The 72,089-nt window shown below is 41.8% G+C and overlaps 1 protein-coding gene and 1 long non-coding RNA gene across 2 annotated transcripts; one reads left to right on the forward strand and one right to left on the reverse strand.

Annotated features, from left to right (window-relative positions):
• The first annotated feature begins 4,801 nt into the window (after positions 1-4,801).
• On the forward strand, positions 4,802-48,301 carry LOC115192193 (influenza virus NS1A-binding protein homolog A). The gene is made up of 14 exons (XM_029750413.1): positions 4,802-5,184; positions 24,805-25,102; positions 25,347-25,484; positions 34,902-35,071; positions 36,524-36,599; positions 36,703-36,876; positions 40,790-40,915; positions 42,399-42,512; positions 43,044-43,188; positions 43,339-43,563; positions 43,694-43,815; positions 43,935-44,193; positions 46,735-46,908; positions 47,148-48,301. Exons 3-14 carry the CDS (start codon positions 25,374-25,376, stop codon positions 47,453-47,455), a joined length of 2,004 nt encoding a protein of 667 aa, XP_029606273.1. The 5' UTR covers positions 4,802-5,184; positions 24,805-25,102; positions 25,347-25,373; the 3' UTR covers positions 47,456-48,301.
• On the reverse strand, positions 31,859-32,538 carry LOC115192194 (uncharacterized). Its single transcript, XR_003877893.1, has 2 exons — positions 32,028-32,538; positions 31,859-31,900 (listed from the first exon to the last, which is right to left on the reverse strand). It is a non-coding gene; the product is annotated as an uncharacterized LOC115192194 (long non-coding RNA).
• Positions 48,302-72,089: the final 23,788 nt, after the last annotated feature.

Raw genomic sequence — 72,089 nt, forward strand, 5'->3', positions numbered from 1 at the left:
CTCAGTGTTCTGTCACTGTGTGACCGCAAAATCTACAGGGGAGAACTCAAAAATAGATTTACATTAGAATTGCCCATCCAAGAAGGCTCAAGTTCATTGGCCACAGATAAATGATGTCAAATCACGTTATATCTACTGTAGCTGTGATTGGACCGATCATGTCAACATCATACTTTCAACATCTTAGCTAGCAAGCTAACAAGCAGTCATCATGAATCAAGTCGACAATCTACTGGAAAATCCTTCTCAATCCTTGTCATATGAGCAGAAATTATAGATTAAATGTATTGGTGGTCATCGGCCATTGGACATAAACATTACACAACAATTTGGAAATTGCAAATTCAGCAATGAGTGGTTAAGAAGGAATCAGTGGCTAACTGCAAGTGGAGAAGGTGTGTGGTCTTAGTCTGCATTTAAGGGTCTCTTTTCCAAGCTTAAAAATGATAAATATTCACATGCAACACCATGGGCCAGAAAAGGTTGAATACACTGGCCATTCTGTCAATCCAGTATGACTTTTGCCGCATTCAAAACTGGCAAATAGTACCTGCAAAACACCAGACTCAGCATCAACAGTGAAGAGGCGACTCCGGGATGCTGGCCTTCTAGGCTAGTTCATTTATATTTTTTGAGATGTGAATACCAAGTATGTCTACTTCACCATCCGCCCATTTTATTGGTAAACTTCAAGGTAGTGTAAACACTGTATTTTTTTAACGATCCAGTACGTAATATGGTACACTTGTCATAATTAGGTTATAATCTAAAGAGGCAAGAAAAGTGATCAAGATCTTCAATGAGACTGTGCAGGGATCCAGATTGCGGACAAGAATCATCGGCATACATTGTCACTTTTGTTTTTATCCACTGGATTTCTAACCCCTTTATGTTCTTGTTGGATCTAATTTTAATAGCTAGCATTTCAATGGCCATAAAAAATAGATATGGAGACAATGGACAGCCTTGTTTAACTCCTCTTAAAAGCACAATACTTTCTGAGAAGTAACCATTATTTACTATTTTACATCTGGGGTTGCTGTACATAACTTTAACCCATTGTATAAGTGATACACCAAAATTAAAAAATCTTGCTTTTCAATAAATATCAGAGACTCGGACCATCTGCATCCGGTGTCTGCATCTGGGTATTGCCCTGTGTTGTTATAACAACAGTTGTAGACCTTACAGTGAAATACTTACTTACAAGCCCTTAACCAACAATGCAATTTTAAGAAAATAAGTGTTGAGTAAAAAAAGATAAGTGTAAAATAAAAAATAATTAAAGAGCAGCAGTAAAATAACAGTACCGAGATTATATACAGGGGGTACCGGTACAAAGTCAATGCACAGGGGCACAGGTTAGTCAAGATAATTGGGGTAATAGAGTTCATTTGACTATGCATAGATAATGCTACTAGCAGCGTAAAAGAGGGGGTGGGGGAACAAAGCAAATACTTTGGGTAGCCATTTGATTAGCTGTTCAGGAGTCTTATGGCTTGGGGGTAGAATCTGTTAAGAAGCCTTTTGGACCTAGACTTGGCGATCCGGTACCGCTTGCCGTGCGGTATGAGAGAAAACAGTCTATGACTTGGGTGGCTGCAGTAATTGACAAGTTTTAGGGCCTTCCTCTGACACCGCCTGGTATAGAGGTTCTGGATGGCAGGAAGCTTGGCCCCAGTGATGTACTGGGCCATTCGCACTACCCTCTGTAGTGCCTTGCGATCGGAGGCCGTGCAGTTGCCATACCAGGCAGTGATGCAACCAGTCAGGATGCTCTCGATGGTTCAGCTGTAGAACTTTCTGAGGATCTAAGGATCCATGCCAAATCTTTTCTGTCTTGTGAGGGGGAATAGGCTTTGTTGTGCCCTCTTCACAACTGTCTTGGTGTGTTTGGACCATGATAGTTTGTTGGTGATGTGGACACCAAGGAACTGGAAGCTCTCAACCTGCTCCACTACAGCCCCGTTGATGAGAATGGGGGCGTGCTCGGTCTTCCTTTTCCTGTAGTCCACAATCATCTTCTTTGTCTTGATCACGTTGAGGGAGAGGTTGTTATTCTGGCACCACACGGCCAGGTCTCTGACCTCCTCCCTATAGGCTGTCTCATCGTTGTCGGTGATCAGGCCTACCACTGTTGTGTCGTCAGCAAACTTAATGATGGTGTTGGAGTCATGCCTTGCCATGTAGTCATGGGTGAACAGGGAGTATAGGAGGGGACTGAGCACGCCCCCCTAAGGGGCCCATGTGTTGAGGATCAGAGTGGCAGATGTGTTGTTACCTACCCGGCCTCAGGAATTCCAGGATCCAGTTGCAGAGGGAGGTGTTTTGTCCCAGGGTCCTTAGTTTAGTGATGAGCTTTGAGGGCACATTTCAATCTTAGTCCTGTATTGATGCTTTGCCTGTTTGATGTTTCATCAGAGGCCATAGAGGGAATTCTTATAAGCGTCCGGGTTAGAGTCACTGTCCTTGAAAGCGGCAGCTCTGCCCTGTAGCTCAGTGTGGACGTTGCCTGTAATCCATATCTTCTGGTTGGGGTATGTACGTACCGTCATTGTGGGGACTATGTCATCGATGCACTGATGAATTGATGATCCCAGTGACTGATGTGGTGTACTCCTCAATGCCATTGGAAGAATCCTGGAACATATTCCAGTCTGTCTTGCTGTTCTGTCTTGCCGATGCAGCGTAAACCCCGCCAGCTGTATGTTTTCCGTGTTGTCGTTCAGCCACGACTCAGTGAACCATAAACTATTAGTTTTAATGTCCCGTTGGTAGGATTTTCATAATCGTAGCTTGTCTATTTTGTTATTCAATGATTGTACATTAGCTAATAGGACTGATGGTAGAGGCAGATTACCCACTTGCCGTCGGATCCTTACAAGGCACCCCAACCTATGTCCTCGATATCTCCATCTCTTTCTCATGCGAAGGACAGGGATTTGGGCCTTGTCGAGTGTCTGAAGTAAATCCTTCGCGTTCGACTCATTAAAGAAAAATCTTTGTCCAGTACGAGGTGAGTAATCGCTGTCCTGATATCTAGAAGCTCTTTTCGGTCATAAGAGAAAGTGGCAGAAACATTATGAACAAAATAAGTTACAAATAACACAAAAAGACACACACACACACACACACACACACACACACACACACACACAATAGCACAATTGGTTAGGAGACCGTAAAACGGCAGGCACCTCCTCCGCCGCCATTCTCATGTTGCCTTTTTAATTTCAGGGCTTTTCTAGCACAGATAGAAACTGCAACCACGTTTCTACGTAGGCAGATATCCTACCTGATGATCTTCCCTAATGTTTTTGTGAACTTTCCAAATCCTTTTGAATGCATATAAAAAAATGTAATCAAATAATTTCACATCTTTTCTTATTAGCCTACGAAGAAACATGATTGCAATTTCTATCTGTGCTAGAAAAGCCATAAAATGAAAAATGAAATAGGATATTGGTATTGGCCCTCAATATTCAAATTGGTGCATCCCTTATTGAATGTCTAAAACTTGATAGAAAGTATGCAGAAATTATAATGGCCTATATATTTTTAAATAACTGCCTTGGCCTTGTGGTTAAAAAGTACACACCGAGATTCAAAGGCTCGGGTTCAATGCCTAGTTGAGAATTGGACAGGATGCCACTCGGCATTAAATAAAATCCAACCCCAAAACTATATTTTGGTATGTGATTCATTATTGCATTTTTTATATAGTTCTAAAATGTTTTGCATGTGAGCAATCAAGTTTTCAAGATATATAACTTTCAAAATCCAGAAATACATTTGGTATGATGCATAATAGATCAGTTTCAAACCTCTCTGCCAATAAAAGCTCGTTTTCAGGTTAGGCTACATTTCCCCCTCATTAGGCCCTTCTGCTCTGGTGGATTTTTCCACACTGTGATTAATGTACCACTTTGGTGCCCTTCCCCTTCCCACTCAGATCACTTACATACAGTCCTAGAGACATTCTTACTTGACAAATATTTTTTTTTGCTTAAAAAACATGATTATTTATTTTTGACCACAACTACTATAGTAAGGTACATCGTTGCTACCCAGAAATTATTTGATATTGATTTTAGATTTTTATTACAGCTGCATTTTGCATTTAAAATGCAGAAAGTCGTTTTCAATTTTCTAAATGGAATCTTTTTGTTTGATGTATTTGATATCATTCCACACATTCCGCTCCAGCCATTACCATATGTCTTTCCTCCCCAAATGAAGGTGCCACCAACCTCCTGTGTCTGGGACGCAACCCATCTCTTACCCAACTGATTGCCCCATCTTGCAGTTGTAATTGTCTTTAGGCAGGCCAGGCTACATTAACCGAAGACTTTTACAACTAACCCAAGATAGACCACAGCCTGTCATTTCCAATCGGAAAACAAAGTAGTCATAGTGAGCAGAACAAGCAACGAGGGGGGCAGAGCCAAGCACAAGCTACTGAGATCTTACAAGCTAGTTCACTCTGTTTGTGGCAGTTTTTTGGGTGGAACAGAATATCAAATATGATATCAAATGTTTAATCAATGAAAAAAAAGAGCATAGGGAGGCGCACAATTGGACCAGCGTCATCAGGGTTTGATTGTAAATACGAATTTGTTTTTAACTGACTTGCCTAGTTAAATAAAGGTGAAATAAAAAAAAGGTTAAACGAATACATCCCACTGCCGGCCGCTGGGCTTCCTCTCATCGTCATATTTGGTAGTGTGGAAACGCCAACCGGATGCTTCACAATTATACATCTGGTGGAATATCTGGCTCCTTGTTCCATCTTGGGTATTGCTACGTGTGGTACATGTATGTGGGGGTGGCCCCAGAGACAGAAGAGAGACACCCTACTAGCAGTTCTGATTCAATGAACTAAGTACAACAGACCCATCTGCTATTGCGTTGGGTTTTATGGGAGACACACCAGAACTAATATTTTATTTTTTCCCACAAATGGTAAACGGCCTGAGTGAACTATCGTCAGTTTTCCACCACCTTTGTTGGCACTTCGCCCTGGCTTTTGTGAACGTGCTCGAGTCGCCCCCGTTGTCGCGCCTTGTTTGCTCTTCAGTCGCATTGTAGAGAAAAGAGTGGGACCTGTCCGAAACTGAACCGTACCCACAAAACTCTGAATTTACATTAAATATGTCTACCACCACCCGCTGTCAAAAGCCCCAGGTAAGGTTTTATTTCCTTCGAATTTAGCGTATTGTCATTGTTGGTAGATGTTGTACTGTAACGTTATGTCGTAGGCCAAGGCTAGCCTACTGGAAAATGTGTAACGTTACATTTAACACGAGGTTGCTTGCTTGCCTGTGTTTTTTTTTTATATGCTGACCTCTGTCGGGTAGTTTTTCTAAATCTAGACTGGTTTTACCGCACTGTAGCCTACATGTTTTACATTGAATCATTGTTTGTTAAATTGCATATTCCCGCTTTGTAGTGAGTGGCCAACCGCAGAATGAATATCTACAATTTGTCGTTGGCTGCAGTGACAGTGGTTAGTGCGAGTATTTTTTTTTTTTAAATCAGAAATATGTCGATGGATACCAATTGTTTCAACTGTTGGCAGCTTTTACCTAGTCTCTATGATTAGTATCTAGAAAGTTATTCGTGTTTCAATGAGAAATAGCTTGATTTGTGAATGTGCTTTTGTCAAGGCATGTCCTTAGCCAGCAGATCCGAACCATTGCATACAGCAACACTAGGGTATTAGAGGATGTCTGTGTCAAGGGATAAGAAATGCAGTCTACTCCGAATTGTGCCATTATCCCAACTGCTACACCGAGAAGATGGAAGGACTGATATTTTTCCACAAAACTGCCCTTTTCGTCCTCATGCTAGGTAGCAGAAGCCACAGCAGCCATTTTTGAATCCATTGTTCCATAATGCTACTGTTAGCTAACATGAGGACAAAAACAGCAGTTTACTTAAATTAGCAGATATTCAATCTTATTGGTGTAACAGTTGGGTTAATGGGACAATTCGTAGTAAAATGTATTTCTTATCCCTAGATTGAGGTACGTTTTTCAGAGCCATATCGTGCCAGTTCCGCAGTCTTAATCTAAACAGGAAGCCTGTCTGACCCTATTGCAGCTCTAAACAAGTGGATCGGATCTGCTAGCTAGGCATGTCCTCATCACTGGCTGGCAAAGAAAAAAAAATGGTCAGCTGTGCCATCTCAAGGCTAAATTTATTGTTAGAACCTATGTAGGAGCATTATTAAATGTCCGAGTTATTTCCCGAAACCATTGTTAAAGTTGCAATTGAAAACGTTTGTTATTTACCCACTGCCTCAGAACACATGTAGAACAGTTAAATGCGCCGTTAGATTTTTCCTTAAACCCTTTATATGCAGATGTCCGCTAAACGTAGAATCAAGATCTGTCTTTGACTGCTGAAACACAAGGAAGCTGACAACAAATACAAAGTTGCCAATGTATTTGCAACTGTTGCAAATAAGCAAAGGATATGCATATGCTTCAAATGAAAACTGAGATGACTGCATTAAAATATGAATAGGCTACATTGGCCTATATAATTAAATAATATTTAAGTACATTTCATATTAATTTGAGTTCAATTTTGCTAATTGTAGTCTACTCGCTGTAAATGTTGCCTAAATATATTTTGATATGTAATAAAATGTCCACAATGTTGTGCCAAATCTTGATTTAGAGCATTTTTATAGGGTAAGCATTAGATTTAGACCCCTCTATATTTGCATCCATATGATATCTCTCTAGGAGCTGATCCGTCATCAGTATTGTGAAATAATTATAACGTTAAGATTTCAATGGGGAAAACTGATCCGAGAGCAGCGCTGCTTTTCTTTCGATCCTATCATTTTCGGCTCAAACTCCCAACGATGCACTTAGCGAACTTTCTCTCTGTGTAGTGTTTTTTTGTGAAACGTATATTACATATTCGGCCGTTGTAGGAAAGATGCATCGTTAAAACGCTAAGTTCCATCGCTATCGGGAAACCAGGCCCTGGCAGGTTTAGCAGGCAGGCTACCAAACAAAAATAGCATTTTGTGGTGTTTTCCTGATGCGGCCTCTTTCGTAGTGCACAGTAATTGCCAAGTCCTTCGTGTTTGTTTTTGTGTGTGCATAGTTGGTAGTGTGAAGTCATGCCAGCTAATGAGGTTTTGGCTCCGCTGAGCTACATGCTTGTGTTATGGGACTGAGATAGACTGACAAGCTAGTCACAGCGCCGTGGTCTGATGTCTCTCGCTTGCACAATCTGATGCAAGCATGCTCCACTGTACGCTATGTGCACGCCCAGAGACCAGTCTCAGCGACAGACAAGTTGAGCCAGCCAATAGAACTGCTTCAGATTGGGTGTTGGACCCATCATCTGAGATGGGCGGTGGTTACACTCGTTGACACTGCCCACCAACTGGGTCGGCAGCATGGCAACACGGGTAGGTCTACAATTTGTCTTTTTCCTTATTGAGATTGATAGGTTGCTACAATTTAACACGGCTTTCTACATTATTACTATTAAATGAAAGGTACAGTTTACTGGTCTGGACTTTTGGCAAATGTAACTCAATCCAGGAATGGAATATGTCGTTGCACTCCTAATCATCCCGAAATGATGAAAGGTGAATTGAGAAGATTAGTAGTATTTCAGTTTTTAATTAAACTACTGTTTTTGTCATCATGCTAGGGGTCAGCATGTAGCATAGCAGTTAGTGTTCTGCCAGTAACCAAAAGGTTTCTGGTTTGAATACCAGAACCAACAAGGTGAAACATCTCTGTCCTTTAGCAAGGCACCAAATTTACTTCAGAGGCACCATACTACAATGTCCGGCCCTGTAAAACTGCACATTTCAATGCACATATCTGGTGTATGTGACACTTTTTTTGTTATGCTAATGCTGAAGCAACCCATTGGTTTCAACAACACTTCCGGTAGCTACTCACCCCAATGCTAGGCGTCGCATCCAATGGGCTGTTATAGCGTTAGTTAGCCTAGCATGCTGGCGAAAACTGAACCATTGCCGTTTTTCTTCAAATCTGTAGAGATGCACAACAAAGGATCATCAAACCCACCAACTCAATCTTAATATTTCCAACCATTGAGATATTTTCTGTGGTAACATTAGTCTTGTCATCTGAGTGAGTGACATTTATGTTGTACAATGTGGCAGTAGCTAGTTGTCCTGTCTCTGGCATAGGTCAGGTTTTTAGGCCTAGGCTTCTTCTTGGCACCCCCTGGTCAGATGTTCCTCACTCCCCCAAAATAACTCTTTGGAGGTCTGGGGTGCACATGTAGGTCTTTATTTTTAATGCCTAGATCCTTTGTCTTCTGGACTAAAATAAGATGAGAAATACATATTTGGTGAAATATTAATTGAATCATGGGAAAAATAACTTCCTAACAAACACATTATCCCTTTACAGTTTAATTTATTAAGGTCCCTGTTAGCTACTGTTTATGGAGTCCACAAAATGTACAAATACATGACGAAGTACAAAACGGTTATAGAAAAGAACAACGTAAGATATTACGTTTCAATTTTAAATACAATTTGAGTTATATTTTGCTATAAAGTATTCACACCCCTTTACTTTTTCCAAATGTAGAACCTTTTTTAATTCTTGGAAAATAATGCAATAATATATTTTGATTTGGATAAGTATTCAACCCCCTGAGTCAATACATGTTAAAATAATCTTTTGGCATCAATTTTAAATCTTAGTCTTTCTGGTTAAGTCTCTAAGAGCTTTTGAAACCCGGATTGTACAATATTTGCCCACTATTCTTTTAAAAATGAGCTCTGTTGGGGCTTCCAGAGTGGCACAGCGATCTAAGGGGAAAAAATGAAAATGCTATTTTTGTCTGGAATACAAAAAGTATTATGTTTGGGGCAAATCCAACAACGCGTCACTGAGTACCCCTTCATATTCTCAAGCATGGTGATGGCTGCATCACATTATGGGTCTGCTTGTCATCAGCAAGGACTAGGGAGTTGTTTTAAGAAAAATAAAAGTAATAGAGCTAAGCACAGGGAAATTCCTAGAAAACCTGGTTGTCTGCTTTCCAACAGACACTGGGAGACAAATCCACCTTTCAGCAGGAAAATAAGTCTATATACACAACCGGAGTTGCTTACCAAGACAACATTGGGGCAGGTAATGGTCTCCTGGTATCCGCTATACCCAGATTCGTCCGTCGGACTGCAAGTTAGTAAAGCATAATTCTTAGCTCCAATGAACGCGTTTCCACTGATCCTGTGTCCAATAGCGGCGAGCTTTACATCACTCCAGCCAACGCTTGACACTGCGATTTTTAGGCTTGTGTGTGGCTGCTCTGCCATGGGAACTCATTTCATGAACAGTTCTTGTGCTGATGTTTCTAGAGGCAGTTTGGAACTCAGTAGTGAGTGTCGCAACCCAGGATATGCTCTTCAGCACTTGGCCGTCTTATTCTGTGAGCTTGTGTGGCTTACTTCGCGGCTGAGCTGGTGTTGCAATAACACTTGTAGTTGACCGGGGGTCTGGTAGGGCATACATTTGACTAACTTGTGGCATCCTATGACTGTGCCACTTTGGCCTTACTGAAGAGCTCAGTGACTTTCAATATTTGTTTATGGAGATTGCATGTCTGTGTGCTCGATTTTTATTATACAGCTGTCAACAACGGGTGTGGCTGAAATAGCCAAATCCAGTCATTTGAAGGGGTGTTATATACAGGAAGTCGTTATATATTTTGATGACTCATTGTAGAGCCGAGGTATTTAGCAAGGTAGCTATGTTGCTAAGCATGATTTCGCAATGCAGAATCTGTCAATATGTTTACAAATCACATCTTCATAGTTCCATTTCGGTTCCTGCAATGTAGTTAGCATATCACTCATTTTAATCTTTCACAATGGCCAACTGAAACGACTAAACAAAATTGTTTAAAGCATTCTGTTAAAATAATACAAATAATCATTCTCTTAGACCTAAACCTCTACTGGAGTTGTGCATTAGTTGAAGAAGCTGAACTCCTAGGAGTGACATTGGATGGCTGAGACATATTGTCAAAGTCGTTGTGAAGATGGGGAGAAGTACGTCTGTTTTATTAAAACATGTTCTGCGTTTTTGACAAAACCCAACTGAAGTAGGCCTAGGCTACCTGGCCTATAAATGTGCCCATTTGGGGATCTGATACTTTTTCTGATTGTCTTAACTAGGCATGCACGATATATCGGTGAACATATCGGAATCGGCCGATATTAGATACAAATGCCGGCATCGGCCCGATGTCTAGTTCAACGCCGATGTGAAAAAACGATTTCAAAGCTGACGTGCATACCTATATAACGTAGGTACATGACGTAATGACAGCACGTAAAATTGTGCGCTACATGTGCAACACAGCATTCCTAACCTAGCTCACAATGTTGACTGCTCGATCCACACAGCAGACAAGTTGAGTAGTCATTTGAAAGAGTAAGAATTTCAGTGAGACAACTCAAAGGCGAAATCCATTAACGCCAAGACAATGGAATTCTTTGCAATCAACCGTTCTCTGTCACGGGTGATGTTGGCTTTCGCCGACTGGTCGAACACCGGTACACATTATCAAGTGTGCTATTTTTCAGATGTTGCCCTACCGGAGTTACACGGTAATAGCGTCACTGCTATTAACTTTGTGACATACTATTGAATGCCATTTGGGTCTTTGCGTGTCTAAAAAGATACGTGTGAAATAACACTATTTGATGTGTTAAATAAGCTTTTAATTTGACATGTCAAATCACAGTTCTATTATAGAATGCTGTGTGTTCTGAATTTGCACGCGCAAGCCAAGTGCCACCACAAATATCAGTAGCACTGTCGAAGCTGAACAAAAGTCTGCAAACATCGGCCACAAACAATGTGTTTAAAATATGTTGTTAATAAAGCATTATTTCTTCGACTAGCTAGCTAGATTTAGCTTGGCACCTAGATGGCACCAATACAACCAGCCTGAAAACAACAACCAGTATAAACTGCAGTCATTTTCACTTCTTAGCAATGATTTAGGAATCCTTGTAAGTATTAGCTAGGTTGCCACCTGTTGTTCACCTATTGAAATTGAACATCAGTTCATGAAAATAAATAGCTAGCCATGTACTTAACCCTGTTGCCCAAAGCTAACTTTATAAGCAATCAGCTAGCTTCATCTGGTTAGTTAGGCTCAACCTTACCAGGTTATGTGTTGTGAAGCTAGCCACAATAAAGATTTTGCACGGTAGTGGAATTTACGGGTTGCCTTCAAAATAAAAGTACCTATTTTGAAAGTGACGCAGAATGTTACAATTGGTGGAAACATGCCATATTTAGATGAGAATGTTAAAGGACGCAAAAATTTTAACTAACGGTATCAGGGTTTTTGGCCAAAAATGTCATATTGGTGCATCACTAGTCTTAATTATCACTGTGGAGCTTCTCAAAGTAATTTTTTCTTTGCCTCAAACAGCAAGTAAACTAAGCCTGTTTTTATATCCATTGAGAATGACAATGGTTTCTTAATTTAGCCTATTTGAAAAATCGTTCCTGCTCTCTCCCTTTCGATAACCACTCAACATGAAAGGGAAAAAATGTCATGCTCTGATCTGGTGGAAACATCATAAATAGGCCTACCTCAATCAATCAAATGTATTTATAAAGCCCTTTTTACATCAGCCAATGTCACAGTGCTATACAGAAACCCAGCCTAAAACCCCAAACAGCAAGCAGTAGAGACCTAAGAAGAAACCTAGAGAGGAACCAGGCTCTGAGGGGTCTCCAGTCTTCTGGCTATGCCGGTTGGATATTATAACAGTACATGGCCAAGCTGTTCAAACGCTCAGAGATGACCAGCAGGGTCAAATAATAATAATCAGGGGTTGTAGAGGGTACAACGGTAAGCACCTCAGGAGTAAATGTCAGTAGGCTTTTCATAGCCATTCATTCAGAGATAGAGAATGTCCGATGAACAGGTCAGTGTTCCATAGCCACAGGCAGAACAGTTGAAACTGGAGCAGCATCACGACCAGGTGGACTGGGGACAGCAAGGAGTCATCAGGCCAGGTAGTCCTGAGGCATGGTCCTAGGGCTCAGGTCCTCCAAGAGGGAGAACTAGAGGGAGCATACTTACCTGATTACTTCTTATCCCTTGGCAAATAGCCTACAGCTGTATCTGTCTGGAGCAGGAAACTCTTGAGGTCCCAGAATATTTTATACAATATTGCAAGTTTGCTAGCACAAGATTTAGGCCAGACCAAGTTAATTGTTGATACAATGTTTCAAACAGGCCATGCATAGCCAATGGGATTTTATAGGATATTTATTTTTCAGGATATTTTATACCTGTGGACTGCAATGTTTTTATTTGTTGGCATTATGTTGGCAACTTTTACGTATCGTCAATGGCACTAGACGTTAGTTTTAGATTTTTCATTTCGGATAGCATTTTGATTAACCACATGACATTGAGTTTGATTGATATATCAATCAAATACTTTATTATGAATTAAATGAATGTGCATTTTAAAAAAAAAACTGCCACGCAGATCAGTAGAAATGGTATAACTTGGCACTCCAAATGGAAAAGGTTGCTGACTGCTGGTGTAGCCTGTTACTGGCAATTTAACCTCTAGGGGCTATGTGGGACGCAAGCGTTCCACCCCTGGTACACCCTATCAACAACAAGTGAAATATCAAGGGCGCCAAATTTGAAAACAATTAAATGTCATAATTCAAATTTCTTAAACATACAACTATCTTACACCCTTTGAAAGATAAACATCTCCTTAATCTAACCACGTTGTCCGATTTCAAAAAGGCTTTATGGCGAAAGCATAAAGTTAGATTGTTATTTATATCCAAAAACAGCGTTTTACTATGGCGTTGAGGAAATCATTTCCCTCCAAAAACCGCCAGTCAATCAGCACAACAAATTAAATAATTACTATTCTAAAACATTGGTAAAATATTATATTGTCATTCAAAGAATTATAGATTTACATCTCTTGAACGCAACCGGCTTGCCAGATTTAAAAATAACCTTACTGGGAAATCACACTTTGCAATAATCTGAGCACTGCGCCCAGAAAAATACTCTTCGCGATACAGACTAACCGCCATGTTGGAGAGATCGAAAATACTATGTAAATAATCCATTACCTTTGATTCTCTTCATCAGATGTCACTTCCAGGAATCCCAGTTCCATAACAAATGTAGTTTTGTTCGAAAAAGCTCATAATTTATGTCCAAAAAGCTCTGTGTTGTTAGCACATGATCTATGCCCGCCGGACTTCTCTTCATGAACGAGGGGGGAAAAAATATTTACGTTCGTTCAAACATGTCAAACGTTGTATAGCATAAATCATTAGTGCCTTTTTTTAACCAGAACATGAATAATATTCAAGGCGGACGATTGCATTCTCTTTTAAAACGTATTGGAACGAGAGTACCCAACATGAACTCGCGCGCCAGAGTCTAATCGGCCACCACCGTTCCAAGGCTCTTGTTCGGTCAGATCTCACAGTATAAGACTCAAAACACTTTGTAAAGACTGGTGACATCTAGTGGAAGCCATAGGAAGTGCTCAGCGATTAATAAGCCCCTGTGTGTTTCAATGGCATAGGCTTAAAGGTAATTCAACACATCAGGTATCCACTTTCTGTCAGAATTTGTCTCAGGGTTTTGACTGCCATATGAGTTCTGTTATACTTAGACACCATTCAAACAGTTTTAGAAAATTCAGAGTGTTTTCTATCCAAACCTGAACAATAATATGCATATTTTAGCTTCTGAGTTGGTGTAGGAGGCAGTTAAAAATGGGCACATATTTTTTTCAAAATTCTCAATACTGCCCCCTAGCCCTAAGAAGTTTTAAGGAGCGCAAAGGCACAATGTGAAGACCAGCGGGAGGAGAAGCGTCTGGACATTTTCTTTCTGGTTAGGCTATATCAATCTGACTCCCTCTTTAGTAATTTGTCTTAATTTTTTTTATCGCAGTGCTTAAACCATCAGACAAGCTCTAGCCTCCATATAGTTGATTTTATTCAAACGCGTGGAAAATATGTGGGGGAAAAATACGCAAACCGACTCTGTCGACCACTTTTGTTGTTGTCGGAAACAGCCCTAAATCGATCCCTGAAATATAGACAGACTAATTGGTCTTTACCTCACTGTGGTTTATAAAGGCTTTAATTAAATGTGCATCTCCTCAAACCTTTTCATTGGCTTTTGTAGAGCAGCCTTGATAGCATCAGTCAAAATGCTTATCAGAGTCAGGAAGAGTGTCTCTGATTGGGAAGGAAAGATATGGAGAGAGAGAGATATGTAGAAGAGGGACAGAAGGGAGGAGGGAGAGTGAATGGAGAGAAGAGTATGGGGGTGGGGAGACCTAAAGGAGCAGAGAGCCAGTGGACCATTCAGAAGGATCTTCTGACAGATGTTAGGTTGCATAACCGCTAATAAAGTGGGCCAACCGACCCACATACAGTGAGTGGAAAAAAGTATTTGATCCCCTGCGGATTTTGTACATTTGCCCACTGACAAAGAAATGATCAGTATAATTTTAATGGTAGGTTTATTTGAACAGTGAGAGACAGAATACCAACAAAAAAATCCAGAAAAACGCATGTCAAAAATGTTATAAATTGATTTGCATTTTAATGAGGAAAATACGTTTTTGACCCCTCTGCAAAACATGACAAAAAACATTGGCAATCACAGAGGTCAGACATTTCTTGTAGTTGGCCACCAGGTTTGCACACATCTCAGGAGGGATTTTGTTCCACTCCTCTTTGCAGATCTTCTCCAAGTCATTAAGGTTTCGAGGCTGACATTTGGCAACTCGAACCTTCAGCTACCTCCGCAGATTCTCTATGGGATTAAGGTCTGGAGACTGGCTAGGCCACTCCAGGACCTTAATGTGCTTCTTCTTGAGCCACTTCTTCTTGAGCCACACAAGGCTGGAATGGGTCTTGTAGCCCATTCCAGCCTTGTGTAGGTCTACAATCTTGTCCCTGACATCCTTGGAGAGCTCTTTAGTCTTGGCCATGGTAGAGAGTTTGGAATCTGATTGATTGCTTCTGTGGACAGGTGTCTTTTATACAGGTAACAAACTGAGATTAGGAGCACTCCCTTTAAGTGTGCTCCTAATCTCAGCTCGTAACCTGTATAAAAGACACCTGGGAGCCAGAAATCTTTCTGATTGAGGGGGTCAAATACTTATTTCCCTCATTAAAATGCAAATCAATTTAACATTTTTGACATGCGGTTTTCTGGATTTTTTTGTTGTTATTCTGTCTCTCACTGTTCAAATAAACCTACCATTAAAATTATAGACTAATAATTTCTTTGTCAGTGGGCAAACGTGCAAAATCGGCAGGAGATCAAATACTTTGTTCCCCTCTCTGTATGTACAGTACACACGGGCTATGGCCGCTGCTCTAACCCCCAACACACACACTGGCCTACTAACAGGTCCTTGATTCAACTCTTGCTTACATACTTATGCACGGACACACACACGCAGTTGGGCACACATTCAATTTTATAACCCGCCTGGCCAACTCTGTCACTTCATAACTGCATGCAAGCTATAGTACATCCGCCATCCTAACACACACGGAGTAGGCAGGGGACACACCCAGATTCAAAAACACTTTCCAGATTTCAATAGTGTAGCGTTAGTCATGTGACATTCTGTTCTGTTCCACAGCAATGCAATACATTTTTCATAGTTCACTTTGTACTTCCCCTTTCTCTCCCCTCCTTGCCTGTACAGTTTGTCCTTACTCCCCCTCTCTCCAGTCACCATGCTGTTGTGTAAGACTTGTGTAAGGCATGTGATCAACAATAGTGAGAGGGAATCATTCATTGTATTAGAAAGGCAGGCAGAGAGGAATCTGATCTGCGTGTTTTTTCGTCTTGTCATGCATCTGTGGGGTCTGGCTACTGAACAGAACTGCACTGGATGCTCCTGGCTGGAGTGTCATTGATCCCCATACACACTTCATAATAATTAGTTGTTTTCTGTTAAGACTTGTTGGAGAAATATGCTTTGCATGTTTGTGTGCTCAGGTGCATCCTGTTTCCATTAATCATCCTTGATTGCAGTCCACCTGTGGTAAATTCAATTGATTGGACATGATTTGTAAAGATATACACCTGTCTATATAAGGTCCCACAATTGACAGCACTAACATCAAGGCGGTGACACCGATCCTGTAGGTTCATGCTCTACAACATTCGCAGAGTACGACCCTGCCTCACACAGGAAGCGGCGCAGGTCCTAATCCAGGCACTTGTCATCTCCCGTCTGGATTACTGCAACTCGCTGTTGGCTGGGCTCCCTGCCTGTGCCATTAAACCCCTACAACTCATCCAGAACGCCGCAGCCCGTCTGGTGTTCAACCTTGCCAAGTTCTCTCACGTCACCCCGCTCTTCCGCTCCCTCCACTGGCTTCCAGTTGAAGCTCGCATCCGCTACAAGACCATGGTGCTTGCCTACGGAGCTGTGAGGGGAACGGCACCTCCGTACCTTCAGGCTCTGATCAGGCCCTACACCCAAACAAGGGCACTGCGTTCATCCACCTCTGGCCTGCTCGCCTCCCTACCTCTGAGGAAGCACAGTTCCCGCTCAGCCCAGTCCAAACTGTTCGCTGCTCTGGCACCCCAATGGTGGAACAAGCTCCCTCACGACGCCAGGACAGCGGAGTCAATCACCACCTTCCGGAGACACCTGAAACCCCACCTCTTTAAGGAATACCTGGGATAGGATAAAGTAATCCTTCTAACTCTCCCCCTCCCCTTAATAGATTTAGATGCACTATTGTAAGTGGTTGTTCCACTGGATATCATAAGGTGAATGCACCAATTTGTAAGTCGCTCTGGATAAGAGCGTCTGCTAAATGACTTAAATGTGATGTAAATGTAATGTCAGAGCAAAAACCAAGCCATGAGGTTGAAGGAATTGTCCGTGGCGCTCCTAGACAGGATTGTGTCGCGGCACAGATCTGGGGAAGGGTACCAACAATTTCTGCAGCATTGAAGGTCCCCAAGAACAGTGGCCTTCATCATTCTTAAATGGAAGAAGTTTGGAAACACCAAGACTCTTTCTTCCCAGAGCTGGCTGCCTAGCCAAACTGAGCAATCAGGGATGGGCATTGGTCAGGCCAAGAGCCCGATGGTCACTCTGACAGAGCTCCAGAGTTCCTCTGTGGAGATGGGAAAACCGCAGCACTCCACCGATCAGGCCTTTATGGTAGTGGCCAGACAGAAGCCACTCCTCAGTAAAATGCACATGACAGGCGGCTTGAAGTTTGTCTAAAGGAGTCTCGGACCATGAGAAACAAGATGCTACGGTCTGATGAAACCAAGATTGAACTCTTTGGCCTGAACGCTTAAGCAACACGTCTGGGGGAAACCTGGAACCATCCCTACGGTGAAGCATAGCGGTAGCGGCGTTACACTGTGGGGATGCTTTTCAGCTGTGGGGATTGGGAGAATAATCAGAATTGAGGGTAAGATAAACGGTGCAAAGTACAAAGAGATCCTTGATGAGAACTTGCTCAAGACCTCAGACTGGGGCAACGGTTCACCTTCCAACAGGACAACGACGCTAAGCTCACAACCAAGACAACGCAGGAATATGTTTGTGTGTGTGGTAGAAGATAGCGGTCTGTCCTGTGGGTAATATCAAATTTTATTTGTCACATACACATGGTTAGCAGATGTTAATGCAAGTGTAGCGAAATGCTTGTGCTTCTAGTTCCGACCATGCAGTAATATCTAACAAGCAATCTAACCTAACAATTTCATAACTATCTTATACACACAAGTGTTAAGGAATGAATATGTACATAAAAATATATGAATGAGCGATGGCCGAACGGCATAGGCAAGATGCAGTAGATAGTATAGAGTACAGTATATACATATGAGATGAGTAATGTAGGGTATGTAAACATTATATAAAGTGGCATTGTTTTAAAGTGGCTAGTGATACATTTTATTACATCAGTTTTTCATTATTAAAGTGGCTAGAGATGAGTCAGTATGTTGGCAGCAGCCACTCAATGTTAGTGATGGCTGTTTAACAGTCTGATGGCCTTGAGATAGAAGCTGTTTTTCAGTCCCTCAGACCCCATTTTGATGCACCTGTACTGACCTCGCCTTCTGGATAATAGCGGGGTGAACAGGCAGTGGCTCGGGTGGTTGTTGTCCTTGACGTTCTTTTTGGCCTTCCTGTGACATGGGGTGGTGTAGGTGTCCTGGAGGGCAGGTAGTTTTCCCCCGGTGATGCGTTGTGCAGACCTCACTACCCTGTGGAGAGCCTTACGGTTGTGGGCGGAGCCGTTGCCGTACCAGGCGGTGATACAGCCCAACAGGATGCTCTCGATTGTGCATCTGTAAAGGTTTGTGTGTTTTTTGGTGACAAGCCAAATTTCTTTAGCCTCCTGAGGTTGAAGAGGCGCTGCTCCGCTGCCTTCACCACGCTGTCTGTGTGGGTGGACCATTTCAGTTTGTCCGTGACGTGTACGCCGAGGAACTTAAAACTTTCCACCTTCTCCACTACTGTCCCGCCGATGTGGATAGGGGGCTGCTCCCTCTGCTGTTTCCTGAAGTCCCCGATCATCTCCTTTGTTTTGTTGACATTGACTGAGGTTATTTCTTGACACCACACTCCAAGGGCCCTTACCTCCTCCCTGTAGGCGGTTTGGTCGTTGTTGGTAATCAAGCCTACCACTGTAGTGTCGTCTGTAAACTTGTTGATTGAGTTGGAAGGTGTCGCAGTCGTGGGTGAACAGAAGAGGGCTGAGAACACACCCTTGTGGGGCCCCAGTGTTGAGGATCAGCGGAGTGGAGATGTTGTTACCTATCCTCACCACCTGGGGGCGGCCCGTCAGGAAGTCCAGGACCCAGTTGCACAGGGCAGGGTCGAGACCCAGGGTCTCGAGCTTAATGACGAGTTTGGAGGGTACTATGGTGTTAAATGCTGAGCTGTAGTCGATGTGAACAGTATTCTTACATGGGTATTCCTCTTGTCCAGATGGGTTAGGGCATAATGTTAGCGTAATTGAGATCCCAGACACACATTTATCTTCAGATGACAGTTGGGTGGTTTTGAAGTCCGCCAGGGATATTAACTAAAGAGCTTTCAAAGAACTAATGGGTGATGTCTTGGCTGCCATTGCGCTATCATGATACGCCAAGGTTAACGGTTTAATTTGGCAAGTGGCACCTAATTAGTTGGTATTTGATTAAACGGTGGAAAACAATGCCTAAAGTGTTGTTTGCTAAACTAAAATGCTACATTGCCCTACGCCAGGGGTAAGCAACTAGATTTCAGCCGCGGACCGAATATTTTTATTTTATTTTTTTTGGTCGGGCGGATGGTTGGGTACATTGACCGCTACTAAGCCCAAAAAGAGTTACTTTCAAGTGCAATAACACTTAATTCCTTGATTTTATATTGAGACAAGATCAGTTCTTTTTTTCTATTTGTTGGAATGCTTGGGATCAGATTTCCTAAATGCTCAAATGTTTTGGGGGCAGAATTCCTGGCGACGTTAGCATTTTTGGACCAATATCTAAGATACTTTAGGGGGATGTTTTTTTGGCCTGTTGCTGACCCCCGCCCCTACATACAAACTACACATCCCCACTCATACAGTTTCAAAACCAGCTGAGCGCAAGATGCCCAAAACTGAAAAGCTTTACAAAAGTCTCTTTCACACATGGCCTTCGTGGCGGTTTTAAGAATGTGAGCGAGTGTACTGTTTCTTCTGTCTGAACCGTCTTGGACTGGAGGAAGACATGGTCGTCATTATTTCCAGCAGCACACAAAGAGCAGTTTGTCTGTCGGACTGTTGGTCGGTCTCTTTCTGTTGCATAGTGCTGTCTGGGTCTGTAGTGAGACACTGTGCACACACAGACACTCTGTACAGACCGCTAGGGTAGCAATGGCAGATATGTCTTGGTACAGTCATCATCTGACTGTTCCACGTAAACACAGTCCAGGCACGTTAAGGTCATGGATCTAATCGAGCCAGGTTCTTATCATTTAGTTCTCTAATCCTTCTGCCACCACACTGCCAAGAAACCAGCAACCCCTATTTTATAGTGTAGCTGAACCGAAAGACCACCTCTCGTTAAACTGCCTATATGGCATTTGAGTCGAGCATTTATTCTAGTGTAAATAGGGTAATTTAAAGTCTGTCTCGTTCTAAATTGAGTTTAGGAAAGAAAAAGAATGTGAATGTCATGGGATGAAGTGTACGCTAGTTTTCCTTTTTATTTCAATCCTGCCCACAGCTGGCAGCACCCAAGTAATAATACATTTGGCGTGTAAATTTGCTTTAACTTTGTCCCCTATTATCCCCATAGGTACGGTTGAAGTCGGAAGTTTACATACACCTTAGCCAAATACATTTAAACTCAAATAGCAAATGGCACTCATATGGCAAATAGCTAGCCCATTGTAGTCAGTACAACCTTCAAAAAAGTATTTTACACACATCATAGGTGTCCATTGCAATAGTCGGAATGCATTGTTTGTCACCAGTAATTGAAAACATGAACAAAACTGTAAATACATTATGCTCCATACATACAGTTGAAGTTTACATACATCGTAGCCAAACACATTTAAACTGTTTTTTTTTTTCACCATTCCTGACATTTAATCCTAGTAAAAATTCCCTGTCTTAGGTCAGTTAGGATCACCACTTTATTTTAAGAATGGGAAATGTCAGAATAATAGTAGAGAGAATTATTTATTTCAGCTTTTATTTCTTTCATCACATTCCCAGTGGGTCAGAAGTTTACATACACTCAATTAGTATTTGGTAGCATTTCTTTTAAATTATTTAACTTGGCTCAAATGTTTTGGTTAGCCTTCCACAAGCTTCCCACAATACGTTGGGTGAATTTTGGCCCAATCCTCCTGACAGAGCTGGTGTAACTGAGTCAGGTTTGTAGGCTTCCTCACTCGCACATGCTTATTTCAGTTCTGCCCACAAATTTTCTATAGGATGGAGGTCAGGGCTTTGTGATGGCCACTCCAATACCTTGACTTGGTTGTCCTTAAGCCATTTTGCCACAAAAATGGAAGTATGCTTGGGGTCATTGTCCATTTTTGGAAGACCCATTTGCGACCAAGCTTTAACTTCCTGACTGATGTCTTGAGATGCTGCTTCAATATAGCCACAATTTTCCTGCCTCATGATGCCATCTATTTGGTGAAGTGCACCAGTTCCTTCTGCAGCAAAGCAACCCCACAACATGATGCAGGCTGCATCCATATGTATCTATATCCAGGCAGAGTAGAATACGGCTTTTAATTCAGGGATTCTGTTTCACATAAAGGCCCACTTCTCTATCCTCCTGAGTGTAATCGTTTAAGAGCTATTGTCTCAAATGGCCATGGCTGGCATGTGGCTACCCACTCCACCGGGGAGATCCAAAGGGTTTTTATAGCTTGTTTTCAGTCTCCTTTGATAGTGGGGAATCAATGGTGCATCCATTAGTGATTTTAATGCCAGAGAAGCTTTGGCCAAACCACGGCTTTGAGGGAATTAGCACTTTTATACAATGGTGACCAACATATTAAAGTAACGATTGTTATTTTGATAAATTTATTCATTCTATTCCATCCTTCCATGCATAGCCACGGGAAGATCTTATGAGAAAGGGGTGCAGAAAAAATTCTCCTTTATAATAAAGCATTTGCAGGCTAATGATAAAATACAATTTCTAATGTGATGAGTAGCCTAAGCATAGGACACATTTGTGTATCAGTAGTCACTGCAGCCTAAGTTAATTTAACTCATGACTGTTTGAAAAACAAAATAGACCATTGATCAGAGCGCTCATTTATTTGTACTGTACCATTGCAATCGGGGGGTGTGAGTAAATGAGAGGAGTGTTGTAACTAAATTAGTAAAAAAGATTAGTGTTGCGCCGTATACAGAAACCTATGTACTTTGTCAAAAAAGAAGTGGTTTGATACTAGAATTTGTTACGTTCATTTGGTATTTCTGTCAAATGTTTCTTGTGTGACTGCGCATATCAAGTCCATCAGTGCAGCTGCTCTTCGGGCTATAAAAGGAAGTGCCTGCTCCTCTTATTAATTGCTAGAGCTGTCTGGGCTGCATTGTTGGCTCCCCACTCATGCTGCACAGAAAGTTGAACTTGAATAATGCAACCAACACGGCATGTAGAAACTGTTCATTACTGTTCACAAATCAATGCCCATACAGGCTAGAAGTTACACTTTAAAATTCAAGACGGTAGCTTCCAGCTTTAATTGTAGGCTTTCCTTGCAAAATGTGCTATTTTCTGAGCTGATTGTCACCGAAAAGATGATTAATTCACTTAGTCTCCCTTGCCACTAAACTCATTCACTTCTTTGTCTTCCTCTCCTCCCGTCTGGTTTCCACTAGATTCCATAGCCACAAGGTCGGATTCCACAGGCACATTCTGCCTTGGGAACTTTTTTAAGAAACAGCACACATTTTATAAAAGATTGCTTCATCTATGCAACAAAACAAAAAAAATATGCACTGAGTTTTTCTTTTGTATATCAAAAAGCGCTTTACAAATGTATTATTTTTTTGTTCAGTCATGTTAACACATTGGCTAGCTAGCTAACAACCTGGTAACCAGTATATCCAAACATTTTGGGGCACAGAAAGAAAGGATAGCTTATTCAGGAGAGCAATGATCATAGCAATGAATGAATGACGGATCGCTTGCATGTCGTTATCACAAATGTACATTTGTAGAGACGGTGTACAATTTTGAATGTAATTTCAATTACTTATTCGTTCAACATCTTAGCTTTTATAATAAACTGAAGTGCTGAAGTTTCATGTGCTTCAAAAGTAGCTAGAATTCATACAGGCTGTATCTCAATCCCCCCAAAAAAACGGATTTTCTGGTGCTCCTAAGTTTCATGTGGTGCGCCTAACTTTAAGTTGAGAGCACCAGTGATGCCAATGAAAAATGTATTTAGATCCCTGGCTGTGTTTACAGGAGAATGTCAGGTCATCAAGTCTGTAAACTGAAGCACAGCTGGGTCATGCAGCAAGACAATGATCCAAAACACACAAGCAAGTCTACATCAGAATGGCTGAAAAGCAACAGATGAAGTTTTGGAATGGCCTAGTCAAAAGTCCAGACCTGTTGTGTTAGGAGCAGTTCATAGTCAAAAACCCACATTTTATTAAATAAGTAACCAATTTGTATTCGTTCACTCAGGTTCCCTTTATCTAATATTAGGTTTTGGTTGACGATCGGGTATTCAGTGTCAAAAATATGCACAAATAGAGAAAATCAGAAATGGGGCAAATACTTTTTCACGGCAATGTAGCTGTCAGCACCAGTGACAGCAGTTAGGTTGGCTATAACATTGTATGTACACTAGTAAAATAGCAAGGGTAGTTCCATGTTGCCTTGTGAGAATCTCGCACATCCCCCACATAATGGCAGATTTCCTGGAATGGTGACTGTTTCTTCCTTCTCTTGTTATGTATTAAGGATGGAAATTGCCTGGGACCTCACAATACGATATCACGATACTTGGGTGCCGATACAATATGTATTGTGATTCGATACTGTGATTTTGTAAAACGTTTTTATTGCGATTTGATGTTCCAAACATATTGCTTACCAAGAGGGAGCATGATAATTTGTTTTGATCAGTCATGGAGAATAAGCTATGAATGAAAAATACTGCAGTTTTGGTGCAGGTACACCAACTAGTGCAAAAATAATATTGCGTTATTGTCAAAACGATATGATATATCAGCAAAAATAATATCCGGGTATGTAGCTATCAAAAATTATATATATTCTTCTGCCTTCACTATTATTTATGTATGGGATTTCATCATGCTGCTTTGCTTTCCCCATGTGGGAAGAGAAGTGATAAATCACAAAGGAATTCCAATGGTTTTATCAACTAGGACTGCCACCCCGTTCTTCCTCCCTGCCACCTCAGTGACATTGCGTGAGAATCCTGTGAAGCTGAGTGAGTGAGGGAGGGTGCTAGATGGGGTAGCGTGAGACTGGCTGGCTCCTCTCCTATGTGTTAGAGCTGTGAAGGGCTCTGGTATATTGCTGGGTCTATGGTACAGTAACACTCCTCACTAAGACAGTGGTGAATAAATGCACACAGAGGTGGGGATAGCATGGCATAAGCATAGCAGTGATCACAAAGGGCTCGGTAGTCCGTCAGCAGTATGTCTCCATTCCACCCAATAGCATAGTTGGTGTAATGCAAATGCATACTACGATGGAGGTAGTTAATGGTTTGGGATGTGGTCTTGTGGGTGTGGCCTCACTGGTGGATTTTGATGGGACAAGGGAGGGTCCTGAGACGGGAGCTCATGGATTCCCGGGTGTGTTAACAGTCTTAAGACAGAGTGATAGTCCTAGTGGATGTGCTTTGCAGAGGACGAGTTTGAGCCGGATTCAGTGGTAGTGGCTGGGTGGCACGTGGTGGCAGGTGTGGAGGGGGCAGGGATCAGAGTGCCTGTTCTTAAGACTTTAGAGAGGGACACTGAAGGAGTGGAAAAGGGGAGGGTGGGGGTTAATGCTACTGAGAGACTATTTTAGTGACTGGACTGTCAGTGTGCTACTTGACTGCAGCAGTCACTCTGCTTGCCTGCTGGAGATGCCATGAAGTAGCTTAGCTTAAACACGTGGGTTAAATTCAGACCTTGTTCTGAGCATGTGCTTATATCCTATCTATTGATCTCACTGTAGTTTGGTGTAATTTAGTTGTGACAAACTTTCTCCTCTCTCCTCCAGGTTATAATGCACGACCAACACAGAAAAAGTTTGACTCTATAGCCAACGGGATCCCGAGGACTTGATTATAGTCGCTTCAAGCCTGATAGTTTGCATCGGTGCGGCTTCTCCCCTACTCCCGGGTCACACCCCTTTGGTCAACTGGCATTACTTCTGACAGCTCCCTTCCTCCTCCACTGGTTAATAAGACTTGGGTTCCCTTGTGGTCTCTGTCTACTTTGCCTGTCTTCTCTTCCATCGGTCCCTGTTCTCTACTGACACCAGTAGCAGTCCCTGGAGTTACGTAATCCTGTATTAGGTAAGATTATTATTATTATTATTATTATTATTTATTATTATTATTAATGCAAGGGGCGGATTACACACACAATGCACATGTGCCTAATCCAAGTCCATAATCAAACCAGCTTTTATGAACGATGCCAGCATCATGCCACTCTACTGTGTGTGGGACTGATGGTTGAAGTGTAGTCATATGGGAATAGAAATTTAGATACTTTTTTTTTTTCATGTTCTCCCCTCCATCCCTCCTTGCTGGTCAGGCTCAGCCCCCAACATTAAACAGTGAGATGATTCCCAACGGTTATCTGCTCTTTGACGATGAGAGTCTCTTGGATTCCACCGTAACCAAGATGAATGCCCTGAGAAAGAGTGGACAGTTTTGTGACGTGAGACTGCAGGTACGTGGAGTTTTTTTATTCTCTTTCGCTCTCTGGACCCCCCCTCCCCCCGGTCCATCTTTTGAGAAATGACACCAATCACACCATTACTGAGTTATGAACTATGAGAATAGAAAGGTTCAGAACTTTTGCGAAAGAGCACAGTTGAAAAATATTTGGCAAATAGAAATCAAAACTGGATGGCGTTCAGAGATGGATGGAGGGTTTGAATGGAGCTGAAGGATGGGACTAAAAATAACAAGAACACATGTTCTGATGGGTCCAAATTTGAGATTTTTGGTTCTAACCGCTGTCTTTGAGATGCAAAGTAGGTGAATGGATGATATCTGTATGTGTGGTTCCCACGGTGAAGCATGGGGGAGGAGGTGTGGTTCTGCTTTTTTGGTGACACTGTCAGTGATGTTTCTTAGAATTCAAGGCACACTTAACCAGCATGGCTTCCTCCGCATTCTGCAGCGATACGGCATCCCATCTGGTTTGTGCTTAGTGGGACTATCATTTGTTTTTCAATAGGATGACCCAAAACGCACCTCCAGGCTGTGTAAGGGCTATTTGACCAAGAAGGGGAATGATGGAGTGCTGCATCAGATGACCTGGCCTCCACAATCACCTGACCTCAACCCAATTGAGATGGTTTGGGATGAGTTAGACCGCAGAGTGAAGGAAAAGCAGCCAACAAGTGCTCAGTATATTTTGGAACTCCTTCAAGACTGTTGGAAAAGCATCCCAGGTGAAGCTGGTTGAGAGAATGCCAAGAGGGTTTAAAGCTGTCAAGGCAAAGGGTGGTTACTTTGAAGAATCTAAAATATATTTTGCTATGACACTTTTAGGCTTACTACATGATTCCATGTGTGTTATTTCATAGAATAATAGTGAAGACATCAAAACTATAATGTAGGAAATGGTACAAATAAAGAAAAAACCCTTGAATGAGTAGGTGTCAACTTTTGATTGGTACTGAAATTGTTCAGACCCCTTCCCCTTTTCCACATTTTGTTACATTACAGCCTTATTCTAAAATGGATAAAATACATTATTTTCCTCAATCTACACACAATACCCTGTAATGACAATGCGAAAACAGGTTTTTAGAAATATTTGCAAAAGTATAAAAATGTAAAATGGATACCTTATTTACATAAGTATTCAGACCCTTTGCTATGAGACTCAATTGAGCTCAGGTGCATCCTGTTTCCATTGATCATCCTTGATGTTTCTACAACTTGATTTGGAGTCCACCTGTGGTAAATTCAATTGATTGGACATGAGTGGGAAAGGCACACCTTTTCTATATAAGGTCCCACAGTTGACACTGCATGTCAGAGCAACAACCAAGCCATGAGGTCGAAGGAATTGTCCGTAGAGCTCCGATGAAGGGTACAAAAAAATGTCTGCAGCATTCAAGGTCCCCAAGAACACAGTGGCCGCCATCATTCTTAAATGGAAGAAGTTTGGAAGCACCAACTCTTCCTAGAGCTGGCCGTCCGGCCAAACTGAGCAATCTGGGGAGAAGGGCCTTCGTCAGGGAGGTGACCAAGAACCTGATGGTCACTCTGACAGAGCTCTAGTGTTCCTCTGTGGAGATGGGAGAACCTTCTAGAAAGACAACCATCTCTGCAGCACTCCACCAATCAGGCCTTTATGGTAGTGGCCAGTTGAATAATCACATTTTATTGGTCACATACACATGGTTAGAATATGTTATTGCGAGCATAGCGAAATGCTTGTGCTTCTAGTTCCGACAGTGCAGCAATATCTAATGTAATCTATTTGAAATATTTGATTTCACCTTTTCACCCTCTAGTAACCTTTTGTAACAAAAACGCATATCCTTCAGTACAACACAGAACGTACTTTTCTTACTTAATATAGATTTTTTTAACATTAAAAGTAAGTATTAGCTTTATAGGTCAAGGTCACTGCTTTATATATGTGGCCAAGAAACATTTAACAGGCAGTTCATGTATGAAATCCATCCTTCAGTATCACGCTTTTGTCCTACGGCACAGCAAAAGTTTCATGTTATACCACCATGTCAGCCATTATGCTGAATGACAGTAGCTTTGTTATCCCATGTTTTCACTTGTTTACAACATTTAATCATGCAATTCATATTTACTTGTTATATGAATACTGAATATTATCATTTTAAACTATTTTATGGCCTTTTAAGGCATTTCAAGGCACATTAACATTATACTGTAGATGCCGTTGGAGAGGACTGCACGGCACAGACAAAAGATTAACGCAGATCCAGTTGCTAGGGATGAAAGACTAGCCAGAAGAAAAGCAAGGTATTGTTTTCTTGGTTTCATGCTGTCAGCAACAGAATAGGATATAAAGCTGGGTGGATAACACTTAATAGTAGTTGAACTATTACACTAGTTAATGTTTTATTGCACTGCAGTTAAGTTATAACTGATGGATTATATTAGTTAATGATATTACCCACACACAATTATGGATTATGAATTTATATTAGTTAATAGCTGCTTCACATTTGGGGCACTTCATGAAAAATCAAGACTATTCAAGTAGTTTGATGGGCATTTTATGTAGCTATTTGGTGTAGTTATCTTGCCATTGCATTTGTGTACCTGCATTGAATAGAAATGTACCAGTTAGTGTAACAATGCATAATTACATTAACTATCATGTAATACAACGTAAAGTGTTGCGGCAGGCTAAAATTATAGTAAAGTGATTATTAACATTAGCAATGAAATGGTAACAAAACATTTTAGAGAGGGAGTTGATTTAACTTTTAAACTTTGATTACCGTAAATTCTGGACTATAAGCCACAACTTTTTTCCCACGCTTTGAACCCCGTGGCTTAAACAATGGCTAATATATGGATTTTTCCCGCTTTCAGTTTTTATCTCCAAAACACACATTCTGTGACGTACTCAGTTTTTTGGCGGCATGAAGCTTTCATTAGACCAATGAAATTGCCGAACGGGTTAAAATCAAACAACTTTTTTTTGTTACTGTTTAGATTAAATCGAGATCTTAAACTTCCCGTCATTCTGATTATGGTAGTCATTTTGTCACCCTCATCATGGCAAAGATACGGAGAAATGCATATGATGCAGCTTTCAAGTTGAAGGCGATTGATCTGGCTGTTGGAAAAGGAAATAGAGCTGCTGCACGGGAGCTTGGTCTTGACCTCTTACATCTAGATGTTCCGCTAGCGGAACGTCTGCTCCAATATCCAATGATGGGCGTGGCGCGAAATACAAATTCCTCTAAAATCCGAAAACTTCCATTTTTCAAACATATGACTATTTTACAGCTATTTAAAGACACGACTCTCGTTAATCTAACCACACTGTCCGATTTCAAAAAGGCTTTACAGCGAAAGCAAAACATTAGATTATGTCAGAGTACCCAGCCAGAAATAATCAGACACCCATTTTTCAAGCTAGCATATAATGTCACAAAAACCCAAATCACAGCTAAATGCAGCACTAACCTTTGATCTTCATCAGATGACACACCTAGGACATTATGTTATACAATACATGCATGTCTGTTCAATCAAGTTCATATTTATATCAAAAAACAGCTTTTTACATTAGCATGTGACGTTCAGAACTAGCATACCCCCCGCAAACTTCCGGGGAATTTACTAACAATTTACTAAATTACTCACGATAAACGTTCACAAAAAGCATAATTATTTTAAGAATTATAGATACAGAACTCCTCTATGCACTCGATATGTCCGATTTTAAAATAGCTTTTCGGATGAAGCACATTTTGCAATATTCTAAGTACATAGCCCAGCCATCACGGGCTAGCTATTTAGACACCCACCCAGTTTAGCCTTCACCAAAAAAACATTTCATATAAGAAAAATGGTCTTACCTTTCCTGTTCTTCGTCAGAATGCACTCCCAGGACCGCTACTTCAATAACAAATGTAGGTTTGGTCCCAAATAATCCATCGTTATGTTCCATCAGCGACGTTTTGTTCGTGAGTTCTAGACACTATCAGAATGGTAAATCACGGTCCTACGCATGGCGCATAACGTGACAAAAAAATTCTAAATATTCCATTACCGTACTTCGAAGCATGTCAACCGCTGTTTAAAATCAATTTTTATGCAATTTATCTCGTAGAAAAGCGATAATATTCCGACCAGGAATCTACGTGTCTGTAAACAGAAGGAAAAACAGAAAGGCGGGGGCGGGCAGTGCTCACGCCTAAGCCTTTTGTCTGCTGATAGACCACTTAGCAAAAGCGCTCGTGTGTTTCAGCCAGGGCTTTGAATTACGTCATTCAGCTTTTTGCCGCCTTCTGAGAGCCCATTGGAGCCGTAGGAAGTGTCACGTAACAGCAGAGATCCTTTGTAATAGATAGAGATAATAAAGAAGGGGAAGAAATGGTCAGACAGGGTACTTCCTGTACAGAATCTTCTCACGTTTTGGCCTGCCAAATGAGTTCTGTTATACACACACCATTCAAACAGTTTTAGAAACTTTGGAGTGTTTTCTATCCAAAGCTAATAATTATATGCATATTCTAGTTTCTGGGCAGGACTAATAATCAGATTAAATCGGGTACGTTTTTTATCCAGCCGTAAAAATACTGCCCCCTAGCCATAAGAGGTTAATGAGTCAATGATAAGACGTTGGAAACGGCACCGTGAGGAATTGACTCAGTGCAAAAAGACAACTAAAGCTTACTGCAAATGTTTTATTTTTCGTTACAAGCCGTGTTTCGTTAAAGCCTATTTATTTTTGTTACAAGCCGTGTTTCGTTAAAGCCTGTGTAAAGTTCATTTGTTTCAATGTACCGGTAGGCACCTGCGGCTTATAGACATAAAAATTATAAAAAATTAAATTCAGTGGGTGCGGCTTATATTCAGGTGCGCTTAATAGTCCGGAAATTACAGTAAGTGTTATTGTATAGCCCACAATTAGACTACTAATAACATTTAATGGATGCAAATCTTATTCTGTGCCAGTGTCATAACTATTAATTTAATCTTACGTGAATTAAATTTTACGTTGTGAGTTAAACTATGTTGCGTAGTAAAACCAATGTTCTTCGTGTGTGGCATATGGGTCATTTCTCTCTCTAGTATGGAAGTGATCTAAGTTCAGAGCCTGCACATTTTAAACATCTTATCCTGTTTTTTTTGTTTTTTTACACTTATATAACAAAAAATGGCTAAATGAAAAATACTATTGCTGCTACTAATAATGGTTCATAGGATTGTTATTGCTGAAGGAATCACATTTAATCAATATTTGTGGGCCGTAGTGATGTCATTCAGGGTAACAAAATATTGTCATACAGTGTAACACCAGTATTTTATATTAAAATTCAATACATTTTTGTTGACTCAGACAAAAAACAAATCTCAAATGATGAAGTGAAAGATACAAAAACTTCCTGCCTTATATTTTCAGTGTAAAACCTTCAACAAATTTTGAGTATACACGTGACACATGTCATTCAAAATAAAATGTCACTTTTTTTCTGGGTAGTTATATTTCTGCCATCTAAGCATGGATATATAACCTTGTGATTATGAAAAATTGGCTTTAAAAAGAAAAAAAGAAGACTTTACTAGGGTACATTCATATGAATTATTGGCTTTATTCTTGAATAAAACTAATTGCATAGGTGACACTCCAATGAACTTAAAGCCTTTTAGGGAATTGTAATTGCTGTTTTATTTTTTTTGCTACTTTGATAACCTTATGTCAGGGGTCGGCAACCCAAAATGTTGAGAGCCATATTGGACCAAAAAAAACATCTGTCTGGAGCCGCAAAAAATTAAAAGCCTTATATAAGCCTTATAATGAAGGCAACACATGCTGTAAGTGTCTATATTAGCTATATTAGCCTACTATCAAAATGATAAGTAGGCTACAAATGCATAATGAGCATTCATGATTAAACGTTTATTTTACCTGCAGCGCATCCTGGGTAGAATGAGGCACCTCGTGACTACTCTGCTGTACGATGGTGCTTTAAGTTTAACTTCCATTATAATATTAATGTATTATGTTTCGTTGCATTGATGAAATTATAGAAATACAATACAGAAAACAGATTTTGTTGTAATTTTTATTTTAGGATTCAAAAAAACAAAATGTGCAACGTGCATATTAGGCCTCCTGTAATTTCAGACCTCCCCATGGAAATAAAATGCAGTCCTTTTAAATCCTCAATAATACGATACAATCCTTCTCTTTTCCCCCTTATCTGGGCAACAGACAGAGTGCAATAAAACAGCAGCCTTTTGAAAAGGTAAAGTATATAAAATTAAAATAATACAGTTTAAGTTCGATTTCTGTGCATTATCCTCTTCTCTTTAGTTTTCTGCAAATGTGCAAGGGTAAAATGCAACAGCACCCTCTTCTCTTTTGACACGCACAATACAATGCAGCCATCCTCGGACCTGAGCAACAAAACACAATAATATCCCTATGTGTCATTCCAAATATATACTGACAAATCAGAAATCACTTTATAAAAACAGCCACTTCGTTACTAAATATGTGCCTATGACAGGATTGTGTTCTTACCCGTTTAATGTGACTTCTGTTTTCGGACATCACTGGACAGCTTCTCAACATCGGGCATGTAAGATGTAACTTTAATCTTCACGCAGGACTGCAAGCTCTCATCTGTGAGGCGGGTGCGGTATTTGGATTTTATGTAGTTCATGTTTGAGAATATCTGCTCGCACAGGTATGTTGATCCAAAGATGGATAATACTCCAAATGCATATTTCTTCATGTTCCTATAACTGTCAGGAAGAATGGAAATGTCTTTCCACGTTACTCTTTTTGTTATTTGACAACTTCTCATTACAAAGCAAACATGCAGGCAATCCTTCCGCATTGGCAATGAAAGCAAATGATTCGGTCAAAGAACTGTGGAATCCTCTGTTCTCCTCAGCTATCTTTCTCTTTTTGCCTTTGGGATCCATGGCCCATGACACACCCGCCGGTTTGTTTGCAACGGCCACCTGTCTGGCACTACGCCGAGCTGAAAGAAACGTGTCTCGCAGGCTATGACGTAAATCTTTGTTGACAGTAATGTTGAAATTAAATATTTATTATACACATTTTTACAGCATTGGATAATAAATTATATTAAAACAAAATATATTCACACCATCTTTTTCCATTTTCATATTTTTGAAAAAGCTCCAGGGAGCCACTAGGGCGGCGCTAAAGAGCCGCATGTGGCTCTAGAGCCGCGGGTTGCCGACCCCCGCCTTATGTCTTCGACCCATATAAACTCAGCAAAAAAAGAAACGTCTTCTCACTGTCAACTGCATTTATTTTCAGCAAACTTAACATGTGTAAATATTTGTATGAACATAACAAGACTCAACAACTGAGAAACTGAACAAGACCCACAGACGTGACTAACAGAAATTGAATAATGTGTCCCGAACAAAGGGGGGTCAATCAAAAGTAACATTCAGTATCTGGTGTGGCCACCAGCTGCATTAAGTACTGCAGTGCATCTCCTCATGGACTGCACCAGATTTGCCTGTTCTTGCTGTGAGATGTTACCCCACTCTTCCACCGAGGCACCAGCAAGTTCCCGGACATTTCTGGGGGGAATGGCCCTCGCCCTCCCATCCAACAGGTCCCAGGTTACATATAAATATATGGATGAGCAATGACAGAGCAGCATAGGCAAGATGGTATAAAATACAGTATATATGTATGAGGTGAGTAATGCAAGATATGTAAACATTATTAAAGTGACTAGTGATAAAAAAAAATAATTAAGTGGCCAGTGATTTCAAGTCTATGTAGGCAGCAGCCTCTGTGTTAGTGATGGCTATTTAACAGTCTGATGGCCTTGAGATTGAAGCTGTTTTTCAGTCTCTTGGTCCCAGCTTTAATGCACCTGTACTGATCTCGCCTTCTGGATGGCAGCGGGGTGAACAGGCAGTGGCTCGTCTGGTGGTTGTCCTTGATGATCTTTTTGGCCTTCCTGTGACATCGGGTGCTGTAGGTGTCCTGGAGAGTGATCCAGTGTTTTACCAGCACAAATGCTACAGTCAATATGCTGATTAGAATTTAGGTAGCCTTGTTCTCAAATTTCTTTTGGTAAAATCCCCAGCTACAATAAATGCAGCCTCAGGATATATGGTTTCCATTTTGCATGAAGTCCAGTGAAGTACTGCAAAGTTTCCTAAGGACTGGAAGCGAGGCAGCCCTCTGTCGGCGCCATCCTCAGTAAAAGGCACATGACAGCCATTTGAAGTTTGCCTAAAGGCACCTAACAGACTCAGACCATGAGAAACAAGATTCTCTGGTCAGATGAAACTAAGATTGAGCTCTTTGATGTGAATGCCAAGCGTCACGTCGGGAGGAAACCTGGCACCATCCCTAAGGTGAAGCATGGTGGTGGCAGCATCATGCTGTGGGGATGTTTTTCAGCGGCAGGGACTGGGAGACTAGTCCGGATTGAGGGAAAGATGAACGGCGCAAAGGACAGAGCTTGTTGGCGTAAACAAGCGCCTGAGCGCTCAGGACCTCAGTCTGGGGGCAAATATTCACCTTCCATCACGACGACAACCCTAAGCACACAGTCAAGACAACGCAGGAGTGGCTTCAGGACAAGTCTCAATGTTCCCGAGTGGACTGGACTTGAACCGGATCGAACAATAGTACTGCGTAAAGTGTCTGAATACTTATGTAAATGTGTTTTTTTTTTTTCTCTACAGTTTTTACTCTTAGATAAATTTGCATAAAATAACATGTTTCTTGCTTTGTCATTATGTATTGTGTGTAGATTGATGAGGGGGTGGGGGGAAAACTAAGCCATTTTAGAATAAGGCTGTAATGTAACAAAATGTGGAAAAAGTGGTCTGAACACTTTCCGAATGCACAGTACATGTATACATAGAAAAATATATAGGGGATTGGTAATGGTGCAGACAATTATATTGTTGGAAGCTGCAATATTAAAGTTGATATACCACCTACATTTTCTTTAACAGTTCTCTGGCAACAGCTCTGGTGGACATTCCTGCAGTCCGAATGCCAATTGCATGCTCCCTCAAAATTTGAGACACCTGTGGCATTGTGACACAACTGTATGTTTTAGTGGCCTTTTATTGTCCCCAGCACAAGGTGCACCTGTGTAATGATAATGCTGTTTAATCAGCTTCATGATTTGTGACACCTGTCAGTGGATGGATTATCTTGGTGAAGGAGAAATGCTAATTAATAGGAACGTAAACAACATTTGAGAGAAATAAGCTTTTTATGCATATGGAAAATTTCTGGGATTTTTTATTATGGCTCATAAAACTTGGGACCAACGCTTTACATGTTGCTTTTTTTATTTTAGTTCAGTATAAATTATAGCACCTCTGAAGAATGGTCTCTCTAGTTTGAGCCCTGACCTCTGACCTATCTCCTCTGTAGGTGTGTGGTCATGAGTTGATGGCTCACCGTGCCGTGCTGGCCTGCTGTAGCCCCTACCTGTTTGAGATCTTCAACAGCGACATCGAACCTCACGGCGTGTCCCACGTCACCTTCGAAGACCTTGACCCAGAGGCTGTGGAGATCCTGCTTAACTATGCCTACACTGCCCAGTAAGTGCCATGACCTCTAATCTCTACCCTCTGACCCCTAAACTACGCCTACGCTGCCCATTGAGTATACATCTTCTAAGACATGCATTGTGCAATGAGTCTTAGGCTTTGTTAAAGTGATGTTCTTCAACTGTTAATTTATTTTTAAAACATAACACCTGCTTTGGTCTGGATGTGTCCTTATTTTGGTAAGGATCAGAATATAAATACTTTTTACTGTGAATGCATTAACTTCCAGAGCTTTTAGTTGTAAAACAATAACTTAAAGATACATAATTTTGAATTTCATTAACTTTGTTTACAATCTGAGGTGTGTGTGTGTGTGTGTGTGTGTGTAAATTCAACCTGTCCATATCACAATGGCGTACTGGCACTTGACAATGAACTGAATATCTGTGAATCTGTTTAGTATTTGATGTAAATAACTGAGAATGCATGAAGAAAAACTTAATTACAGTCTGGTTTCTTTATTTACCTTTAACAACAGAATTCCAGTGTTTACTTTAACATTTGAAATGTTATAGACTTTGATACTGGATATTTTCTCAAAATGATTAAATGGACTTTGTGGTTATACTGAAGATTATACCATGGGCCATTGCCTCTGAAGCCTAACACAGCGAGTAATACTAAGTAGAGCATGGTGTTTGCAACACCAGGGTTGTTGGTTCGATTCCCACGGGGGGCCAGTACAAAACAAAAAAAAATGCATGAAATGTATGCATTCACTACTGTAAGTTGCTCTGGATAAGAGCGTCTGCTAAATGACTAAAATGTAACATGTAAATGTATTACTTACGTGTTAGGCCTCTGAGACTCCGAGGCCTATAGTCGGCCCTGTATATATTCGTGGTATTCTGCAATAAATAGACGGCAAACAAGGTATAGGCCAAGATGGTCCACCATGCAAACAGGCTGTTCTGGTCCTGAATCTTGTTTCCTTATTGAAAACGGTACAACAACGATAAAGCAAATTTAGATGCATTATGTATGCCTTTTTGTTTTTAACAAAGTAGCCTACGTGTGAAAGTTTGCCGCTTTCAGGGTGCAACTCCAGCTCCAACTGACAGGTTGAATACCATGTGCCTTTGTTTTTTAAAGGGGTAAGGGGGTGGGCTCTAGACCATCCTATTAGCCATTCCAGCTGTGTAATTTCATATTCAATTTTGTTTCCTATCGCCCACACGATCAGACTGAGCGTTTCAGTGGCCCTAGGAGGCACAGGGAAATACATTATGAAAACATGTATATATTGGAGTTGTATAAATAAGGGATTTAAAAGTACAATAAAAAGACTGCATGTTTTTTTAAAAATGTTTCCCGGGACCCTTCACCGCTCTAACTCTGCTCACCCCTCTCAAGGCATTCTTTTTGGCTATGGTCATCACCTGTCAAGCATGCGTACAACTCCTGTCTGTGTTTGTCTGACTAACTAATGGTTCTCTCTTGCAGGTTGAAGGCAGACAAGGAGTTGGTTAAGGATGTCTACACTGCAGCCAAAAGGCTAAAGATGGAACGAGTAAAGCAGGTAGGATCTTACTCTGTTTTCAACTACTGATATGCAATACCGTATGTTTAAATGCAGTCCCATTGTTCAGAGGTTTAAACTTCTCTCCTGTCTGATTGGTCAGATCTGTGGCAACTACCTGCTGTCGAAGATGGAATCCCAGAGTGCCATCTCCTTTCGTAACTTTTCCAGCTGCATGGGAGACGGCCGCATGCTGTCCAAGATCGACATCTACATCCAAGAACACCTGCTGGAGGTCTCTGAGCAGGAGGACTTCCTCAAACTCCCCCGCCTCAAAGTGAGTCTTCCCTGAGCAATGATCTACTGCAACCTTAACGGGGCAGTGCAGTTAAAAACATGATTTTTCAGGTTGTCATTAATAGTGATGTGCCGATATGACATTTTTGCCCGATACTGATATCCGATATTTTCCTTGTAAAAAATAAATTAAACGACACTTATATATATATATATATATATATATATATATATATTTTAAAAAAGTGGCCTTTTAAAGCATTCTAGTTCAGTTAAATAGGTAACACGGACGTAGCGGTCAAAGGCACTGCATCTCAGTGCAAGAGGCGTCACTACAGTCCCTGGTTCAAATCAAGGCTGTATCACATCCAGCTGTGATTGGGAGTGCCATAGGGCGGTGCACAATTGGCCCAGCGTCGTCCGGACCGTCATTGTAAATAAGAATTTGTTCTTAACCTCTCTGGGGTAGGTCCCACCTGCGAGACACACTATTCAACAGCCAGTGAATTAGCAGGGCGGCAAATTCAAAACAACAAAAATCTCATAATTCAAATTTCTCAAACATACAACTATATCCCATTTTAAAGATCCACTTGTCGTTAATCCAACCACATTGTCCGATTTCAAAAAGGCTTTACGGCGAAAGCATAACATTACATTGTGTTAGGACATCACCTTGACAAGAAAAACCACACAGCCATTTTCCAAGCAAGGTCACAAAAACCAGAAATACAGCTAAAATGAATCACTAACCTTTGATGATCATCAGATGACACTCCCAGGACTCAATGTTAAACAATACATGTATGTTTTGTTCGATGAAGTTCATATTTATATCCAAAAACCCCATTTTACATTGGCGCGTGATGTTCAGAAATGTTTTGCCTCCAAAAATTCCGGTGAATGAGCACATCAATTTACAAAAATACTCATCATAAACGTTGGTAAATTTTACAGCAGTTATTGAAAGAATTATAGATGCACTTCTCAATGCAACCACTGTGTCAGATTTCAAAAAAGCTTTACGGTGAAAGCACATTGTTCAATAATCTGAGTACAGCGCTCAGATATCAAAACAAGCCATACAGATACCCACCAAGTTCTGGAGTCAACAAAACTCAGAAATAGTATTATAAATCTTCACTTACCTTTGCTGATCTTCGTCAGAATGCACTCCCACTTCCACAAGAAATGTTTGTTTTGTTCGATTAACTCCATTTTTGTCCAAAGACGTCCGTTTTGTTCGCGCGTTCAGATCACTATTCCAAAGGCACAATGCGCGAGCGCAAAACCCTAGACAAAGTCAAAGTTCCATTACCATTTGTAGAAACATGTCAAACGATGTTTACAATCAATCCTTAGGGTCTTTTTAACATAAATATTCAATAATATTCCAACCGGACAATAGCGTATTCATTACAGAGGAAAAAGAAGGAATGGCGTGACTGCACAGCAAACAACTCATTGGCATCAGGCAGTCCACTTGTTGAGTGAGCTCTTATTCTCTCCCCAGTAACAGTAGAAGCATGAAACAAGGTTCTAAAGACTGTTGACATCTAGTGGAAGCCTTAGGAAGTGCAAAATGAACCCTAAGTCACTGTATAGGCAATCCCTTGAAAAACTACAAACCTCAGATTTCCATACTTCCTGGTTGGATTTTTCAGGTTTTTGCCTGCCGTATGAGTTCTGTTATACTCAGACATCATCCAAATATACTAATAATATGCATATCCTACCTTCTGAGCCTGAGTAGCAGGCAGTTTACTACGGGCATGCCTTTCATCCGGACGTCAAAATACTGCCCCCTACCCTAGAGAAGTTAACCAACTTATCAATATTGGTAAGTTGGATAGCCAAATGTTGGCTATTTTCTTCCAATCTTTCTAATTGACAAAATAAAAACATTTCTCTCCATTTCTTTCTGTGTACAAGGCACCAAATCCACACTTTTAAAGTTGGAAACCTCAACATTGACAACACCATTGTGTCTCTCTTCCCCCTACGCATCGATCGCCACTTCCGACATGCATTGATCTCCTCCCAACGAGACTACTGTAATTAACTACTCTGAGGCATCAACACAAGCTCCATAAACTCCAAATGGTTCAAAACTATGCAGCCTGACTTCTCACGACACCACCCATGTCAGAGTAGTAGTAGTAGTAGTAGTAGTAGTAGTAGTAGTAGTAGTAGTAGTAGTAGTAGTAGTAGTAGTAGTAGTAGTAGTAGTAGTAGTAGTAGTAGTAGTAGTAGTAGTATTTTTTTATTTTTATTTTGCGACTAGTGGAATAAACCATGGTCTATAACCAAGTAGGAATTCAATGGGTGGGGGTGATGTGATTATTTGAAGACACATTTTGTAGTGTGTGGGGGCAGTGGTCACCAACCTCCTGGAGATCTATTCTCTGGTAGATTTTCACTCAAACATCACATATCAGATTCTGCCAAACAAGTTAGTCAGAAGCTTAGTGTAATTGTGTGTGTGCAATACTGCAACTCTTCCACTGCTAAACGTGTATGTGACCAATAAAATTTGATTATACCTCATCTGATTGTTTAGCAAACAACCTCTTACTTTCACCATGATCTGTTTTCCTCTCACAGGAACACCTTCCAGAGCTTGAGCACGTGTAAAAAGATACTTACATGCCATGATTTCGACTTTCATTATAACCTTGTTTGCGATCTGTTTATGTAAATAACTGACGGGAATTTGAAGAATGACAGTTTCATGGTAGTCTCGTTATTTTATTTACTTTCAACAACCGAAAACATTCCAAAATGTGTAATTCATGTGTTTACTCATTAGAAATAATGATCATCTTCAGTCTCATTACTTCATAATTTTGTCAAATAGACTTTGTAGACTTTGATTATTTGGAAGTATTACTTGTTTGGCCTCGGACGCAGAGTCCTATGGTCTGTCTGTAGATAAACATCGTGTTTGTGCATTGAATAAACAGCAGATAGGGTATAGGCCAGGATGGAATATATTCAAATTTCTATCCCCATGCCCACACAGTTGGACTGGACATTTCAGTGGCCTAAGGAGGATCAGGGAAGTAAATTACAAAAAAATATATTTTGAATTATATTCAATAAATAAACTCACTACAATGATTGGTTAGACATATAGGGATAATTTAAACATGTCCACTATTTACCTAGTCTCTCTAGACATACTGGTTGCTTCCGGCAATGCTCCAGCTTAACATGTCTGTAGAAGTTCCAATGTCAGTTGGGACAGTCGATAAAGACACTGCCGTATCTGCTTCTTGCCCTAGCTATACATGTGCACAATTCCTGCCTGCATTTTAAGCCCCACCTACTCAAACGTGTGATTTGTTAAGAGTGTTGACTGTCTGAAGAGGACCCTCCTTGAAAATAATTATATTAATCCTTTTGAAATGTCAGAAGCCGATATCCTCCCCAGGCCTTGTCGTTGCCTAGCTTATGATGCGCCAAGGTCTGGAATATACAAGACTAGTCTTTACCTTGCCTAGGAGGCTATCAGATTGCTTTGACGGTTGGAGGACAAACATGGATAAATCATCTCAGTAGAAATTGTTAGCTGTTCCTGCTCTGGATCTCACCCAATATGTACTAATCATTGAACAGTTACATTTCTCGGTTGATGTTCATATCTAAATCGATGGCTTCCGTATTTGATCCTGCCTGAAAATGACCATCTGCAAATGTGGGTGTGACCCAACTGGTTACTTATGGCCTTCAAATACAGTTAGTTGCATTATTACTTTTGTGCTGCAGAATTCACCAGTTACTGGTTTTGATTGAATAGGCTTCTTTGTCTCCAGTTAAGGTAGAATGCATCATAACCCTAGCTAGGCTATGATGGTTCAATAAGGAATCAGTGTCTTGTGATTTATGATTTGACCCTAGCCACGGTTGAGCCTAGCACCTCTTCTGACTGGTCTCCTCTTATGTCTCTACAGTTAGAAGTAATGCTGGAAGACAGCTTGAGCCTGCCCAGCAATGGCAAGCTCTACTCCAAGGTGCTTAACTGGGTCCAGCGCAGACTGTGGGAGAATGGAGACCAACTGGATAGACTGATGGGGGAGGTCAGTACCATAGCTGGAGTCTAGCTTGCACCCATCCGCCCCATATCCCTCCCTCCCCTCCTTTCTGCGCTTTCCTCTAACATGTTAAGGCACTGTTCACAACTCAATGTGGCATGATGTCATTTCACACACTGTTAGGACTGTTTGTTTGTTTTTTCGTTCTTTTTTTAAGTGTTAAGTTATGCAGTACAGTGTACCTGGCCATACTGCAAACTAGAGGTGAGCAGAGACACAGCCATGTGGCTGTTCGCTCTTTGATATTTATGTTTTAGTGATCAGTTGGTTCCACCCACAGTGTTATGACTTTTGGTCTGTTTTGCATTGAAACAAAGTGAGTGAGCAGGTCTTTGACTCTGTTCTGTCTCACCGATGCCCTTCTCTTTCTGAGCAGGGGTGTGTGTGCGCATTAAGTGTGCGTTTGCGTGTGTGTGTCAGCGAGCGCTCCAGTTCTAATGACTCTTCCTCCCCGTTGATTTCTCTGTCCTCCAGGTTTATTAACAGCAGCAGGAGACGACTGAAGAGCCAAGACTGAGCCACCAGGGTAATGAGTCAGAACGAGAAAAAGAGGGAGGAGAGAAGCACCTCCCTCTCTCTACAGCCGGATTGATCATCCAGATATACAAAATGACATGCAGTAGAGTACTCACAGAAACCCATATCCACTGAACAGTACATCTGCCATGATTACCCCAACCACCCCTCCCCGAGACTCGATACACCCCTCATAATTCACTAATCTAACCCCTTATTTTGAAACCCCATTTAATAGGAACCATATTTAATCCAAATCAGTGATTGCACAGTACATTTTAAGAGCTTTGTCCTTTAACGTGGGAAAGAGCAGAATGACGGCCATTTAAAACAACTTTTGAAATGCTTCTCTGCTCAAGCATATTCTACACATCATCTCCATGCCCACAGCATAATCCAATCACTTATTTGAACAGTTTTTTTTTTTTTTTTTTACTGTAACTTTGTTTGAAAACATTTTTTTTGTTTTATGACTACTTGTATGAAATGTCAATGTATGTCAAAGCTTTGCCTTCACCTGCTGTATGAAAGCATACCTCAGTGCCATTTTTGTTATGTTTTCCTATGCATTTATAATGACCGACTTCATCAGCCAGCCAGGAGCGTGGTTTCTGGTTTCCAAGCAGCCGGTGTGAGGTCATGAGGACAGAAGACGTTTCCAAATGTTGCGTATTTACCAAACCCAGACTCCTCCTTTTTTAGATCTTATGGAGAGAGGGCAGCACAGAAGCAGAAACTGCTGATTTTGTGCGGACTCCTACATGTCCTGTAACCACCTCTGTTCGTTCTGTGTGTCTGTTGATAAAGAAGCATTGGCTCCTACCAGTGACAACAGATCAGCATTCCTCCCCCACTGTCCTCCTTCCTCCCTCCCTTTCGTGTTGCCCGGGCTGCTGCTGTGTTGCCATGGAGACAGGCTGCCACATGGGTGATGTCGCTGTGTGTCTTGCAGGTGCAAACGTTGTACTACTCAGCCGACCACAAGCTGCTCGATGGCGCACTCATCATTGAGGAACATGGGATGTTTGGGGTTGGTGCGGAGGAGGACCACATGCAGTTTGTTCAGGTACACAACCCACCCCTACCTGGACCTTTCCTGGGCCTACCCGAGTGTCGCTTGGCCCAACCTGGCTTTTATCCCACCTTATGTAGCCTGGCAACAAGGCAAACAATTAGTTTGTAGAACCTGGGATACTACAGACCTGCTTGCATAGCTCATGTTGCATATTAGACTGGTTCTCAGATCAGTCTTTTGGAGATTGGGTAATGATTACTACCTTTTTTGTGTGTTTTGTCTCAGTATGTAGCTGCGTCTGCATTTGTAAAAGTCTTCCCATTGTTTGTCTGTGCTGTCTATCAGCTTGTTCAGATGGTTTAAAATGGGTTGTAGGCTGGTTTGAAACATTTCAGAGGGACTGGCACTGCTAAAATAATGTGCTTGGATGTATTTCTAGGCAGGTTTAAACCCAGGTTTAGTCAATTTTCAGGCCAGATTGTGGTGTGTGCGCTCTGCAGCCAGCTGGTGTATTAGCCAGAGGTAAGATGATGTGGCTGTTGCCTCTGGCTGGGCTTCTGTAGCTGCTTTCTGCTCTTGCAGAAGAAGCCCCCTCGTGAGAACAGCAACACCCAGAGACAGCTGAGCTCCTCCACCTCCGGCAGCTCCTCACCCTCCGGCTTGGCCTTCAACACACCCAAACCCTGCAGGAGAGAGTGGAAGTACATCGCCTCCGAGAAGTCCACCAGTAAGTGAATGTGTCGAAGAACGTTTGAAGCCTTCGGTGTCAAGGAGTATGTGTATGAATATCCTAATGTTTAAGATAATAACATTTTAAGTTTTTTTAATTTAGTTATTACCATCACCTCCCTCCCTCCTTCTCCCCTCTCTCTTCCAGACAACACCTACCTGTGTCTGGCAGTACTGGACGGGGTGTTGTGCGTGATCTTCCTGCATGGCCGCAACTCTCCCCAGAGTTCTCCCTCTGACACACCATGTCTGATGAAGAGCCTGAGCTTTGAGGCTCAGTCTGAGGAGCTGGAGGAACACCCGCTGACCTCCATGCACTACGCCCGCTCTGGCCTGGGCACTGCCACCCTGCACGGCAGGCTCATCGCTGCAGGTATGCAGGGTTAACCAGCCAATGGGCCTCTCTATCTGGAGACTGGCACTGACAGGTCTCAAGCCTCAGATCGTCCAAATCAACCCTGTCTTGTTACTGACCTGGTATCCTCTGTGTATGTTCCCTTCAGGAGGGTATAACCGGGAGGAGTGCCTGAGGACTGTGGAGTGTTACGACCCCAAAGAGGACCGCTGGACCTTCACTGCTCCCATGCGGACTGCCAGGGCTCGCTTCCAGATGGCCGTGCTCATGGTACAACACACCCCTGTCCTTTGAACCCGCATTTCATATGATTGACAGGTGCCTGTCTGACCCGGACTGATCAAGAGTTTTCTGACTTAAATCTGCCTCTGTCTTCTCTGATCTCTTAGGGTCAGCTGTATGTGATGGGTGGCTCCAACGGTCACTCAGACGAGCTGAGCTGTGGGGAGACCTACGATCCGCACACTGACACGTGGGCTCAGGTGGCAGAGCTCCGGACCAATCGCTGCAACGCAGGTGTCTGCTCGTTGAACAATAAGCTGTTTGTGGTGGGAGGGTCAGACCCCTGTGGGCAGAAAGGACTGAAGAACTGTGATGCTTTTGACCCGGTGACCAAGACCTGGAACAACTGTGCCCCCCTCAACATCAGTACGTACCAATACCACACACACACTTCCCTACGTAGTTATTTTAATTTGGCTTTATACTCCAGCATTTGATTTGAGATCAAATGTTTTATATGAGGCGACAGTACAGAATGTCACGATTATTTGGGGGTTTTTCCACATTAATGTAGAAGTGTTCAGAAACATTCTGTTCTTATTTACAGTAAAAGTGACTAAAAAATGACAAATGATTTACCATTCATTGGGCACAAGATAATCTGAAACACAACCAAAACAAACTAAAAATAAACCCAACAATTTTGAAGAGTCACAATCTTAGTCATTGCATGCTAGGTAAATGGGACCAAATACTAAACTTTTGACTAAATTGAATACACAAAGTACATTTGTCAAAGTACTTGACACCTTAAATGGGTGGACTAGATACATAAAGTGCATTCATTTCTAAACGGTAAAACAGATATGTATGAAAATACCCTCAAGTAAAAGGCTAAATTCTTTGTCACCTCATATAAAACATTTGATATCAAATCCCAAATGCTGGAGTATAAAGCAAAATTAAAAGTTTTAGCTTCATTGTTCAAATACGATTGTACTATACACATGCTGTACCAATATCACACACACACACACACACACTGAGCAAAAAGGGTTCCAGATTATACCAAAAAGGGGTTCTTTGATCTGTCACAGGACTGAATGCTTTAGTAATGGTGCTTATGTACAGTGCATTCAGAAGGTGTTCAGACCACTTGAATCTTTCCACATTATGTTATGTTACAGCCTTATTCTGAAATGGATGAAATAGTTTTCCCCCCCCCCCCTCATCTATCTACACACAATACCCCATAATAACAAAACAAAAACAGGTTTAGACATTTTTGCAAATTTATAAAAAATGAAACTGAAATATCACAAGTATTCAGATCCTTTACTTAGTACTTTGTTGATGCACCGTTGGCAGCGATTACAGCCTCAAGTCTTCTTGGGTATGATGCTTGACACACCTGTATTTGGGAAGTTTCACCTATTCTCTGTAGATCCTCTCAAGCTCTGTCAGGTTGGATGGGTAGCGTCGCTGCAGAGCTATTTTCAGGTCTCTCCAGAGATGTTCTATCGGGTTCAAGTCTGTGCTCTGGCTGGGCCACTCAAGGACATTGAGACTTGTCCAGAAGTTACTCCTACGTTGTCTTGGCTGTGTGCTTAGGGTCGTGGTCCTGTTGGAAGGTTAACCTTGGCCCCAGTCTAAAGTCCTGAGTGCTCTGGAGAAGGTTTTCATCAAGGATCTCTGTCCTTTGCACCGTTCATCTTTCGCTTAATCCTGACTAGTCTCCCAGTCCTTGCCCCTGAAAAACATCCCCACAGCATAATGTTGCCACCACCTTGCTTAACCTTAGGGATGGTGCCAGGTTTCCTTCAGACGTGACGCTTGGTATTCAGGCCAGAGAGTTCAATCTTGGTTTCATCAGACCAGAGAATCTTGTTTCTCTTTATAGGTGCCTTTTGGCAATCTCCAAGTGGACCGCCATGTTCCTTCTCCGTTTGGCCACTCAACCATAAAAGCCTGATGGTGAAGTGCTGCAGAGATGGTTGTCCTTCTGGAAGGTTCTCCCATCTCCACAGAGGAACTCTGTCAGTGACCATCGGGTTCTTGGTCACCTCCCTGACCAAAGCCCTTCTCCCCTGTTTGCTTGGTTTGGCCGGGCGGCCAGCTCTAGGAAGAGTCTTGCCGGTTCCAAACTTCTTCCATTTCAGAATGATGGAGGCCACTGTTCTTGGGGACCTTCAATGTTGCAGAAATGTTTTGATACCCTTCTCCAGATCTATGCCTCGACACAATCCTGTCTCGGAGCTCTACGGACAAATCCTTCGACCTCATGGCTTGGTTTTTGCTCTGACATGCACTGTCAACTGCGGGATCTTATATAGACAGGTGTGTTCGTTTCCAAATCATGTCCAATCAACCACATTTGGACTACAATCAAGTTGTAGAAACATCTTAAGGATGATCAATGGAAACAGTATGCACCTGAGCTCAATTTCGAGTCTCATAGCAAATGGATTGACTACTTATGTAAATAAAGTATATTTTTTATTTTTCATACATTTGTAAAAACCTGTTTTTGCTTTGTCATTATGGGGTAGTGTGTAGATTGCTGAGGGAAATAATGTATTTCATCCATTTTAGAATAAGGATGTAATGTAACAAAATGTGGAAAAAGGGAAGGGGGCAGAATGCTTTCAGTACCAGTCAAAAGTTGAGACCTACTCATTCAAGGGTTTTTCTTCATTTGTACTATTTTCTGCATTGTAGAATAATAGTGAAGACATCAAAACTATCATGTAGTAACCAAAAGTGTTAAATCAAAATATATTTTAGATTCTTCAAAGTAACCACCCTTTGCCTTGATGAACAAAATGTGGATAAAGTCAAGGGGTTTGAGTACTTTCCGATTTCGTTGTATCGCATATACTGTATTCGTGAAGAACTAGAACAGCTTTGAGTTCTGTGACTGTGAAAAGTGGGTAATGTGCAGTGTTAACTCTGTCTGTGTTCTCCTAGAGAGGCACCAGGCTGCGGTATGTGAGCTGGATGGCTTCATGTACGTGATTGGAGGTGCTGAGTCGTGGAACTGCCTGAACACAGTGGAGCGCTACAACCCTGAGAATAACACCTGGACCCTTATCGCCCCCATGAACGTAGCTCGCAGGGGGGCTGGGGTGGCCGTCTACGATGGTAAGAGACTACTCCATAGAAATGAACTATTCAAATTCTATGGTCTGCTCTAAACGGGGGCGGGCTCGAGAGGATTACTATGTATAGGGTAATCAGTTCACAGGGTGGGAATGCAGGTTGCAACCTTGGAATTCGGCAGAAATGTCCAAATCATTACTCCTCAGATAAACTCTGATTTGTGCTGACCCTTTGCTCTCCTTTCTCTGCTCTCTCTCATCTCCTTTTCTTCCCCTCTCTAGGGAAGCTCTTAGTGGTTGGTGGGTTTGATGGCTCCCATGCACTGCGCTGTGTAGAGGTGTATGACCCAGTCCGTAACGCATGGAGAATGCTGGGTAGCATGACCGTGGCACGGAGCAATGCGGGTGTGGCCGCGCTGGGTGACGTCATCTGCGCCGTGGGCGGCTTCGACGGAAACAACTTCCTGAACACGCTCGAGGTGTACGACCCTGAGACGGACGAGTGGAGCGACTGCGCCGAGGCCCTCTCCTCTCTTCCGCCTGAGGGTCAGGGGTTAAGGGGCTGTTATGGGGGGGGTGTCCCAAACTAACATGCTTAGTGCTTTTAGTTGTGTTTTGTGATTTTCTGTATGTGAGCGAGAGGGACAGGGGAATCATTTTTGGGGGGTTGCCTAAAGCAACATCAAGCCTTTTATTTTTCGTGCTGTATATATTTAGATTGCTTTTTTTCTTTTTTGTATTAAGAATGCCAACATTTTAATATTTTTAGTGCAATTGAGTTTTTCTTCGAAAGTTTTGTATTGTTTTCTGAGGGTTTACAGAGAAATGCCTACTGTTTTGGTCACCAAGACTACCTTGGACTTACTGGTGTGTTCAGAATAGGTGACGGTACTGGAAAACTTTGAGTTGACTTGTTTTAGGAAAGTGATTCTGAATATCTTTTTTCATTTTGAACTGTCATTTTAGCTCACACATATTTAAATATCTGCAATTTTGAAGCCTTATTCAAAGAAAGTGTTACTCCCATGTCGTTTTTGTGTAGTTTAAACTGAAGCTGGATTGCTTGACAAATCTTTAATGCCTTTTTTATATTTTTATACACTGCTGATTTACCAATAGAGGAAGTAGTGGACGCACATGTCTATTGAGTCATCAAACGAAACCAGTGCCAGTTTAGTAACGCGTAACACACTCGCGCACACACACGCTAACCAACTCTTTTGTTGCTGCATTTTGACTAATTTACTATTATGGAGATGCTGTTGTGTTGAGCGTTTTAAAAGGGGTTCAGACATTTGGCTTCGATTTTCTTTTGTGAGTTTAGAATGATTCAATTGGAAAGTGCTGCATCACATTTGTAACAAGCTGATATTTCTTAACTAATAAACCATTTCAACCTCTTTTTTTTAGTTTTCCAGTTCTAGTACTGTATTGAACTAATAGTCATGTTTGACTGGTTTGTTAAAGTGGAGTGACTTTCGCTGTCTTTGACGTAGCATTGGGAAATTTCCACCCTGAGGTTCTAATGAAATAACCTGACTTATACACATTCTATAAACCTTCCACCAATTGGATGTTGCAAGTCACTATTTTTTCCACCAGGACACAATTACTGTCCCCAAATATAGCATTTCTCTCCCTTGCTTCTCTCTACACGAGTATAAATGTATGGCAGCATGGTCTATGCAGCCATCCACGGTTGTGTTTTACACATGCAACCAAATTCTGATCCTTTGCCTAATTGGCAAAATATCTGATCTGATTGGTCAATAGACCAATTTGAGGAAAAATATCAGAATTGGGCTGCCTGTGTAAACGCAGCCATAGCTCCTCTACCAGTTAGTTTCCACTGGGACCAGATTACCTACCTCACTAATGGCTGGATTCAGTCCGTATTGCGGAAGAGCCGCATAAAAAATTAAGGTAATTTCCGATTGAGCTGACATGTTTCGAGTGAATGCAGTCTCCGAGACCGTGGGAACATTGTCAATTGCGCAATAAAGCTACGGATTGAATAGAGTCCTAAATCCTTTCTCTGTTCCCATTAGGGTACGTAGTTTGCCTGCAGAGGGAGGGAAGGATAGAGGGACCTAGTCAGTCTGGGTCAAATGATCTCTAAAGGTGGGTGAATGGCGCAACACCTGAGCTGTACCTACAATCCCTTGAACGACCCTGTCCTTGGACATCGGCTTTACCTAACACCTGTCAAAGACCACTAATTCCTCCCCCTCTACGTTCTGTCAATTCACAAAATAGCCTCCTGTAATCTGTGACGAGTCTGACGGCACACCTGTCAATCACGTCGCAACCTGACTGAGGGAAGTAGGCCACAGGCGGTTCGAGGGTAGCACTTCACTTTCTGCTGAGTGGTCATGGCTTTTGGCCAGGCCATGTAAAACAATTACCTACCCATATAAATATAATTATACTTATATGGAATTATAATTGTCTCATCTGCTCTAAAAATGAACAGTCAGAATTTTGTTTCATTGTTTCACTGAATCAGACACTGGAAATGAAAATGAAACATGTTCTGTGACAAATGTTTCACTAACTAAGATTGGACTAATCTACGCATACATTCAGTCAGATCAAGCGTTAACCGGTCATAGCCGACACCTAGCCACTTGTGTAGGCTATATAGAAATAATGACGCTGAAATTGAAAATCATTCAACCATAAGAGTCTAAACTGGAGGGGGTACTACTAAGCTGTATGGAGTTGTTTTAAGGTCATACCAAGGATAATTTTGCTATTTGATTTGGAATTTTAAGACCCCTTGAAGTATTGAAAAAAGAATATGAATAAATTACTTGATAAAGGAATTTTTGACCTGACTGCTATTAGCTCATACAAACACATTGAATAACAGATTCACTACATGGAACAGATAGTCCCCCCCAAAAATAAAGTTTGTTCTGAAGTGGATGTCCAATATCTGAGAGATAAAAGAAAGATCAGGAAACATAATTTCATTAAACATATATTTAACCCCTTATGTTTAGCACTAAACAGTCTTAAGCCCTGTCCAAGCTGGGGGAGGGTCTACTAAGCTATATGGAATTGTTTTAAGATGGTCATACCAAGGATAATTTTGCTATTTGATTAAGAAATGTAAAAAAATCTATATAAGAACATTATTTGACAAAGAGTTTTATTTGGCCTTACTGCTGTTACCCCATTTAAACGCATTGAATGACAGATTCATTACATGGAACAACAGACATGTTACACAGAGGGGTGTGTGTGTGTAGTGCAAACTGTTTGGATGCTACAGACAGAAGTTGGCAGATCGGCTGTACCGACTTCAGACAAGTCCCAAGACGCTTGTGGGGGTCGTAGAGCAAAACAGAGAACGCCATTGTGTTCGTGAGAGTTTCGTCCGGGGTTATAATAGTTTGTAGACCAAACCGTTCGGACACTACAGAGGATTTTGTGAGAAGACCGATTTTCGGAACGTGTCATGGTCTGACAAACTCCACTCTAGCTCTGTCACCTTTTACCATAGATGCATATATTTGTTATATTTGAACAATTCATCTCACTCTTTCTTGCTCTGGGATATATGGAGAGATATGGCAAGGATAGCGGGGATGTGTGAAGTAATTGTACACTTTAAATGTGTTTACATAGATGACAATTGTCTCTTTTTATGAGGCAGACCACCACGGCTGGCTTGTATTAATGCATGAACTGTCACGTTGGTACTGTACAAACTTAGACAAACAGTACACACTGTCAAATATACATATGCATGGACATAGTCACAAACCACAGACACTACTATGTGTCCATACAATCACTACAGACCAGTGTCAACTTGAATGCTTCTATACTGTCCAGCAAAGGCTGTGGCTCTGTCCCAAATGGCACTCTATTCCCCATCTAGAACCCTATAGGGTTCAGCTGCCTCAGCAACCATAGAACACATCACCTGCTCAATAACAAAGGTTGAGCAAAGCTTTCAAAAACTTTCAATGAGCTGTCACAACTGTTCGTTGGAACAGACACAGCTATTTCTGTACTCATGAGTTCTGTACTTGTTTTATTTCTGTATTCAGCAGAGCGGCTAATGTGTCAACACGACTTCTAATAAAACTCCACACTGACACCATTGCCTGGTCTCCAGTGAGCATTATAAACCCATCTACCGAGGAGCCCTAATGTTTTAGAGATGTTTATAGCTCTTTCTGTGGAAATGAATCAGCCAAGACCCCTGTGTTTTTAGTTTTAATCAACCTTTCTGTCAGACTCCAACTGTAATAATCATAAATTGTGTCAATGTTATGAGACAGCATAATAATGATTTAGCTATTGTTCAGTGATCTTTCCCTATAATTGGAGTGCTCTGTTTACTAGAGGCTGACCAATCGTTTTTTGTTGTGTGGTCCAGTTCCAATTTTGGGGAGAGAAAACTTGCCAATACCTATACATCTGCCGATATACAACATTTTTAAAAACTGAGTTCTCATAAATCAATATCCAAAAGAGCAATTGTCAATGCTTCAAAATTTTTGTTCTTACATTGTGACAATAATGACATGAGATCTGCCGCAAGTGTTCAGATAAGCGTGAAATAAATCGGACGATATCGATATATCGGTAAAATGGTAATAGCAGCCAATAATATAGGTGAAACAATATATCGGTCAGGCTCTAATTATAATATATTAATTGGTTGTTCACGTCGCGTCACGGTAATTAGGCTTCTCCAAGCTCTGATGTTGCTGCTGGTCATTAGTAGCCTACAAAACTTTGCTAACTGCCTGTTACTCAGCACTCTATTGTACCTCTAATCACTCAGACATCAATGCAAATGTATTCGAAAATCGAATCAAACACTTCATGAGAGCCTGTGAGTTCATGTTGCACAACATTTCACGTCAAATGTTATTGGTCATATACACGTTAAGCAGATGTTATTGCTGGTGTAGCGAAATGCTTGCGTGAGATGCTTGCGTAGGCTATTGAATTGCGCAAAAAAAACAGAGGGAGGCCTCTTATACTCCTCTACTAAAAAGAGGAGAGTCAGCTTTCTATAGGCTAGGCCTACAATATTTATTTCTCAACTTTCCTAATATTAAGCACATTGCTTATATTCACAACATGAGTATAGCCTACCTGGCTGGCATGAAAATAAACCACAAGGAAAAGCGTCCTCCATTCGCTATTTGCATAGATTACATATTTTTTCCACTGCCCCTGTTTTGATACAGGTCCATGATAATGGTCCATTCTAAATCAAAACAAATGTCACACATACAGCATCAGTAAAAAGTAAACCGCTCAGCATATGTGGGAACTCCTTCAAGACTGTTGGAAAAGCATTCCAGATGAAGCTGGTTGAGAGAATGCCAAGAGTGTGCAAAGCTGTAATCAAGGCAAACTTCTTACTTTGAAAAATCTCAAATATAAAATTTATTTTGATTTGTTTAATACTTTTTTGGTTACTACATGATTCCATATGTGTTATTTCATAGTTTTGATGTGTTCACTATTATTCTACAATGTAGAAAATAGTAGAAATAAAGAAAAACCCTTGAATGAGTAGGTGTGTCCAAACTTTTGACTGGTACTGTATATTATTTAGTATATGTAAAAACAAGATTAAATCAAGAATAGTCTGATGGGTGACAATATTAGCTTATCACTTGTGAATTATATATTATCACTTGTGAATGATGCCCAGCATAAGAAACAATGTCTTTTTTTTGCACACCTCATGTAGCCCATAGCCCTATAGGTTTCTATCACTAAAGTGGCCAAATAACTTCTTAAAATTAAGCACATTAATCCGCTTTACACGGGGTGTAGAGCCTAAGTGGCATACATAAGCGACGCGTGAGTTTCAAGTTTGGGGAAGATCATTTTCACCATAAAAATGCACCTTTATAATAAAAGCATTACATCCATAATTACATTTGCGGTCACTTTTGATAATGTTTTTTTCTGCTATTGGAACATTCAGGCTTATAGCCTACTACCATGTGTGCATTGCTGCGCTTATGTAACAGTGTAGGTTCCGTCCCTCTCTTCGCCCCAACCTGGGCTCGAACCAGGGACCCTTGCACACATCAACAACTGACGCCCACGAAGCATCGTTACCCATCGCGCCACAAAAGCCGCGGCCCTTGCAACGCAAGGGGAAACCCTACTTCAAGTCTCAGAGTGAGTGACGTCATTGATTGAAATGCTATTAGCGCACACCACCGCTAACTAACTAGCCATTTCATATGATGGAGCGCGCGGCACTCAGGGAGAAGGGCACACCGGCCACTGGCTGCAAAAGGCCTGGACTTCTTTAGGGTGCATTATGGCCACACAAAGGGGATGCCGGCATGAAACTCTAGGCACTATCAAGTGCTTCTCAAATTGTGAATGAGTGACTGATGTAGTGTGTACAGCCTGCGCAAAAACAAAGCAGAGCTCATGCCCTTCAAGCTACTTTTATCAAATCATCATTAGTCTCTCCTCATGCAGCCTTACAATGTATTAAAAATCTAGACATATAGCCCAACGTTTGTAGAACAACTAAAGTTACATTAATAACTTTAAATTAAGCATATAGGAATACCTATTACATTGTTAACCACTCAACACAGAATAGCAGCTTGTGCGCACTGCCTCAAATTGTTTGGAGAAAATATCCTTTCTATTTTATTCAGTTTTGTTCATTTGTATTCTTCATATTATAAAATAATGCCACGGAATTCTAAGCAAATCTTGTCTTCTAAATGAACTAGTGTAACCCACAGCCATATGGCATAGCTAGATCAGGACCTAACATATGGACAAATCAGAGTATGCTATTCTGTTCTTCTGAAATAGACTACATTTTCTTCATATCATGCTTCTTTAGACCTGTCTAAAATAAATAACGGATTTATTGTGAAGGTGTAGGCTATATTACATGGATTTATTAGACTTTTTAAAATGTTCCAAAGGTCAGCATCAGTGGCTTGTAGGCTACAGTATGTGTGGAAGACAGGAGATGCTAAATGTGTTTGTTATTTATTTTTATTTATTTCACCTTTATTTAACCAGGTAGGCCAGTTAAGAACAAGTTCTCATTTACAACTGCGACCTGGTCAAGATAAGGCAAAGCAGTGCGACAAAAACAACAACACAGAGTTACACATGGGATAAACAAACGTACAGTCAATAACACAATAGAAAACTCTATATAGTGTGTGCAAATGTTGTAAGATTTGGGAGGTAAGGCAAAAAATAGGCCATAGTGGCGAAATAATTACAATTTAACATTAACACTGGAGTGATAGATGTGCAGATGATGATGTGCAAGTAGAGATACTGGGGTGCAAAAGAGCAACAACAAAAAAAACAATATGGACATTTTTTTATTTATTTCACCTTTATTTACCAGGTAGGCCAGTTGAGAACAAGATAAATAACAATATGGGGATGAGGTAGTTGGGTGTGCTATTTACAGATTGGCTGTGTACAGGTACAGTGATCAGTAAGCTGCTCTAAAAGCTGATGCTTATAGTTAGTGAGATATGTCTCCAGCTTCAGTGACTTTTGCAATTCATTCCAGCCATTGGCAGCAGAGAACTAAAAGGAAAGGCGGCCAAAGGAGGTGTTGGCTTTGGGGATGACCAGTGAAATATACCTGCTGGAGCGTGTGCTATGGGTGGGTGTTGCTATGGTGACCAGTGAGCTGAGATAAGGCGGGGCTTTACCTAGCAAAGACTTATAGATGACCTGGAGCCAGTGGGTTTGGCGAAGGATATGTAGCGAGGGCCAGGCAACGAGAGCATACAGGTCGCAGTGGTGGGTAGTATATGGAGCTTTAGTGACAAAACGGATGGCACTGTGATAGACTACATCCAATTTGCTGAGTAGAGTATTGGAGGCTATTTTGTAAATTACATCACCGAAGTCAAGGATCGGTAGGATAGTCAGTTTTACGAGGGTATGTTTGGCAGCATGAGTGAAGGAGGCTTTGTTGCAAAATAGGAAGCCGATTCTAGATTTAATTTTGGATTGGAGATGCTTCATGTGAGTCTGGAAGGAGAGTTTACAGTCTAACCAGACACCTAGGTATTTGTAGTTCACATATTCTGTGAAGTCAGAACCGTCCAGAGTAGTGATGCTAGTCGGGCACGCAGGTGCGGGCAGCGTTCGTTTGAAGAGCATGCATTTAGTTTTACTAGCGTTTAACCTTTTCACACGTACCAACACATGTGTGTGGTCATTCTACAGTGGTCCCTGTAACATACGATCAAACCGGTGTGATTAGAACACCTACTTAGAATGTCCAGTATCGGTATGAAGCAACAATCAGCATTTGAGTTGGCCAAACTGTTTTTTCAGAAACATTTTGAACAAACACAGTACTTACAAAGTTATGCCAGAATGTGAGCAGTTTATTTTTGGATGCAATGTTCAGACATTCACAGAAGTAGCTACAGCATAACACAATCATCCAAACCGGAAAAAGGAAAGATTGGCATAACACAAGAGGTCAAATTTGTATAACTCTCGGCTGACAGAAACTACAATATGAATGAATTACTATTTACAATTAATCACATCACGGGTGAGCTCACCATTCATCGAAATAACTGAGTAAAACACTTTCTAGAAATTGAAAGAAATCTGAGGATGGGTAGTTTCTGCGCGCCGCCATGCTTGTTTTTTTTTCTCGTCAACCAAAGATAATGAGAGGAGACAAGATTAGATTGGTCTGTTTATAGTATGCATGTTGGAGGGGGTGTGTCATCTACGATCATCCTCTTCCGGAAGTTTATCTGAAAGATGAGTGAACCATTCCTTCACCTCATTATAACATATTTGGTCTGACAGACATTTACGTGACACCCAGAATGCATTGTATAATGTCAACAAACATGGTGCCACCCATAGCTGGCAAATAGCTAGCTCATTGTAATCAGTACAACCTTCAAAAAAGTATTTTACACACATCATTGGTGTCAATTGCAATATATGCAATAATCAGAACGCATTGTTTGTCACCAGTAATTGAAAACATGAACAAAACTGTAAATACATTATGCTCCATACATACTGTACGTACAGTTGAAGTCTGAAGTTTACATACATCGTAGCCAAACACATTTAAACTCAGTTTTTTTCAATATTCCTGACATTTGATCCTAGTAAAAATTCCCTGTCTTAGGTCAGTTAGGATCACCACTTTATTTTAAGAATGGGAAATGTCAGAATAATAGTAGAGCAAATTATTTATTTTGGCTTTTATTTCTTTCATCACATTCCCAGTGTGTCAGAAGTTTACATACACTCAATTAGTATTTGGTAGCATTGCCTTTAAATTGTTTAACTGGACTCAAACGTTTTGGGTAGCCTTCCACAAGCTTCCCACAATAAGTTGGGTGAATTTTGGCCCATTCCTCCTGACAGAGCTGGTGTAACTGAGTCAGGTTTGTAGGCCTCCTTGCTCGCATTTTCAGTTCTGCCCACACATTTTCTATAGGATTGAGGTCAGGGCTTTGTGATGGCCACTCAAATACCTTGACTTTGTTGTCCTTAAGCCATTTTGCCACAACTTTGGAAGTATGCTTGGGATCATTGTCCATTTGGAAGACCCATTTGCGACCAAGCTTTAACCTCTTACATCTAGATGTTCCGCTAGCGGAACGCCTCGCCAATATCCAATGATAGGGTGTGGCACGAATTACAAACTCCTCAAAAATCCCAAAACTTCAATTTTTCAAACATATTACTATTTTACACCATTTTAAAGACAAGACTCTCCTTTATCTAACCACATTGTCTGATTTCAAAAAGGCTTTACAACGAAAGCAAAACAGATTATGTCAGGAGAGTACCCAGCCAGAAATAATCAGACACCCATTTTTCAAGCTAGCATATAATGTCACAAAAACCAAAACCACAGCTAAATGCAGCACTAACCTTTGATGATCTTCATCAGATGACACTCCTAGGACATTATGTTATACAATACATGCATGTTTTGTTCAATCAAGTTCATATTTATATCAAAAACCAGCTTTTTACATTAGCATGTGACGTTCAGAACTAGCATACCCACCGAAACGATAAACGTTCACAAAAAACATAACAATTATTTTAAGAATTATAGATACAGAACTCCTTTATGCAATCGCGGTGTCCGATTTTAAAATAGCTTTTCGGTGAAAGCACATTTTGCAATATTCAGAGTAGATAGCCCGGCCATCACAGGCTAGCTATTTTGACACCCACCAAGTTTGGCACTCACCAAACTCAGATTTACTATAAGAAAAATTGGATTACCTTTGCTGTTCTTCGTCAGAATGCACTCCCAGGACTTCTACTTTACACCAAATGTTGTTTTGGTTCCAAATAATCCATAGTTATATCCAAATAGCGGCGTTTTGTTCTTGCGCATAAAACACTATCCGAAGGGTGACGTGCCGGCGCGTATCGTGACAAAAAATTTCAAAATATTCCATTACCGTACTTCGAAGCATGTCAAACGCTGTTTAAAATCAATTTTTATGCGATTTTTCTCGTAAAATAGCAATAATATTCCGACCGGGAGACGTTGTTTTCGTTCAAAGACTGAAAGAAGAAAATGGTGTCTTCACGCACGCGCCCGTGTCATTGTTCTCAGATCGACCACTATCCAAATGCACTACTGTTTTCCGCCCAGGGACTGCAGAGTCATCATTCCGAGAGACTATGGGAGCCTTAGAAAATGTCACGTTACAGCAGAGATCCTCTGTTTTCCATAAAGAGGCTATAGAAGGCCAAGAAATGGTCAGAGAGGGCACTTCCTGTATGGAATCTTCTCAGGTTTTGGCTTGCCATATGAGTTCTGTTATACTCACAGACACCATTCAAACAGTTTTAGAAACTTTAGGGTAATTTCTATCCAAATAAAATAATTATATGCATATTCTAGTTTCTGGGCAGGAGTAATAACCAGATTAAATCGGGTACGTTTTTTATCCGGCCGTGAAAATACTGCCCCCTATCCTAAACAGGTTCTTCCTGACTGATGTCTTGAAATGTTGCTTCAATATATACACATTATTTTCCTGCCTCATGATGCCATCTATTTTGTGAAGTGCACCAGTCCCTCCTGCAGCAAACCACCCTCACAACATGATGCTGCCACCCACCCCCATGCTTCACAGTTGGGATGGTGTTCTTCGGCTTGCAAGCCTCCCCCTTTTTCCTCCAAACATAATGATGGTCATTATGGCCAAACAGTTCTATTTTTGTTTCATCAGACCAGAGGCCATTTCTCCAAAAAGTACAATCTTTGTCCCCATGTGCAGTTGCAAACCGTAGTCTGGCTTTTTTTTATGGCGGTTTTGGAGCAGTGGCGTCTTCCTTGCTGAGTGGCCTTTCAGGTTATGTCGATATAGGACTCGTTTTACTGTGAATATAGATACTTTTGTACCTGTTTCCTCCAGCATCTTCACAAGGTCCTTTGCTGTTGTTCTGGGATTGATTTGCACTTTTCTCACTAAAGTACGTTCATGTCTAGGAGACCGAACGCGTTTGCTTCCTGAGCGGTATGACGGCTGTGTGGTCCCATGGTGTTTATACTTGCGTACTATTGTTTGTACAGATAAATGTGGTACCTTCAGGCGTTTGGAAATTTCTCCCAAGGATTAACCAGACTTGTGGAGGTCTACAATTGTTTTCTGAGGTCTTGGCTGATTTCTTTTGATTTTCCCATGATGTCAAGCAAAGAGGCACTGAGTTTGAAGGTAGGCCTTGAAATACATCCACAGGTACACCTCCAATTGACTCAATTGATGTCAATTAGCCTATCAGAATCTTCTAAAGCCATGACATCATTTTCTGGAATTTTCCAAGCTGTTTAAAGGCACAGTCAACTTAGTGTATGGTAACTTCTGACCCACTGGAATTGTGATACAGTGAATTATAAGTGAAATAATCTGTCTGTAAGCAGTTGTTGGAAAAATGACTTGTGTCATGCACAAAGTAGATGTCTTAACCGACTTGCCAAAACTATAGTTTGTTAACAAGATATTTGTGGAGTGGTTGAAAAACGAGTTTAATGACTCCAACCTAAGTGTATGTAAACATCCGACTTCAACTGTACATATATACTGTATGCGCCTACAGTAGAAATGACAACACGATATACAGAAAATAAGGAACTTACTTTGATAGGAACGCACACATGTCCAAAGTTATGTGTAAGGAAAACAACAAGGAAGGCAAAGCGAGCGCCAGCAAGAAAATGTTCCAATTCTTGCAAATGTATGCATACTTGATCTGCGCAAACATAAGTGAAGTGTGGTGGGCTCTCCTCGAAGAGAGAAGTTTTTCTTGCTCAGTAAAGCCTCAAACATAAATTGTCCGCAATACAGAAATGGGCTACTTCTATGTGAATTAATGAGGAGGCGGAACATACCTCAATTCAAACTGTTGTTAGAAAATACAACTTGTTAAAAAATAATTACAAATTGACACGTTGAAACATAGCCTATTGTCACGTCCTGACCATAGTAAGTTGTTATTTTCTATGGTAGTGTAGGTCAGGGCGTGACAGGGGGTGTTTGTCTATGTTTTGTATTTCTATGTTCAGTTTGTAGTTTTTGTATTTCTATGTTGGTTTTGTTTGGTATGATCTCCAATTAGATGCAGCCGGTTGTCGTTGTCTCTAATTGGAGGTCATATTTAATTTGATGTTTGTACCTCCTGTTTTTGTGGGTGATTATCTTTTGAGTAGTGTTTTCTCTCTGCGTCACGGTTTGTTGTTTTTGTGTATTCAAGTATTTAGTGTATTGCATTTAGTTTCACGGTAAATAAAATATGTGGAACTACGAACAAGCTGCATTTTGGTCCAATCCTTTGAACAGCCGTGACAGAATCACCCACCAAAAAAGGACCAAGCAGCATGGTAAGGAGCAGCTGGAGGAATGGACTTGGGAGGAGATTTTGGATGGGAAAGGACCCTGGAGGCAGGCTGGGGAGAATCGTCGCCCGATGGAGGAAATCGAAGCAGCAAAAAGGGAGCGACGATACTACGAGGCGCTATATGCACCGAGAGGCAAGGCTGAGAGGCAGCCCCAAAATAATTTGGGGGGGGGCATACGGGGAGTTTAGCGATGTCAGGGGGGAGACCTGATCTAACTTCCCGTGCTTATCGGAGAGAGCCGTGGAGTGAACCGGAGCCAGTCAAGGAGTCAAGCGCGGAGCTCGACGCAAGATTCCGGGGAGGTACTGGCATTGAGAGCACTGCGGAGCGGGCGTGCTGAGGAACGAGCAATGGGTTATGGTGTGATGCGCACTATATCGCCCATATGCACTCACAGCCCGGTACGGTCGGTGCAAGCTCCTCACTGGTGTCGGGCAAAGATGGTCATTCAGCCAGGAAGGAGTAGGCCTGCTCAGCATGCCTGGTCTCCAGTTCGCCTCCATAGTCCGGTACGTCCTGTGCCTCCTTCCCGCACTCGCCCTGATGTGTGTGTTACCAGTCTGGCGCCACCTAGGCCAGTTCCACGCATCAGACCTCCAGTGCGCATGCCCAGTCCGGAGTGTCCTGTTCCTGCTCCCCGCACTCGCCCTGAGGTGCGTGTTACCAGTCTGGCGCCACCTAGGCCAGTCCCACGCATCAGACCTCCAGTGCACACGCCCAGTCCGGAGTGTCCTGTTTCTGCTCCCTGCACTCGTCCTGAGGTGGGGGTTACCAGTCTGGCGCCACCCATGCCAGTACCACGCATCAGGATTCCAGTGCACATTCCCAGTCCAGAGCTTCCGGCGACAGTTCCCAATCCAGAGCTTCTTACGACAGTTCCCCATCCAGAGCTTCCGGCGACAGTTCCCCGTCCAGAGCTTCCGGCGACGTTTTTCAGTCCGGAACCTACTGAGACGGCCTACAGTCCGGAACCTACTGAGACGGCCTATAGTCCGGGACCTACTGAGACGGCCTACAGTCCGGAACCTATTGAGACGGATCTCAGCCCGCAACCTCTGGCGACGCTCTCCGGTCCGGAGCCTCCGGCGACGCTCCCCGGTCCGGAGCCTCCGGCGACGCTCCCCGGTCCGGAGCCTCCGGCGACGCTCCCCGGTCCGGAGCCTCCGGCGACGCTCCCCGGTCCGGAGCCTCCGGCGACGCTCCTCAGACCGGAGCCTTCGGCGGCGGTCTGCAGCCCGGAGCCTTCGGCGGCGGTCTGCAGCCCGGAGCCTTCGGCGGCGGTCTGCAGCCCGGAACCTTCGGCGGCGGTCTGCAGCCCGGAGCCTTCGGCGGCGGTCTGCAGCCCTGATCCTCCGGCGGCGGTCTGTAGGCCAGAACCTCCGGCGGTGGTCTGCAGCACAGAGCTTCCGGTAATGATTTACAGCCCGATTCCTCTGATAATGATCCACAGGCCGGTGTTACAGAAGCGGAGGGATCTGCGGGTGGAACGGGGGTTACGCCCTGAGCCGGAGCCACCTCCGTTGCTGGAGGATCGGAGGGAGAGGAAGGTTCTGGGTGTAACACTAGAGCCGCCATAAACTTTTGTCACCCACCCTACCCTCCCTTTGGGTTTTGTTGTTTTGGGGGTTGTTGTTTGGGGGGGGTTGTTGTTGTTGTAGGTGCGGACTTTGGGGGGGGGTACTGTCACGTCCTGACCATAGTAAGTTGTTATTTTCTATGGTAGTGTAGGTCAGGGCGTGACAGGTGGTGTTTGTCTATGTTTTTTATTTCTATGTTCAGTTTGTAGTTTTTGTATTTCTATGTTGGTTTTGTTTGGTATGATCTCCAATTAGAGGCAGCCGGTTGTCGTTGTCTCTAATTGGAGGTCATATTTAAGTTGATGTTTGTCCCACCTGTTTTTCTGGGTGATTATCTTTTGAGTAGTGTGTTTTCTCTCTGCGTCACGGTTTGTTGTTTTTGTGTATTCAAATATTTAGTGTATTGCATTTAGTTTCACGGTAAATAAAATATGTGGAACTACGAACAAGCTGCATTTTGGTCTGATCCTTTGAACAGCCGTGACACCTATACATAATTAGCAGGCAGCGCGTGTTAACTGTCCTGTTGCGTAATAATCACATTTTGGAACAGTGAGTTCATTCTGACATCACGTGCATAAACAATTCATGCTGGGGCGACCATTAGAGATATTTGGAACTCACATGTGAAAAGGTTAAGAGCAGTTGGAGGCCAGGGAAGGAGTGTTGTATGGCATTGAAGCTCGTTTTGGAGGTTTGTTTACACAGTGTCCAAAGAAGGGCCAGATGTATACAGAATGGTGTCGTCTGTGTAGAGGTGGATCAGAGAATTGACAGCAGCAAGAGCAACATCATTGATATATACAGAGAAAAGAGTTTGCCCGAGAATTGAACCCTGTGGCACCCCCATAGACTGCCAGAGGTTGAACAACAGGCCCTCAGATTTGACATACTGAACTCTATCTGAGAAGTAGTTGGTGAATCAGACGAAGCAGTCATTTGAGAAACCAAGGCTATTGAGTCAGTGACTTCCAGCAGTAACCTCATTTTTGATCAAGTACAGTTTAAAAAAAGGGAACATTTGCCTTTTTAGTCCTATTCATTGAATATCGGTGGATTTATCATCCGATATATATTTATATATCAGTAAAATGCTGTAACGGAGACGCTGTGAGTCAAGAAGCAGGTGCAGGTGAAACATTTAAGAACACAACAAACATGAAATGCGACAACATAACAGTGGCGTTTACGCATATACACAGAAACAATACTGACTGGAGATAGAACCAAAGGGAGTGACAGATATAGGGGAAGTAATCAGGAAGGTAATGAGTCCAGGTGAGTATCATGATCGGCAGGTGTGCGTAATGATGGATCCCAGGACCGGTGGTTAGTATACCGGACATAACCCTCCATCCTTCTTGGCCACAAAGAAGAAACCAGCCGATGCAGGAGAAGTGGATGTACTTTGTTGGAGCGCCTCTTGGATGTAATCCTACATGGCCTGGGTCTCAGCCACCGACAGAGGGTAGATGTGTCTGCACGGAGGTGCTGAACCTGCAAACAGTGGCGTTTACACAGGAACAATACTGACTGAGGAAGGAACCCAAGGGAGTGACAGATATTGGGGAGGTAATCAGGAAGGGTGAGTATCATGATAGATGCCAGGTGTGCATAATGATGGATCCCAGGACCGGTGGTTAGTATACCGCCGATGTCGAATGCCAGGGGAGGAGACGTGACACAAGCCAATATTGGTATATTGTTTGGGCTCTGCTGTTCACAAACCGTACTGGTCACTATGTAAACAGTGTATTATGTCATAACCTTGGTAATAAAACAAGTTATCAGAAAGCAGTTATTTTCATTCAACAGGTTGGAAAATGACCTTTGGAGTACTACTGGTTGATTTGTTCATAAGAAACTGGAACCGGAATTCTCATTTGCAATCTACTCCAAGGCCCTCGTAAAGGTAACAACTAAACGGAATGGAATTGAACTCAATCACAAAGGAGACAACTCTGAAATGCAGTTAATTACCTTCTGAAACCTGTGAATTCGCTCCCCCACCTTGAGGCGATGTCTGGCATGGCAGCACACGTCACACCACACCACACAGTCACACACCCTCTGGCGTTTCTGTCTCTGTGTGGCTGAGCTGTTGATCACTAATGTGTGTGTGTTGACATAACCTCTGTGTAGCCAGCGGTAACTGGTGACCAACTATTGTCTGGTAATTGGTAGCTGTGATAAGGTTGCAGTTTTTAAGGTTGTGTCTGGCTCTGAGGGAATTAATTATGTAAGATAATAGATGCAGGTTAAACAATGCAGGAAGACACACACAGGTGCACACACATGCACACAGAGAGAAACGCACACACAAACGCTAAATGCCAACTATGTGTGTGGACAGGGTGAGATGAAAGGTAGTGATGACAGGTCTAGTGAGGCATGTGATGTAACCTATCCCCTGTGCCCGACGGCATTCCGCTCTGTGTAAGCCACTCACCCTACAGCACGATGATACCCTATTGGGACATGGGTGTGTGTGTGTCTCTGGTGCTTCGGTGAATACCAAACAGTACTATGTTAATACAGAACAGCATGGTATGCACAGTGGGTTGTAAACTGTAATAGAAGTCCAGAGATCAGTGAGCACACTAGGAAAGGGGTTTTGATACTTTTTGGGTCAAGGGACGCCTGTTGTGATAGTCAATTCATTAGGGACCCCCTCATAATTTGAGTGAGATAAAAATTTGTATACAAGGAGTTTTACTATGTCTTCAGCAGTGCATGGCCGGACAAACCAAGTCTCGAGCCCTGGGAAGGAACATTTTTGGGGGCATCTAAAGCTCATTTCCTACATTTCTACACAACCTAATATGACCAATGGCCCTTCTAGCCATCTGTATTTGGAACAACATAAAGTAAGCAAAAATGCCCAGTCATCAAGTTAGGTAAGAGATCATTATTAAATAGGTTTAAGTGATTGATAAGACTGAACTAGATCAATGGTAAAGCAATATTCTGTTGCACCTTTAACCAATAGCCTAACAAATGAACAACTCTTACAAATAAAGTACAAAGACTTTTGATTGTCTTTATTGAGACATCCTCTACATCAAATTTCAGCCAGCCCGATCCACCTGCATGCCCAACCCCCACCAGTCTAGTCAATAACGCAACTCTCTCCCCCAACAAAACTTCCTTCCCATCTTTTGTTTTGTCTCAAGGAAAGGTTTGGTAAACAAAAGTTGTATAAAAACACACAACACAGATTATCCATTTAATTCATATCATAGACTTAATATTGCTGCAGAGCTCTTTTTATCTGCACACAATATAGCTGTGTCACCCAGTCCTGCCCCTAAGGGTCTACCGCCCTGCAGCGCCACAACCCAACACACCCCACTCAGCTTTATGATCTTAGTGAAACATTCATCATTGGTTTCAGGTGTGTTAGGTGAACGTCAGTGACAACCAACAGTACAGACCCCCAGGGCCACGACTCAGCAGCCCAGCAGCTAGGGATTGCCTAAATAGTTCTCCCCTGACGTGGGCATTTTTTCAATATTCCTTTTGTCGTACAGCATTCCATATAAGGCATAAATACCTTATGAAATTTGTACAGTATAACCTTAATCTTGTAATAGATCAAATCTAGTGATACATAACTTGACATTCCTTCCATCCATTGTGGGAGGATAACCAACCTCCCAATTAATGGCAATACATTTCTTAGCCACTATAAATGCTAGGTTGCACTGTTTCTTCTGATAACAGTCTCCAGTATCAACATTTCCAAGCAAACAAAAACAGGGAGAAGGGAAAATCTGTAGACATGCTGAGATAGAAGAACATACTTTGACAGAATTCAGCCAGCCTTCACAATACCATAAAATATGCAAATATGTCCCCTTTTGTGTTTTACACCTCCAGCAGAATAATTACATTTCCGTGTGTACATTTGTGTGCATGATATTCAGTTTCACTGGCATATAGTATGTTCTAGTAATTTTTGTCTGAGAATATATGAACATGACTGGGCATTCTAACGTATCTGTATCCATTCATTATCATCAATAACGTCTCCCAGGTCTTCCTCACATTTTAGTTTTACATGCTGTGTGTCATCAGGAAAAGCCTCTATGTCAGACTGCCTTAAAATAGTTTCAATCTTTGAAGCTTCTTGCTTGTCTAGTGTTTGCAGCACAGAAAATAGTGTTGTATCTGCAAAAATTCACCTCAGCTCCATCACAGAGTGGTCTTCCCTGGCTGCCTGACCCTGATGAGACCCCTGTCACCATCTGATCCTGCTCAGATGAGGCATGACAAAGAATTACATTGGTGTACATTTATATATTATCCAAGAATAGAATCAATGGTTCAATAATTGAATTTACCATTATTCCCAGATCCCAGAATGTAGCCTACCCATAAACTCAAGATTGGAACTTTGTATCCATTCACTGATTGTTATAATATACTGCAAAATTCACCTGAGCTCCGTAGACTGGTCTTCCCTGGCTGTCTGACCCTGCAGGGACACCTGTCACCATCTGATCCTGCTAAGACATGATGAGCATAGTGTTTTGTATTGACTGTGCACCATGACAGTGAAGCCTGTAGAGCTGTTTATACAGTGTCAGTGTGAAAAGTAGGGAATTAGCGAGGGAAACTGACAGATCAATAATGTTACATTGCTATACTGACTAATAAAAACGTATAATGCGCTGACAAAAACGTCAGAATATCGGTCTTCAATCGTTTGGCCATTGGTTTCCTAATTTGATTCAAGTCTAGTGCGATGGAGGCAAAAATAATAGCTAGCTAACGTTAGCCAACTTTTGGCAAGCTCTTCTAGCTAATGGTGCAATGGTACATCGTCAAATGTACTTCTGTTGAAACGAGACAAAACAACGGCTACAAAACATTTTTATACACACAACAGCTGTTAGATACTGCTACCTGACAGATACAGTGCCTTCGGAAAGTATTCAGACCCCTTGACTTTTTCCACATTTTGTTACGTTACAGCCATATTCTAAAATTGATTACATTTGTTTTTTCCCCTCATCAATCTACACACAATGTTAACTCAAAATGACACAACAACAAGGTTCCAGTTTAACAGCGTTTACTCAACCGTATTAGCACAATACATGGTTACCATTCCACTCAGGCCAGGTTCATCAACAACGACACTCCTGTGCAGGCGCACTAATAACAGAGTGATAGCACCGTAATAACAGAAATATAGGGATACTTAAAACATGAACTTAACACACAATACCCCATAATGACAAAGCAAAAACTTTTTTTATTTTTTTTATTTTGCAAATGTATTAAATATAGAAAACTGAAATATCATATTTACATACCGTAAATTCCGGACTATAAGCCGCAACTTTTTTCCCAGGCTTTGAACCTCGCGGCTTAAACAATGACGCGGCTAATATATGGATTTTTCCCGCTTTCAATTTTTTTTCTTCCAAAAAACACATTCTGTGAGGTGCTCAGTTTTTTGGCGGCATGAAGCTTTCATTAGACCAATGAAATTGCCGAACAGGTTAAGGTCAAACAACTTTTTTGTTTACTGTTTAGATTAAATCGAGTGCTCTCAAACTTCCCATCATTCTGATTACGGTAGTCATTTTGTCACCCACATCATGGCAAAGACACGAGAAATGCATATGATGCAGCTTTCAAGTTGAAGGCAATTGATCTGGCTGTTGGAAAAGGAAATAGAGCTGCTGCACGGGAGCTTGGTCTTAATGAGTCGATAAGACGTTGGAAACAGCAGCGTGAGGAATTGACTCAGTGCAAAAAGACAACTAAAGCTTACTGCAAATTTTTTATTTTTTGTTACAAGCCGTGTTTTGTTAAAGCCAATTTATTTTTGCTACAAGCCGTGTTTCGTTAAAGCCTATTTATTTTTGTTACAAGCCGTATTTCGTTAAAGCCTGTGTAAAGTTCATTTGTTTCAATGTACCGGTAGGCACCTGCGGCTTATAGACATGTGCGGCTTATTTATGTTCAAAAAAATAATAATAATTAAATTCAGTGGGTGCGGCTTATATTCAGGTGCGCTTAATAGTCCGGAAATTACGGTAAGTATTCAGACCCTTTACTCAGTTGTTGAAGCACCTTTGGCAGTGATTATAGCCTCGAGTCTTCTTGGGTATGATGCTACAAGCTTGGCACACCTGTAATTGGGGAGTTTCTCCCATTCTTCTGTAACATAACAAAATGTGGAAAAGGTCAAGGGGTCTGAATACTTTCCGAATGCACTGTAGCTAGAGGCGAGCTAGAGCTGAACTGGCTGTGGTAACTGCTAGCTAACTGCTAGTAGTTCATTCATTTCAGTCAAGAGGGTTGAAAAATTTGCTAATGTAAATGTCAGTTACACTACTAGCTCAGCGCTGGGAATAAATAGTAGTTTGCCAGCTAGATTAGTCAACTAAAGAGTAGCCAGTTTCTGCTCTCCTTGCTTTTACAACTCGTAAAAAAAGGGCAACACAGACAGCAGCTGCCTCTGTTAATCTCTCCTGTGCTGGTCATATATGCCAGCCTTTCAGAAGCTTTGCCTTCACACAGCCTGTCCGGCACGCTCTGTGGTGTCTGTGTGGTCCTAAATCCAGCCAGCTCAAACCGGAAAACGGCCTACCTGACCGCTCTGAGGCGTCTGCATGGTCCTAAAGCACACCGGAGCCGAGTTTTGTATCACAGCGCAATGATAAAACTGGGGGGGACAAAAATGTTTCCGAATGTGGGGGGGGTCATGTCCCCCCGTCCCCAATGAAAGTTGCTCCCCTGTATTAAACCCCCAAAATGTATTCCACGGATCCCTTGGCCAAATCGAATCTATTAGAAACATTGATAAAATACATTTGTTTTTATAAAAAAATTATAAGATACATGCCCTGCAATAAGTAAAATAAATATTAGGCAAAATGCTGCAACCTTACCGACTGCAAATGCTTCTGTTTTATCATTAGGCATACATTTAAATGTTTTTATTAGCTTACCATTATTATAATTCCTGTGCATCAAGCACTTCCATTTCCGGCAAAATAACATTATTCACTTTCCTGTCAAGTTCAACATTTTAAAATACCAGCCTTTGCAGAAAACTGACGCACGCAAGATTTAGTCTTTTTTGTGCCCACGCACCTTTGATAAATGAGGCCCCTGGTCAAAAGCAGTCCACTATACTGTATAGGGAATAGGGTGCAATTTGGGATGCAGCCCACACCTCAGTGGCCACCAACATAACATATTCAACACAAGGAATAACATAGCCTACTTACCTATTAACTACATAACTTCCCCCCAAGGCCAAATTAATTAAATATTTAACACAGAAAGCAGTCACACTTTATTTGGACACTATATGTTAATAAGCAACTGCTTGCTAAGGTTACAGTTTTGAGTATGGGCTAGGGTAAGGGTTAAGTTTAGGGTTAGGATAAGGGTTACGGTTACAGCTAGGGTAAGGGTTAGTAGATAGTTGAAATGTTACTGATAGCCTGTAGAGCATGCACAGAATGCACAGATGGACTATCCAAATAAAGTGTTATGCAGAAAACTACAGTATCAACTAGACTAAGTTAGACAATTTCTTTCCTCAGTGAGCAGTTCAGTAAAAAAAATAACAGAAATAAAACATTGACTATCGCTGTGGGGTTCGTTAATGCAATATCCCAGCAAATATTTCTCAGTCTTAAACAGCAGTTAGGATTCAAACCACAGTATGAAATTACATCCTATTTTAGTCCTATTTCCATCAACAACATCATGATGAATGAATAAATAACTAGGCCTACATTCAGTGTCGTCTGTGGAGCTCTCTTTCTAAAGCCAACAGCTGTCACCTTTCTTCACCATCAGTGGGAATAACGAATGGAGCATTTCCCATCCTTTTTTTCCCTTTTGTATACTGCAATTCAGCTTTTAGCTGTGCATGTGTACAGTACAAGACAGTCTAACTAATAATAAAACCTTGATATGATGACCAGCCAATAGGTAAAAGGGTGGAAGAACACAGCGTCTTGAACTCATTTAACCACTCATCAAACTGTGCTGTGTGTGTGTGTGTGTGTGTGTGTGTGTGTCTGTCATTATGCCATTTTACAGTCGCAGCAATTGGGCATTTCCAGAAAGAGGTGGACACTGTGATGAATAATTCAGCTGCTAATCAGTATCACAATAGTTTAGAATGGCTGGCATGGTGATTGTGATGACACGATTGTGATGACACAATGAGGTGAAACTAGACTCCCAAGCAGAGCCATGCACCAGAGACCTGCCCAGGCATGCTATTATTACAAAGACCTATCACTGCACATTAGTGGACTAGATCACGCTAGATACTCCCTAGATACCCTGTCAACTAGAACATTCACATGAGCTTCTATCACATGTTTATTTGTAAGCCCAGCAAGCAATGTTTGGGTGTATGTGAGTGTAGCTATGTCTTTGTGTCTTCACCCACTCGTACTCGTGCTGTGCGAGACAGTCCAACAGCTCTTTGGCAGTGAACCTGGGATACATGGCAGCAATCTAAAGCCGAACAGTGACTTATTAAAATTCAGTCAAATCAGTATGAAAGACAGTACATGTCATCAACCTCAACACCACAATCTCCTTAACATTTAGAATAAATTAATACTACAATGTCCATGTGGATGAGCAACCTTTAGTCTACCTATCAAAACACTGGCAGCCAAAAAGCAAACAAACAATCCTTGGAGTGATGAAACATGAGTAATAACTGTAATCTCAGATTAAGTTGGACTGTCCTGGTTTATATCAGATTTATTATGATTGAGGAATAAATACTAACCTCACTATAGTGGATGACGGAAAGGAGAGCCTGGGTGTCTTCTAATTAGCTGTGTGCTGACAGAACCCTACAAACAACAGCCGGGGTCTGATTGGTGGAGGGACGCACGCACACCCACACACGGACGCACTGTAACAGCGCCTCTCGTAGGAGGGGGGTGTGTAGGAAATCAGGAGCAGGAGAGCAGATAAATTCCAGTGTAATTCAACGTTTATTCAGGCGGTCCCGAATGGCACAACACAAACACAATACGGGAACAACCGCACTAACGTCGTCATCACCCACAGGGAAGGAATTGCGCACACGGAGGAGAAACCTCGACTCCGCAAACTAAAGCGCAAAATGCACACGGTAAACATATACCGTAAGAAACAAATTAAATCCCGTGGTGCAGGCACGCACCCCTTACAAGCACAATACACAGCAATAATCCCACACACAGCCTAGCCTGCAGCGGGGTGTAATAAACCCACCGAAATCAACTAAACTAAACACAGGTGTGAAAAACAGAGAACTAAACGAAAAGGAAAATGGGATCAGTGGCCGGCGACGACGACCGCCGAGCACCGCCCGAAATTCCTTCGGGGGAAGTCGTGACACGCACACACAACCACTGTCATAAGTAAAAGAAGTCGTGAGGAGGATGATAGAGAGAAAACAAATAATTTTACTCTGTATGAAGAGGTCAAATCAAACCAAATCAAATATTATTTGTCACATGCTTTGTAAACAACAGATGTAGACTAACTTTGAAATGCTTACTTACGGGTCCTTTTCCAACAATGCAGAGTTAAAGATTAAAAAAAATATTAGAAATATTGACACAAATAACAATAAGGTAGTACCAGTACCGAGTCGATGTGCAGAGGTAGGAAGAAATTGAAGTAGCTATGTACATTATATACAGTCAGCGGCCAGTTTATTAGGTACACTACCCCATACACAACAATGGTCACATGGCTGTGGCTTGCTATATAAAGCAGGCAGACAGGCATCGAGGCATTCAGTTACTGTTCGCATGAACGTTAGGATGGGCAAAACGAGTGACCTAAGCGACTTTGAGCGTAGTATGATCGTCGATGCCAGACGTGCCGGTTCCAGTAATTGAGAAGCGGCTGGCCTCCTAGGCCTTTCACTTAAGACAGTGTCTAGGGTTTACCGAGAATGATGCGACAAATAAAAACATCCAGTCAGCGGAAGTCCTGTGGGCGAAAACAGCTCTCCTGCTAGGAGAATGGCAAGCTAGCAGGCGGGCAATCGTGCAAGCTAGCAGGCGGGCCACAAAAAGGCAAATAACGGCACAGTACAACATTGGTGTGCAAAAAGGCATCTCGGAACGCACAACTCGCCGATCCTTGTCACAGATGGGCTATTGCTGTCACGGTTGTCGTAAGGAGGAGCGGACCAAAGTGCAGCGTGTGTGTCGTTCCACAATTTATTTACACTGTGAAACTATGCAATACATAAATAAACTGAATGACAAAAACAACAAACCGTGACGCAGAGGTGAAACATACACTGACTCAAAGATAATCTCCCACAAACCCAGGTGGGAAAAAAACCCTACTTAAGTATGATCTCCAATTAGAGACAACGAGGGCCAGCTGCCTCTAATTGGAGATCACCCCAAACAAAACCCCAACATAGAAATACAAAACTAGAACCTGAACATAGAAATAGAAAACATAGAAGAAAAAACTGTCACGCCCTGACCTACTCTACCATACAAAATAACATCTTTCTATGGTCAGGACGTGACAATTGCAGCAGACGAACACCGCGTTCCACTCCTATCAGCTAATAGCAAAAAGAGCGGCTCCAATAGGCACGCGATCACCAACACAGGATAATTGTGGAGTGCAGAAATGTTGCCTGGTCCAATGAATCCCGGTTCCTGTTGCGTCATGCTGATGGCAGAGTCAGGATTTGGCGTAAGCAGCATGAATCCATGGCCC

Source organism: Salmo trutta, chromosome 4, assembly GCF_901001165.1.
Source record: "Salmo trutta chromosome 4, fSalTru1.1, whole genome shotgun sequence".
Lineage (NCBI taxonomy): Eukaryota > Metazoa > Chordata > Actinopteri > Salmoniformes > Salmonidae > Salmo > Salmo trutta.

What these genes read in the sequence shown, in the direction of transcription:
- LOC115192193 (XM_029750413.1), top strand. Translation starts at nt 25,374, where the DNA reads ATGATTCCCAACGGTTATCTGCTCTTTGACGATGAGAGTCTCTTGGAT. An exon ending in CGCCTCCGAGAAGTCCACCA is followed by an intron (nt 43,189 to 43,338) that starts GTAAGTGAATGT and finishes TCTCTCTTCCAG; the next exon opens with ACAACACCTACCTGTGTCTG. An exon ending in TGGGGTGGCCGTCTACGATG is followed by an intron (nt 46,909 to 47,147) that starts GTAAGAGACTAC and finishes TCCCCTCTCTAG; the next exon opens with GGAAGCTCTTAGTGGTTGGT.